The sequence below is a fragment of the Culex quinquefasciatus genome, chromosome 2 (assembly GCF_015732765.1).
Source record: "Culex quinquefasciatus strain JHB chromosome 2, VPISU_Cqui_1.0_pri_paternal, whole genome shotgun sequence".
Classification (NCBI taxonomy): domain Eukaryota; kingdom Metazoa; phylum Arthropoda; class Insecta; order Diptera; family Culicidae; genus Culex; species Culex quinquefasciatus.
This window is the reverse complement of record NC_051862.1, coordinates 135514534-135566340: the sequence shown is the minus strand read 5'-3', so window position 1 is coordinate 135566340 and position 51807 is coordinate 135514534. Positions and strand designations below refer to the sequence as shown.

The 51807-nt window shown below is 39.8% G+C and overlaps 1 protein-coding gene across 1 annotated transcript; it reads left to right on the top strand.

Annotated features, from left to right (window-relative positions):
* The first annotated feature begins 11639 nt into the window (after window positions 1-11639).
* On the top strand, window positions 11640-36367 carry LOC6038615 (leucine-rich repeats and immunoglobulin-like domains protein 2). The gene is made up of 7 exons (XM_038251442.1): window positions 11640-12822; window positions 30187-30261; window positions 30345-30626; window positions 30688-31339; window positions 31402-31570; window positions 31630-33546; window positions 34258-36367. Exons 1-7 carry the CDS (start codon window positions 12623-12625, stop codon window positions 34338-34340), a joined length of 3378 nt encoding a protein of 1125 aa, XP_038107370.1. The 5' UTR covers window positions 11640-12622; the 3' UTR covers window positions 34341-36367.
* Window positions 36368-51807: the final 15440 nt, after the last annotated feature.

Here is a 51807-nt window from a genome sequence, read left to right as displayed (position 1 = left end):
CGCAAAAATACATTAAAAATTTAATGCATTCAACTCAAACTCCTGCAATCAGACAATTTACAATGGTTGTACAACTTTCAACAAAACTTTTAAACCTCCGTGTAAAGCTGCCAATTTTTATGCATTTTTTTCAAAACGTTTCCACACCCTAGTGTTTTTTTCAATTCCTTATTTTCTCTCTATCAACAAACAATATAAATAGTGCAAATTGAAAATAATCAAAAACTCACTCGAAATCTTCTAGAGATGAAGATTCTTATTTGTGATAGGAATCATTTGTAGACCACCCATGTGAGGTACTCCTGGATATTAGCTCCTGAAAAGTGCTTAAAAAGTGCAAAAATGCCTCACGGTAAGAAAAAGAGGCGGTCCTCACCAGCAGGATCGGCAGATTTGAAGAAGCTAAAGAATGCTGAAGCGCTACCTGCAAAGCCAGGCAGTTTGAGCAAGGACGCTCAAAATTCGTCTGGAAATCAGTTCGCTACCCTCCCTGTGGACGTGAGCGAGAAGGAAGAATTTGAACGACGGGAAAAGTTGCCAACCATTTTTGTGAAAACATCGTCATCGGATTCGGTGCGAAAGTGGCTGACCGGGTTTATCAAATCTGGTGCTTTACGAGCTTCCATTCGCTTGTGTGCTGATGGACTCAAAATTCTGCTACCTACCAGAAAGGATTACAACTACGTTCGGGATTTCCTGAACAACACCAAGATTGAATACTACAGCCATGACGATCCAGGTAAACGCCCCATGAAACAGGTCCTCCGAGGCCTGTACGGCATGGATGTGAGTGTGCTGAAAGAAGAGCTCAAAACTCTTAAGTTGAACGTGATCGAAGTCTTCAAGATGACGAGACACAACAAGGACATCAAGTATCGTGATCAACTGTACCTGGTTCATCTCGAGAAAGGATCGACAACGCCGTCTGAGCTGAAAGCAGTTCGGGCAATTTTCAACATCATCGTGACTTGGGAACGTTATCGTCCAGTGCACCGTGACGTGACACAGTGTTCGAACTGTTTGCAGTTTGGACATGGTGGGAGGAACTGTTTCATCAAGAGTCGTTGTGCAACTTGCGGAGGTGAGCACAAAACTCAAGCTTGCAACACAATCAACGAGAACATCGAAGCGAAATGCTTCAATTGCGGCGGTGACCATTCTACCAAGAATCGGAGCTGCCCAAAACGAGCTGAGTTTGTAAAAATTCGGCAGCAAGCGACGACGAGGCACCAACCAAATCGTCGCAAAACACCACCAGCATACACGGACGTGGAATTTCCTGCTTTGGCGTCACCAGGAAAAGTACAATAAAGATGAAGAGCATTAGGCCATACCACTTAGCATGTAAAAGAAATGTAATTATTATAAGAAAGTTCAATAAAGACATATTTAATTTCAAAAAAAAAAAAATATTTGTGATAGAAAAAAAACAAATGTGATTTTTTTTATTAATGCACTATTATTTCAATTATCTCAAGCTGGTGAAAATTACTATTGGATAACATTTAGGACATTACCTTTTTATGTTAAGAAAAAAATTTACGACATCAAAATCGGTAAAATTGACCAAAAAAATGCTGTTTTTAAGTAAAAATTTTGAAGATTTTGCCTTGAAAATATTTTTATTGGTTTTTTTCTTTCTTTTGCCATAAAATTGGACCTCAGCAACCTAATACTAGTCAAATCAAGTATAACAATGTAAATGAGCCATTATTGGAATGTAAAAAATCTGGCTATCCTGCTCACCGCACTTGATGTGTACATTAGGAATGAGCATAACCAGCAGGACTGTTTGTTTACTCTTCGTCATTGGACCACATACATTGATTGCTTGAAATTTGAGTGGTTGATTGCTTGTTATATTACGAATATTTCACCGTAATTTTTGCCGCCATCTTGGACCCAAAATAAAATATATGTAAAAATATTTGTTTTGTATGGAAATTTTCCACGAGGGGGGAAGAGGGTAGGGTCTGAGATTTAAAAAAAAGTGTCCATGTTGTTTATGGATGGTCCCGAAGATAAATTCAATAAAATTATGAATTGAAATGTTGTGCTGAAAATGCTAATAATCTATTTTCTGGAATTTTGTATTATTTAATGATAATTTTGTAAAGCTGTATATTTTGTTTATTTTACAACCCACTGCTGATCCCATGGAATTTATGACGGGAAATATAAATCAAAATTTTAAATTTCAAGCATAATCTTCAATACTTTTACTCACAATGTATCACTATGTTTTTTATACAAAATAAAATTCAGACTTCCACCCAAAAAAATCAAAATTTAATTGAATTCATGACAATATTTTTTGCTAAATTTGCAAAAAACCTTAGTGATATGTTTTTGCGGTCGGATTTTTTTTTTGAAAATCGGATCGGTTTTTGAAAACTGTATATACAATTTTATATAGTGTTTTGAAAGACTATTTTAAGCTTACTGAATTAATCCTCCGTCAGCATTTTGAAGAAACCTTGAGCAGAAAAGTTATTATTAATCCGAATAATTAATTCTCTGTAAGATACAACAGTTTCACATAAAACTTGTTCAGATGTATCAAACAATAAACGAGTTTAATTTGAAATAAATTTAAAAACCAAAAACCAAAACTAGTAAAAGTTCCTGTACTGTTAACTGGGGTGAATCGGGATTTCAGTCTGAATAGGGACAGCAGTTTTAAAAGCTTTAAATAAGGACATCGTTGTATTTATTCAGTTGATCTGTATGTGTTCTAACCGAAATCAATCAAAAATATCAAAATATAGTGCAAGAACCTGCATAAACAGCTGTTTCGATTGGATCTGGTACGTTTCGCCGACGGTCATTTCGCCGAATGTCGTTTCGCCGAATGGTACGTTTCGCCGAAAGTCATTTCACCGAATGGACGTTTCGCCGAATTGAATAAAAATTAACTTTTTTGTATGATTTATGCTATTTGTTCGCTACAGTGTCATCTTGTAATTCACTCATGCAAACTTGAGAAGGAGTGGCAAGATAATAATATAATAATTTAAAAAAGTAAAGAACGTCTCATGTTTCTATAAATGCTTAAACTCACAGAAAAAATACAAATAATTTGCTTAAAAAATTAAGAATGCAAAAACTAACAGAAATTTTTCAAAATGATATACTAAAAATCAAAATATCTGCTCATGTTTGAAAGAATGCAAAATCTCCCAAAAATTATAGAAATAATATGCTCAAAAAACTAATAATGCATAAACTCACCGAAATATTTGAAAAGTATGCCAAAAATATAGAATGCAAAAACTGACAGCAATTTTGCAAAATGTTGTGCTGAAAACCAAAAGAACTGCTAATGTTTGAAAGAATGCAAAAACTCCCAAAAAATATACAAATAATTTGCTTGAAAAACAAAGAATGCAAAAACAAACAGAAATAATCTAAATTATAAGCAGCCAATTAAAAGAACTGCTCATGTTTGAAAGAATGCAAAAACTCACAAAAAATATAAAAATAATTTGCTTAAAAAACAAAGAATGCAAAAACAAACAGAAATATTCAAAATTATAAGCAAAAAATAAAAGAACTGTTCATGTTTGAAAGAATGCAAAAAACTCTCATAAATAATTTAAAAAATATGCTCAGTAAACAAATAATGCAAAAACTACCGGTATTTTTTCAAAATGTTATGCTGAAAAACAAAAGAACTGCTCTTGTTGGAAAGAACACAAAAATTATACAAATAATATGCTTAAAAAACAATGAATGCAAAAACTAACAGAAATTTATCAAAATTATAAGCAGAAAATTAAAAGAACTGCTCATGGTTAACAGAACGCAAAAACTCACAGTAATAATTCAAATGATATATTAAAACAAGAATGCAAAAAACTAACAGAAATTAATGCAAATACTCACAGAAATTATATGCTGAAATTAAATAACTGCTCAAGTTTGAAAGAATGCAAAAACTCGCAGATTTTTTTCAACTAGATTACATAAACTTATAAAAATAACATACCAAGAAACAAAAAAATATTTTTTTTAAATAGATTGCAAAATCACTTTTTAGGGACATTATACTTTTTCAAAATATTTTAATGCAATTTGTGTCCATTTTATATATTTATTATACGATTATTTGTCAATTCGGCGAAACGTCCCATTCGGCGAAACGTCCCATGCGGCGAAACGTCCCATGCGGCGAAACGACATTCGGTGAAATGACCTTCGGCGAAATGACCGTCGGCGAAACGACATTCGGCGAAATGTCCCGCACCCGTTTCGATTCACCCAGATGACGGTACAAACAACTTAACCTATATTGATTAAACATGTGGCTATTTGCAGTTAAGTCTCCCAAATGAACTTTTTTTAATCACGGGCGGTTCTACATCGAGTAGATAACATCGCCAAATATTCAACCCTGAACCAAGGAAAAAAGATCATTTGGAGGTTTTTGGACATCTTGTAAGAAAAATATGTTTAACTCAATCCAAAAGATTTAAAATTATTTCTTTGATTTCTAAAACATTTTTTTCTACCTAGGTACATGCCTGCTTTGTTGTTGTTCTAAAGATAATTAAAACAAACTTTATTTTGTAAAAAAAGGCAAATTTTGGCTTAAACAAGTACAACATTTATTTAAAGTTTCTTTCCCGCGGCTCTGGTCGAAGTCGAGTTCAAATTTCAAGCCTAATCCGCAAAATTTTATAAACAAAAAATATCACAATATATTTAATACATTGTAACAGTTATACTTCAGTTGAACATCTTAAAAATAACTACCGTAATCTAGGGCGAATCCGGACTTCAGTCTGAATCGGGACAGCAGTTTTTAGAGCACTTAATGCTTTTAAATTTGGAAATGGATGTACACATTTTGTTGGTCTGAGTCTGTTCTAACCGAAACCAACCAGAAAAATCAAAATATTTTGCTCCAACATGGTTAAAACTACTGTCCCAATTCGCCCCATGTGTCCCGATTGACCCCAGTTTTATGTATGAGTTTTAGGGTTTTTTGCCAGTTCCTCACTGATGTAAGGCTATAATCCAGCTCTAAAAATGAACATTTCACAGAATGCTCGTAGACCCACCTTTATGTATACTTATCGACCCAAAATCGAAAACTGAACAAATGTATGTCTGGCTGTGTGTGTATGTGTGTGTGTATGTGTGTGACCAAAATTCTTATTCAGTTTTCTCAGCACTGGCTGAACCGATTTTGATCAAACCAGTTGCATTCGACTTATTGACGCTATTGAATTGTTTGAAGTTTCGATAACTATTTCAAAAGTTCTGTATAAAAATGTGTTATCCGGATCTCATTTATATGCATTTAAACTATGTCCGGATCCATCATCCAACCCATCGTTGGTTAGGTATTCGAAAGACCTTTCCAACAAGTCCCCAACATTGAAGATCTGGCAACCCTGTCTTAAGCTATGACCACTTACATGATATTTATGAACTTGTTTGATGCCGGATCCAAAAATTATTAGATGAAATTTGTGTTCAAACACATTATATCGCTAATTGTTGGTAATGAGTGAGGAAAATCATCGAAAAAAAAACGTTGCTTAATCCACCCTTAGGTGGTTGGTGCCTTCCTCACATTCGTTGAAAAGGTCATTTAATTACCTATCCAAAGATAGGTCGCATGATATATTTAGACAACGTTTTCATCAAAATATCTGAGATCTGGCCTCCAAAAAGTTTATAAATAACACTTAAGCGCTTATAACTTTTGATAGGGTTGTCAGATCTTCAATGTTTTGGACGCGTTGGAAAGGTCTTTTGATTACCTGTTCATCGACATGTTGCATTATAGATCCGGACAACGTTTTCATCATGATATCTGTGATCCGGCTTCCAAAAAGTACATAAATAACACTTAAGTGCTAATAACTTTTGATAGGGTTGTCATATCTTCAATATTTTGGTCGCGTTAGAAAGGTCTTTTAAATATCTTTCTAAAAATGTAAAACAAAAACCACCCTTTTTACAATTTTCCGGACTTTTGATAAAATCATTTTTAGCATAACTTTTGAAGTACTTAACTAAACCGAATAATTTTTAATAGCGACTTATGGGACCCCAAGACGGATCGACTGACGCCAAAACGGACCAAATCGGTTCAGCCAGTCTTGAGATAATCGAGTGACAATTTTTTGATCAACATCCCACCACACACACAGACATTTGCTCAGAATTTGATTCTGAGTCGATATGTATACATGAAGGTGGGTCTAGGAGGTCTAATATAGAAGTTCAGTTTCCGAGTGATTTTATAGCCTTTCCTCAGTAAGGTGAGGAAGGCAAAAAGGAAAGAATGAGGAAGGCACCAACCACTTCGGTGGATTAAGTTAGTTTTTCCTAATAAAAAAGTATTTTATATTTTTTAATCAGCGGCGCAAAAAAATAAATAAAATAAGACCTAAATGTGCTCTATGAGGTCAAAAATATAAAAAAATGAAAATTTGCACATTTTTTTGCTCCCCCATTTTTGGCGAAGGGACCAAAACTTGAAATAATGTACGAATTGACGTTATTGTTGTTTGTATTTTAAAAAGTTTATATGTTTAAATATCATTTCATTTCAAGGCTGGAAAAACACATCACACACAACGAAATATTTAATACTCACACCAGCTTCAAAGCAAAGAATGGAAGAAACAACACCACAAACAAACTGCCAAGAAAAATCAGAAAAAGCTGAAGGAGGTGAAGTGAAAAGTGACAAAAAGACTAATCGCTCTCCGTTGTGGCTGGCTGGGTTGGCTCGGATCAAGCCAGAGTCAGGAAAGGAATCCCTTCTTGCTCGATGCGCTTTGGCGGTTGATCGTTGATTCCTTGCTTCCACCACTAAAGTTGTGTTGTTGTTGTTGTTGTCAGGTTTCAGTTTCTTCTTGTTGGCTATTTTTGTTGCTCAGGCCGGTTTCAGAATTTGATCACCACACGATCGGTTTCTTCTTGTTCCAGAGATGGTGTGTGCTGGAAGAGAATTCCCCGGGAACGGAACGCAGATGGATGACTGCTTGCTGGCTTCCAGGGTTGCTGGAGATAAGTTGGGCTTGAGCGCTTTTGTTCTTGAATCCTCCAGCTTTTACTAAATTTGAAGATTTGAAAAACGATCGAGGTCCAACATAGGCCTCCCTACCCTAACCTCTCACAGTTCCTGGGCATGTGGATCGAGGCAGGCAGGATGTGTACGTGTGTATGGCCGACACTTCTCGTCTTCTCGACGAATAATTCGTCGTCTGCACGTTTTTGGACGCTTTTTTTGCACCATCTGCAAAATTATATCACACCCAGCAGTCGGCGGCAGCAGTTTAGTGGCAAAAGTCTTACTTTAAAGCCGGTTTCGAGCGCGCATATGATCAAGCGAGTCAACAGCAAAAAAAAAAAAGAAGGGAAGTCAAGGATTGGGAGAGGATTATTTCCATTTTAAATGAGATTTAGATTCTGGGAAATTTAAGCCGACTCAGCTCGGCCGAAATACGGCGACTTGTGAGATATAAGGAAGCGCTGCGACGACGTGGGACAGTTCGAAGAAAGTGGGATTTTAATTTATTGTCGCGGTGGAGTTTGTGGAACATCGTGGTGATGATTTTTTTTGTAATCAAAAAATGACTAAATGATCGTTAATTCCAATTTTTTTGTTGGTTTTGTGGATTGCTGCTGATTTATGTCAGCTTCATTGCACATTTTCATGAATGGTTTTCTGCTTGAGTTTTTTTTTTTGTATTTCCTTGTGTATCTATGATTCAATTATTGTCAATGTCAACTTTCTTGTTTATTTATTAGGCCATCAATTTTGGAAATTTCATTTCAATGACAGCTATTATCCGAATCCGAAACCGGATTATCCGAAACCTCGATTATCATCCGAAAGTTGATTATCCAAAGGTGAAGAAACAATCGAGAAAAATAAAATATAAAAGTAAAGTTTAATAGAAATTTTGAATAATCAAATCATGGACAGTTATTTTTCTTCTTTTTTCTTATTTCTAACTTTAAATTCGAGTTCTGCGACGTCATTTCAGTCAAATATGAGTCACCGATTGTGATTGGACACTCACAAATATTTTTAACTGGATGTACATGGAAAAGAAAATGTGAATACCGAAGCCTCGATTATCCGAAGTTTCGATTATCCGAAGTTTGATTATCCGAAGGTGTGTATGGGACTTCGGATAATCGAATCATGACCACAAATATATTTTTTTTCCTGACTTTTAATATCAAATTTGAGTTCTGTGACCCCATTTTAGTCAAATTTGAATATTTAATTGCCTTTTAAATAAAAAAAATGCATTTTTCAATATTTCAGCACCGTTATTTTTACCGTTATTTTGGATTTAAAAATTTTAAATTATTTTAGAGTAGTGAATTGGATGAAACTTTCATCGTTTGTTTGCCTATACATGAGATGAACTTATGTCAAATTTGAGCCCTCTTCGACAAAGGGAAGTGAGCAATTCTCTACGAAATCGGCCGATATTGACCATTTTTTTTATTTAGCTCAAACTTTGTCAGGCCCTTCCATATGACCAAAGAAGCTATTTTATGTCATTGGTTCACCTATACAAGTACATTTTTGGCGGCTGTCCATAAAAAAATTGGTGAATATTGTTGAGGAACTAACTTTTTCCCAAAAACTCAATTTCCCAAAATATTTTTTTTTCATTTTCGAGATTTTATTATATGTTTTAGGTGATAAAAAACCGCAGCTTTTGAGCCATAGAGAAAAAAACGAAACTATTGGCACTACGCCCCCCGGGGCATGGCCTTCCTCTAACGTGGGATTTCTGCTCCAGCGCCTCTGACGAGACAGGAGAAACCGGGACCGACGTTTTACTTCACCATCCGATAGAAGCTCAGTGGATAAGGCGGGAATCGAACCCGCGTCTCATAGCATCATCGGGATCGGCAGCCGAAGCCGCTACCCCTGCGCCACGAGACCCACGACCATAGAGCCATAGAGAAGTAAGGTCAAAAAATGTGACGTCGGGTTATAAAAAATAGTGATTTTTGGGAATAAACGAAATTTTATGCTATTTTTTTTATTCCATTTTTTATGTAAAATTGAATTTTCAATCGAAAAATACTTAACATTTTTTTTTATGAAGGACCCCGTTTTCAAGCCACCGAAAGTTTGATTTCTACGAATTATTTGGAGTTTTTCGAGTTTTAAATAGTGACCATAAAGGACCATTTCCAAAAATATTTCAAAAATATATAACATTGAAAATTGGACCTCTGGTTGCTGAAATACAGCGGTTTAAAGAAAAAGAAACAGTAAAATTTAACTTTTCTAAATCTCACCCAAACAACCTACCTTTTTCTCATGTCGATATGTCACCAACTAATGGTCCGATTTTCAATGTTAAAACATGAAACATTCGTGAAATTTTCCGATCTTTCCGAAAATTATATTTAGATTTTTTTTCAAATCAAAACTAACATTTCAAAAGGGCGTTATATTGAATGTCTGGCCCTTTCGCCTTTTTTCAATCTGTGGTCCCAAATTCAAAAATTTGTGAAAAGCTCAAAAGTATCTTATTTGATTAAAATACAAAAAAAGCATTATCCAATGAATTTTGTATAGGTTACAATCGATTGTACAATATAGCAACAAGAAAAAAAAATGAAAATTTTTGAAAATCTAGAAAGATACCTTCTGGCTTGATTCTTTTGGAAAATATAATTTAAAAAAAAAACAAAAAAAATGTGCCGATGTTTTTCCTCCAACATTTTTGCGAATTTTCCCATACAAACTTCAACAATCGATAGCGATCTTTAAACCTTAATCGATTTGGGTGAAAATTGACTCAGCCACTTATTTTTGCCTCGAGAATCGAGTAAGGGGGTGTATTCAATGTCGATTTTTTGTATTGTCACCCTATTGTACAGGCTTTTTCAAAACAAATTTTAATTTCAGAAATTTATTTTGCTCCCCGATTTGTTGGCGAAATTTTGAAGGGGGAGTGTTAGAGGGAGGGGGTTACACTAGGAAAAAAATTTCAATGATCATTTTGACTATTCATAAAACACATGTTAATTTTTTGTTAAGCAGATAAAACGAATAATTTTAATTTTAATTTATTATAAACAGATTTGAACAACGAAAACAGATCTTTAAAACACACTTTGCAACATTTTGTGCCATCTCAACCATAAATTTCTCAAAAATACTGGTATAGCAATTTTTCACCACTCTGAAAAAAAAAAATCATTAAAAGTGTTTTTATGCCTTATTGCCCATTTGTAATGGTTTCTCATAAAAAGCGCAATAAATTAAGGACTTTGAATGAAAGATAAAAAGCATCAAAAGTACAGATGTTCAATCACACCGAAGAAGAAAAAAACCGCTCAACTCCCAAACCCATAAATCCATTCAAAGATCCAAAAGATCCCATTTACTCTGGAGTTTCTCTCGTCCACTACAACAAAGCCGAGCTTCTTGCTCTTCGTTCTCTCTTGCCTCCACCAGAAACCTTCTGTACACCCGTAGAGAATCTCTCGCGAGTGAGAGAACATCACCGATTCAAAGAGGCGTAAAAGCGGAATCCCACACAGCTGAGAGCTGAACCGGCTCAACGATCGCACCGAGGAACACGAAGACACGAAGAAACATAAAAAATAACAACAAAAACGGCCATGATCGTCGTCGTCATCCAGAAAAGGTGTGAAGTTGTGTCCCGCTCTCGCCGGAAGCCTCGACCACGATAAGATAAAACGGGATAGAGCGACCGCCGCCGCTGCACGATGAAATGAAGAATTGCCGTTTGAATCGCTTGTTTTGCTGATCGTTCGGCTGGAAGCTGGATCGACTGGGGCTGCCAAATCTGCGTGAATCATGAGTTTCGGGGGAAATTGCGCATAGGTCATGTGCTCGGTACAGCAGCTGCCGGGGATCTGTACTGGAAAGTTGGCAGGAAATGCGATGTGATAAAACGGGCTATTTCGGGATGGAATTCGGGAAAAGAAATGGCGATGGGGGTAGTAGGGAGGGGCATGGATTAGTCGACAGAATAGACAGATTGACTGAATGACAGTTGACAGACTTAACTACCTAAATTTCTCAATATCTCGTCAATGAAAGATCATTTTCATTGCAACAGTTCTACAGGCAACACTGCCTACTCCACGGGTAGACACGTCCAGTGACACCAGCTCGCGCGTGGGAGTTCCCACTTGAGGGCAACCTAAAACGAAGAAAACAAAACTTTCCATTAGAAGCGATCGACCGAAAGAGTACTTACCTAACATCGATCTTCCAAGAGCCAAGCCAAGCTTGGAACGTCTCAGAGCGTGACTTGCCCGAACAGGCTAGAGAATACTCCCACTCGTGAAACCTATTTGCCGCCGAGGAAACCCTGTCCATAACGTGGTGGTATTGTTGTTGTTCTTCTCCCGCACCCTACGCACGCATACACTTCCCACACTGAATGACTGACAGTGCCAAGATGTCTACAGTTTCTTGGGTGTTTTGTCCCGGCAGGCAGGAAGGACAGGGTAGGGCAGGCGGACGGGACGATGCGGAGGAGGTAGACGCACGAGAGGTTCGGGTTCTATTGTTGTGTATGCTTCTCCGGAGCGACCGGGCAAGAGAGTTTCTAACGACGACGACGGCGCAAAAAGCGGAGAGTCCACGGGCGGCCAGCGTTGATGCGCTCCGGCAGTTTGTTCTCGGAGTCTCGACTGGTCGGAAGCAGGTTTTCGGTCTTGGTAGTCGCGTCGCGTCGGTGCGAGCATAGCAATACACTGAAAAGAGAGAATTAGTGGGAGAGAGAGAGTGCGAAGGAGAAACGGCCAAACTGGGAACAAAAATATAGGAAAAGTGTGATTTAGAAGTCGGTTTTAACGGGCTAGCGGGACGTTTTGCGAGTGGAAGCTGCTGAATATTGGTGGATTAGAGGGGAAATTTCACCTTTACCGTGGAATCGCGGTGAAAATCGGACCGGAAGTGCCTGGAAAATGTGATTTATTGACACGGTTGGTACGGATTTGTGCGCGGCGAGCAGTGCTCCAATCAGTAGACAAAACACTACCACACTGACAGCTGCCAGGCTGCACAGGGTTGAACGGCTGGCCTGCTGCGATGAGCACGGCACAGCCCTGGGTACGAACGAGCACGATCCCCGCACGGTACAGCCCTGCTTTCCGAGGAACAGCTCTACCAACACCGCTGTCTTTGCGCGCAATGTCCGTGTATTGGGTGTCGTATAGCTGTAAATGCGCGCGCGACATATTGTAGTGTTCGGTCGCTCCGTTTTCGGGGTGGGTAATGAGATGAGTGTGTTTATATAAGTACAAAAACATAAAAATAAATCCAATGAAAACTGAAAATAATTCTAAAGTGCGGAGACACATTTCCAACATGAGTTATAATCGAGAAATTCCTTCGATTCGGTCGAGGAGCCGAGTACGGTCGTGCGAGGAAAATAAAACAAGCAATTAATTTCGGCTGACTTGCGCTCGGAGGGAAAATACGGGAAGTCAGAGAAGCCCCCCTCCTCCCAAACCAGAAGCGGGAGGGAAAATCTAGACGGAAAACCCGGGGGGAGAAACGCCATCAAACCAGAGAGACAGTTTCGTCGTCGTCGTTGCAGATTAGTGTAAATATCAGCACGACGAGATTAAAAATAAAATGCCCAGATTAATTGCTGTCGTCGGCGGCGGCATTTGGATGCTGCTGCTACTGGCTGTGGTTCTGCCGCGAATCAACGGCCAGCCGGATGCCGGGGACGGCAACTGTCCCCGGCTGTGCTCCTGTCTGGGCGATGTCATCGACTGCTCCGAGAAGGCCCTGGACGCGCTGTTCCACATTCCGAGTTGGGTTGGCAATCTGTAAGTATCGCCCTGCTTATTTTTTATCTAAATGGAACTCAACGGAGCAAACTGACGAGATTGACCCTGAGGAAGGGCCACAAATCAAGGAACGAAACGTTGCTACGGGCTACAATGTCTGCTGTACGTACAATGTGTTGTGGTGTTGAAAGCCAATACTCCCTGGCCAAAGGAAGGGAAGGGAAGCCATATGTGAGCCACGAGTCGGCACTCGATAAGCGATAAACTTAGTGCACACACAGGAATATAGAGTGTATGTGCCTGCCGCATATAATGGCCGTTTGTTTGACGATTTGCGTTTGGAACGTTGTTGTTGTTCTGAGCGAATGAGCAGCAGAGCGTTTGAAGTGTGATTTTGTTGCACTGCAGCAATCGGGGAATTTGTTTTGCTATGGCGATTGGTTTGAATTTAGATTTCGAATCGACGGGTAGGGACCATCCATAAACCACGTGGACACTTTAGGGGGGGGCGGTATGGCAATTGTCCACGCTCCATACAAAAAAGTTTTTTTTGTATGGACAATTGTCCACGAAGGGGGGGGGGGGGTAAGATTCCCAAAAAAGTGTTCACGTGGTTTGTGGATGGTCCCGTAATATATCCTTTCTCGGCCTATTTTGATTATTTCGGCTTATCAGAAATTTGATCATGAATTACAGCTTTCATAAAGTGTTTTTGACAATTTCAAAATAAGAAATAGCTCAAATGAAAGTGAGCAAGCAATTCTAATTGTTATGTATCTGGATATGTTGTTTAAATAACGGCAAACTGCAAAAGAGATGAGAATAGGTCGAAAATGCTTTTTTCTGTGACAAAAAAGGATATATTTCAACTAACTTAGTTTATGTCTTACTACTCTTTTTTCCATGTCATTTTTAGCATTATCAATTAAATAAAACCACGAATAATACATATTTTATTTGCATGTTTCATGTTAGGATTTTCCTTTATATCTGATTCTTTTAGTCATATTCAAAATATGACCAAAAATCGATTTTTCGACACTTTGGGTCAATTCTGAGGGCAGATTCAGATTTACCGGGCAAAATTTTATGGAAAAACATATATTTGGACAAATTTAGAAATTCGTTAGGGTGGTCCCATAGGGTTTTCCCTTGAAAATTAGACTTTTTCAAATGAAGATATCTCGAGTTTAAAGAAAAACACTCCTGAGATTTTTTCAGCGTTTGTAGTGCTGAATCTCCTCTTTTAAATGCAACTTGGTGCTTAAAATTTGGCTTGCGTCTTTTCGAGATATTTAAGTTTTAAATTTGCATCTTTTTTACCTTAAAAACGCTGTAACTTTTGACCCTTAAGTCCAAATTGACTTGTCAAAAAATAAAAATGTCTGTTTTTTAGAGCTTTAAAAGTGTTTCGAATACCACTTTTCTCTAAAACTTAACCCTGAATTGCCACGTTCAAAAAACTAATTTTTGAAGGTTTGCTCAGATGCTTTCTATAAATTTGGTCGTAGAAGGCGTAGATTACGAGAAAAATGTTTGGTGCCTTCGACAAAGTTGCTTGGAATGGCAAGTCCAACAATTTTCTAGAAGACAAAAAAAATACCAAAAATATTCCTGAAAAGTTAGATTTTCAAAATCACCCTAATAGTGAACCACCCTAATTTCCAACCAAACCAAAAGTTGCCCCTTTCCATATGCAACAACTCTTCTCAAGACACCAAAGCTCCAAAACTTCATCATTTTACGGAAAATCAATTTTCCACTTAATTTTGCGATCTGGACCACTGTGCATTGTAATTTCATAAAAGTTCAACATATTTTTAAACGTGCCCAAACATGGTAAATTTGATTGTAAATGCAGAAAAGGCATTTCAGATTGTTTTCATTTCATTAGACTTCTATTTCCATTGAAAACTTTTAGATTTTTGAAAAATTATTTTGTTGTCCCCTGACCAATTTTGTAAAGAGGGGGCTTAGGGCTTAGGGGTGACATAAACTTTAAAAAATATTAGCAACGGCTTTATAAAAAAACAAAAACATTCATTCCAAGTTACTTGCACAAAGAAAAAATATAATATTTGAAAAACGTTGTTTTAAGCGGAGATATTGATAATAAATTTATAATCAAATATAATACTGCTATAATATTGCTGATCCTTTACCCATTTCATACTCATGAACAATATGACTTTTGAAGTTTGCAACAGTAATGTTTGCACATTTTGATGAGTAATTGACACATAAAACACACGATTCGATTAGTTTCCTGAATAATTATTAAAAATATACACCAATAAATTGTAAAGGAATTTTAAACAAAAAAACATAAATAATTATTATCTCAGAAATTTTCCGATGAGACAATTCGATCTTTGAAGCACTGGAAAGCGGAGAAAATTTCCTATAAGGCAGTTTTGAAAGTACCGATGACTATTTTTTTCTTCTAAAGGTTGCCCAGAAAACATGCCGTGTATTTTAAATGAAAAAAATATTTTTTTTTATCGATTTTCATGCAAGGTCAAAGTATTATTCCTAGGCCGATAGATTCCTTTGCATAGATTTTGCAAAAATATCGGCCATTGGCCCTTTTATGCACATAGAATTGACCACTCAATGTTCTGATCGATCCGAAGAACTTTTTTCCAAAGCGGATCAATCTATTGTGTCAAAGCTTACCTTTTAACAGCAAAAGTGTCACAAGACAGCACACAAGCGACGATTTATTTCCTTTTTTGTGGCAAAGATACATTTTGGAATGCTTATTGTTTGTATAATATATTGAAAGAAAACATTTTTGAGTTGTTCTTAAACTGTTTTTAGGAAGTCGTGAGATTTTAGTGAAATTTATGAAAATGTTGATTAATGCGATTCTCTATATAACTCTAGAAAATTTGATAAAATCCGAATAAGAATATTTTATTGTCGGCTAAATTATTAAAAAATTCTCTCTTTCTCGGAACAAAGTTCATGAAAATACACTACCTTTATGCAACAGCAACTGACTAATACCTACCTAAAACATTCCCGCGCACTGATGCCACCCGGTCTCGCGAAACTGAACCAAGTCAATGATCGGGTGATTCATCACCGCCACCGTTCAATACCTGGCAGCGAAATCAAAAGTGAAAATTCGTCCTAAATTTTGAACCTTGCTCTTTTCACCACCGCACGATATTTTTAGTCTGTTTTTCCACCTTTAATTCAACCCACCCCAGCTTTTCCACCCACTTCCCCTTCATTTTCCTCGTGCGGTTCTAGATCCCGAGAGTGGGGGGAGGGGGAGTGAGATGAGAGCAGAGATACTCGGGCCTCCACCACCGCACCACCCAATAAAAAAGTCAAGTCACGTTAAAAGATTAAATCGCAACGCGCGCGCTCTGTGTGTAGTCGGTCCGTCTAGCTAGTTAGTTGCTACTGCCTGTTAAGTCGGCCCCAAACTGGCTGGCGAGTTGCGTCGCGGCATTAGTCACAATATTTATTCGCAAACACACACACACACACGCACACTTACAAGCTGACACAGTTGCGTTTGCAAAAGTGCAAGTTTTGTTTACTGACGTGAATGAAATACCTGCACCCACCCAACCTACCCCACCAACAACCCAGAATGCAATCCTCCTTATCGACGGGGGCCCCGCTCGGTGGGTGCTGCTGACTCAGCTGGGTTTGGCTTTGAGATTATAATATTATAATGATTACACTGGGGCGGCTGTTGCACTGCGCTGGGGGAGTTTTGCAATTATTAAAAGTACACCAGTGAGTAGTAAATGCAGCCAAGCTTCAGTGCAACTGATAAAATTCTTTGAATTTAGGTCAAAATATTGATGCTTACAAATTTAATGGTAGTTTATCTGAATCGAATTTGCTAGCACAATATAATCACAATACTCCACTTACTTGTCTGAAATATTATGAGGATTTAAACTAAAATTTTAACCATTAAAAAAATGAGAAACAAAAAATTGCTAAAATAATTTGAATTTAACATAATCGCTATATTATTGCAGGCATGTGGAACTATTTTTAATAAAAAATATTTTGAAAAAATAAAAACTTGCCAAAGCTGCCCCTAACCTAATTCTTTTTCAACTTAAACTTTTTACCAAATTAGGCCGTTGCAAATATTTTTCAAAGTTTATATCAGAAAACAATTTAAATTATTAAGATTTTTTGTGAAATTCCGATCCATTTTTTCCAGTTTTCGGCCTTTAATAACATTTTAATTTAATTTAACGTAAACTGGGGTGACTTTGATAGCCCGGGGTGATATTGATAGGTTTTTCAAATGCCCGTCAAATTAATATCTAAACATTTTGAGAATTTTGAGCACGAAGCATTAAGGGATAGCTTATTATCGAACATATATGCAAAAATGAGACTGTTACATTGGATGTATCAAAATTAGTGGCCAAATCAAATTTCTATCAATGTCACCCCGGGCTATCAAAGTCACCCCAGTTTACGGTACCGTAAACTGGGGTCAATCAAGTGTTCAACGACAGCAACAACAGCTTCATTTGTTTTTCTAACCAGCGAATCAACCTATTGAAAACAGTTCAGATGTGAACAAATCATTTTGTTTTTAGATTGAACTTATTTTTCTCTAATATGTTTTAAATCAGACTGCAGAATTATTTCAGAATAAAAATGACCAAATTATTTAAAATATTGTTTGACCTTTTTATCAAAACTTTTTGAAGAACTGCTCAAATTTCACCACATTTATATTCACATAACTTTTATATTTATTATCATGAATAATTGTTGAAGAATATCAAAATATGTTTGAATTAAAAAAAAATGTTAGAAATAGTGGAAAAACTCATAAAAATATTATTGAAACAAGAATAAATTAATTTGAAAGAATATTGAAATATCTTTCAATCTGAAAATTTAAAAATCATCAAACTGTAAAGAACAGCTCAATAATGGAAAAAGAGCCGGAGTCGGGTACTGAGTCCAACTCCGGATCCTCAAAAAGACTCGACTTCAGCTACTCCGGATCCACATCCCTACACCCAAACGGCGGTCGCATGATTGTGATACATGGCGGCATGAAAGTATATCATAATCTGCATGAAAACTGTCCTTATGCATTTTTTGCGATATAGGGATATGACATTTTTGCCCGTTACCGACAATTATCGACATTACCGACGGCTTTTTGGTTGTATTTCACAAAAAAAAACTCTTAACAGAACGAGGATTAAACCACTAACTTCTTGGTTATTGATCCGACACGCTACCACCGCGCCATGGACGCTTGATAAAAAGTGAGTGAAAGAGCACCAACATATGCTTCTCTTTGGAGTGTTGCTTGGGACGGGCCAGCATTATATGTGTTGGTGAGAACTGCAGATCGCTGAAATATTTACACGCGGGCAAAAATGATCTACTGGCTTGCTGTAAAGATGTTTTAAAATGTGACATTTTCTGCAGCAAATCCACTGTTGCAGATTTTGAGATATATTTTTCCTTTGGGTGTAGAAAAAAAATCACAGTTTTCAATCTATTGTCCTTTCAACCTTTTGTCGCTTTTACCTTTTTCTTATTTAGTTTGTTTTTGGTATAAAGTTCAATCCAAGGGTCTTGATTGCTCCAAAAAGACTCATTCACTCGCGAGCCGCTCAAATATAATCCGATGCAAAACTGCTTTGATCGTTTCCTACCGTTTGTCACTTCCACACCAATCGCTACTGAATACTCTCCCTTTGCTCTTCCTCTCACTCCAATCGGGTAGTGCAGCGAATGGCTTAGGGAGACCGATTGCATTATGTCGTTCAAAACTGACACAAAATGCGAACGGCTTGGTTTTGATCATTTAAGAAGTTACTTTAAATCGATGTTATCATAAATAATTCGCAATTTTGTTGATACCACATCATCAAAAAAACATTTCGCAGCAATTTCCCTCATATGCCGAATTCTTATTGAATGCAAACTGTTGTAGTGCAGGGCAAAAAAGCGCCACGCTAGTATTTTGTTAGATTCTCTCCGCTCTGAGTATATTCGTGTGTGACTCGGGTATCGTTGTGTGCAGCTAGCGAGTCGTTTTCGCTCGCGAATGGTTGCGCGCTCCAGTCGGCAAAGATTCTTCCGACGGTGAGTGAGTGATTTCTGATCGTTGAGCCGAAAATAAGAGCTCTTGGTTCAATCATTAGGCCGATGCAAATATTTAAAAAAGTTTTTGTCCCTCGGCCCTGGTCGCGGTCAAGGGGAGGGGGGGGCAAAACAATAAAAAAAATATAAAAATTTAAATAACAAGCCATAGTCTTCACATTTAAATGAAAAAAGTGTTTTAAAATGCATTTTACACTAGTTCTACTGCCCCTGATCGCATAAATGTCCCATATGCATTTTCATCGATTTCGAGTTATTGATGCAGTTTGGTTCAAAATTGTGTGCTCTTTCAAAAGAGCCTATAACATCCAGTACTTTGTTCTAGAAATCAGGAGGAAATCCAGTTTTTTAGCGAAAACATAACACGTAGACTTATGTATGGGACAAACTTCAAATGCGTTTTTCTCAGCTTGCTGTTTTTGCATATGGGACATTTATGCGAACATGGGCAGTTCAGTTGTTTTGCAATCATTAGTTTTCAAAAAATCTAAGATCTGACAAAAACAAAAATTGTATCGAAAAAAAAGATTTTGCGTCGAAAATTTTCAAAAAATCATAAGATTTTTTAATAAACCCTAAATGCTAAAAATGATTTTAAACGCAGGAGAATGTATTTTAATTTGATTTGAGCTTTTTTCAAATTCAAGTGAAACTTCATTGAAATTTTGAAGTTTATTGGAAAAATATTTTTTGCCCCCTGATTTTTCGGGCCAATTTTGAAGGGGGTGGTGACAAAAACTTTTAAAAAATATTTGTACCAGCCTTAATGTTAAAAAAAACACATTTTCTCAAACATTAAAAAAGGTAAATAAAACAAGTTAAACCAGCAAACTTCGATTCGCTAGGAGACGGTGATTTGAGCGGATTGTAGACTGGATTTCGCCATGTTAAGTGATGTTTGTCAAAGCCCAGGTTGCCTAGGAATTGATAATTGGGAATAAAACCAATTCCACCTGAACCAGATTCTCACCACCATGACAGCCGTCCATTGCCGGCCGCTCCCATCTCCACCACGCACCAGGGACAAGGAGAAGGATTTGGAAGATGGGAAGTGTTGGTGCTCCACTTTTTTTTAACGGGACAAGGGAAAATCTCCACGGTGTCCCCAAGTTAGTTTCGCATGGAGTTGAACGGTTTTTGGGAAGGTATAAGTTCTAGGATACGCTCTGAGCAAGCGTTGCGACCGTCGCATTATATTACTAAGTGGTAATATTTTATTTTCAAGGCAATCAATCAAGTTAAACCAGCAAACCAAAACAATCTTTATTTTTAAGGATTCTGCTTTTTATGCTTTTCTGAGATCAAAAAATGATTTTTTGCATTTTTTGCAATGAAAGTCCTCCGAATATCTACTAACGATGTACAGAAATGTGTGCAAAGACTTAAATTCCTGACTGATAGCAATAGATCTATTAGAACATTTGAAGCCCCGAAAAACAAATCGAGTTGTTCTTTTCCATCCAAACACGTTCCAAACGCTCAGCAAACAAATCGTGCTGACCGATATTCGATACGCTCATTTCCGGCTCGACTCGGATTTGGAACCATCAAGAACGCCATCACTGTCAACCGCGGTGATGCCTTTCAACTTTCAATGCTTTCTTTTGAGCGGAACCAAGCCAAGAAAAGCAAAAAAAAAAAAAAAAACATTCAAGCCAGAGCACGGATTTAGTCACGCATCGGAAATAATTTTGTAATTGGCTTCCGTCCGACGCCGTGGGTAATTTGACGATTATCGACTTAAAACCAATCCCTCGGCAAACAAATCCATCGCGGGTCGGTTGAGGCTCAACGTAATCTCACAATCTAGATCTGAAAGAGACTCATTCGCTTATCACCGCAGCATGATTACGCACCTGCCTTAATCGGCGGGTGATAAACGCAGTCTCTTTTAAGGTTCTTCAGATAAGTCGACCTTTACTTGTCGGTTGGTTTTGTTATCAAACATTTCGCGAAAAAATAATAAAACAAACGAGTGACACGCACACGTGGATCAAGTTACGACACCATTCACACAACCGCCCTTAACGTGTGTGTGGTCTACTTATTTGGATTGTCTTGTCTTTGGTTTTCTCTGGCCTGTTTTGGCGACATGGTTTTCCGCTTTAAAAACTGTTTGTTGTCGCGCAAAGTCGTGTTTTAAAAATATACCAATATTTCCGTTTGTTATTCGAGCAGACCAGACGGACATCATACTGGTGATAATTGTACGAGGTGTGGCAAAAGACATAACAGACACGAGTCGGCAGATAATGGAAATTGAGGGGTTATGATGGAATTGCTTTTAAAAGTACTGTTGAAAATAAAGCGATTTGGTCATTTTCCACTCTTGAAAAAAATAAATTATTAAATCCTTGATGATTTCTAAGATAACTTTGAGTCGGGTGATAGGTTCCTTGTTTGACTCTGAAGATATTTCGATAGGTCCAAAACCATGTTTTCCACCAGCCAATGTACCTCCCACTGATTGATACTCAACCGGACGTTCGCACACGTCCAGCATGTAATCTCTAGCACGCAAAACCTGTCCATAGAGATCAGGCGAGGTCTGCCCAAGATGCCTATATTTGTGCGTGCAACGACGACGAACTTCATTTACGGCGCGGTTCTCTCTATTCCCATCAGAAGTACCGGAAAGGAAATTCAATTTATTCGCACAAGTACATGCACTCCTTACCAGGCTCATCTGTTTCTCGTGTGTCAGAAATAGTCAGCGGTGCTAATTAATAAGCTTACACGATTTTGTTCGCTGGCAATTGCTCGCATGGTATGGACGGAAGTGGTCCGCCGAGCTCTAATTGGGACAGGTGACGGCGTATCGTATGCACACCTTTGGGGCGTGCGAAATTCATTAGCTCTGTGCGATCTTGGTGTGATTGACGCAGAATGAAACGTTTTTCGGAGACCTTTTTTGAGCAGCGCGGGAAGCGCGATTTGTCACATGACGGGTCGGACAAATGTGTGACGTGAGTTAAAACTTCCAGGAAGCAGGTTTTCTGAAAATTTTAATGAGCTTACTTCCCGAATATTGTTACAGCAAACACGCTTTCAAAAGGTTCCGGCATTTCTTGTCAATAGACGTTTCCTTATATAACTGCAGTTTATTGCGTCGCTTATCGTCAACGACCAAATTGGAACCTCACTATCCGGTGTCGTAGATATGATTTTATTTCCACGCTTTTGAGTCCCGAAACAAGTTGGTTTTGTTTGCCCACCATCACCTACTCCATAAAACTCTTCAGAAAAAAGGTGTGTTTGTTTGATAAGCACTTTATTACCCCTCTTACTTTGGAGGTACTTATCACCTTGGGTTGACATCCTTTTCCCAGAATGGTTGGAAAGTTACAGCTAGACCAAGGGGCCTCGATCTGTGTACGTAATATGTCAATAGAGATAGATAAGATGATTAAATTTCTGACAATTGTCTGTCGAAGACTAGACCTGTTGTTTGATCATACAGCACTAATCGATCGTTACAGATCCACAAAACTCGATTTCAAATTTAGGTCACTAAACTTCTTGCATTATTGCCACATGCCATACAATCTTTAAAAGAAGAGCTAAGAACGTAAATAAGATTGTTTATAAGAACGTAAATATATTTTGTGCTTCAGTATTTCGTCGTGATCGTGCTATCTAGTCGCACGTCAATTTTGGGCCAAATTAAGTTAAGAACGCCAACTCACAATGCCTCACATTTTGACCTTCACAGATCCCCAAAATTCTATTTCAATCGAATAAATTCAATAAAAACCGAAAAAACTCCACACATTTTTGTCACTTTCATATGAAAGAAGTTTCAATCTTTTCGTGCTATCTTGACACATCCGGAAAATTGATGCAAGTGCGACACCTTGTCAAAGGGATTTCAGATCAGAACGCGTTTGACACAAGTACGAGCTCGACTATCGTAAACATTTGTAATTAGGGGAAATATACCCTTTCTAATCTAATCTAATCTAATCAAACCCTAGCGCAGCCAATCTTTCGAAGGGATCCTGGAGAGTGCCTTAGGTTAGATGACGCCTAGCCTCTTCTTGTCATTTATTAACATTTGTAGTGTACCATTGCAATAGAATGCATTGAAACATCACAAAACGTTAAACCGGCCAGGCCTACTGCGTAAAGTTTACCGCAGAGATGATTCGTTGAATTAGATTGAGTTTGAGCACGGGGTGTGTGTTCAAACCACAATACAGTTCTGAATCTACAGGGAGGAAGAAGCGTGGGGACACACCACCATACGCTCCGAGTTTTGGTTTTAGGTTATTATTCGTTGGGAGCACCATGCTAAGAAGTTTTGGTGCTCCGGGACCCTCAAGGATGGGACATTGTATTTCCACAAATGCCCAGGACACTATTTGCCGTGGTTATAGCGCCACAACTCGCTCACTGTTGATGAGATAGTGGAAGTTATTAGTATATGATTTTCAATATACGATACAGTTTTTTTTAAACATTAATCCTTTGCTGGAAAAGTGTCCATGTTCCATGTGTTGTTTTGGGACCCACTGGGATGGGACATCGTATTTCCACAGATGCCCAGGACATTACATGCCGTGGTTATAGCGCCACTACTCGCTCAGCACTAATGATGCCATTATTTAATTATAATAACCACGCACCCAAGCACACAAACAGCGACACAAAAGAAATGAAAATGAGCTTGCAAAAACAAGACAGCGCGTCCCCGTGGTCAGCGCACTAATGATGCCATTATTTAATTATAATAACCACGCACCCAAGCACACAAACAGCGACACAATAGAAATGAAAATGAGCATGCAAAAACAAGACAGCGCGTCCCCGTGGTCAGCGCACTAATGATGCCATTATTTAATTATAATAGCCACGCACCCAAGCACACAAACAGCGACACAAAAGAAATGAAAATGAGCATGCAAAAACAAGATAGCGCGTCCCCGTGGTCAGCGCACTCTTAGGGGAAATATACCCTTTCTAATCAAAAACTTTTCTTCGTCATATGGAGAGTTTGATGCTCGATTAAAGCTCAAAAAATACTATTTAGGGCTATAAAGCACCAACGACGGCACCGCCTCGAGTAAGCACGCAAATGTTTGCCATTTACTGGCCAAAAAGATAAAATTTAATGCAATTTTGATCATAATTTCTATTTCGCGAGACCACTTCTCATCATTTTGTTGGCACACACATACACACGCAAGATGAGATCATAACTGTTTAACGAAAGTCGCCATCAATATCTTTTCACTTGCGCTACGTTTTCAAAGCGCTTAAGATATGAAATTGCTTCCAACTACCGGTAACATGTTCTTTTGAACATAAGTTAGTCACTCACTTGAAAAATAATCCCGAAACATGTAAATAATTAGCAAGCGACATAGAAAAAAAAGAAACGCGCTAAGTATTTTGACGTTTCAATTTTGACCACCCATTCCAATCGAAGGCTGAAGAAAACCGAGCGATAAGCGAAGGCAAATAAAGAACAAAGGGTGTCCACCAACACCACCACCAGCGCCTGTTGGAGTGAGCCAGTGATACCAGGAAACTTTCTCTATAAATGCTACTACACTCAAACCCCGTTGGTTTGACACCAACTGTTGTCAAACGAACGGGGTCACTTTTTAGTTTGACACCCCTTTTACACGGAGTTCACACACACTACCAAACGTTTGTTTTGATAGTGTACGTGAGCGCCGTGTAAAAAGTGACAGTTCGTCACTTTTTAGTTTGACTTTGACCAACCAACGGGGTACAAACTAAAAAAGTGTCAAACGAAAAAGTGACCAACCACCGGGGGTTGAGTGTATTCGTGAGTGTTCGCTTAAAATTTCATCACAATGGAGCATTTCCATTCGAGCAGTTTTTGCTTTTTTCTACAATGTATTTCTTATGGAGCGAACTGTCAAAAACTGCTCGACTGCGGGCGCTCCATTGGCAGCACTAAGCAGACCCGAAACAGCACTGGAAGAAAAAAGAACTAAGCTGAAAATAGAAAAATGGGCGTGGCCCAATGCATTCTCGTCTGATTAGAATCAATTAGAATACATTTGGTATTTTTTTTAAATGCTTGTAAAAGGAATAGAATAACTTTTAGTAGAAGTGAAAATAAACAGAAATGTTCACAAAAAGTTGTTCTACTCGTTGGTGTACTTGATTTTAGTAAATTTCAAAGAACATTTCAGATTATCCAGCATCATTCAAACACGACAGCTTATTAGGCTTAAAATGGGTATATTCCCCTATAACTCGGAACTCCAGCAATCAAATTCAACAAAACTTCAAGACGATGCACAGAATGGCCAACCAAACAAAACGTGTTTGTTATTGTTTACATTGCGTGCTGTTGTTTTTGTTTATTCACGGTCAAACATTAAAACGCGTTTTTCGCGGAACGTAAAAAAGAGACGGGTGACAAGTTAGCACAACAGCGTCGAATTATTACATGGATATTTCTTGAAATAAAAGTAACATGCAACAAAATAACACAACCTTTTTAAAATGATTTTCTGCATAAGTTTTTATCAAATTGTTATATATTTTTTTAAAATTTTCCACACCCCTACTCAAAAGCCGTCTGAACGGAAAATCAAACAGCCTTATCAAGCGGTTCTCCCGTGGGCAGAGGACAAACACACTGCTTTGAAGTTTCCCAAGTGTTGTTGTTTCGCCGGGGACCGTATCGGTGGCCTGTTTTACGATAGCTGTATCTGCCAGAGTCAATAAAAGTCTTTCGAAAAAAAAGAGGTAGAAATGTTTGCAGAACTCCGTCCAACTGTCTGGGTTGACTTTTGTGGAGTGCTTGCTTTACACTTTTGCCGGGAATGACCTATTTTGAGCATGAGCATGAGCATGAGAGATCACCCATGGTTGCCCCTCCGTTGCTGAACAGAACCGTAATATCCTTTCAGCACTACTGATTATAGGCTTCGACGATCTAGTGGTGTTTCCCTTATCAACAGCATGTATGAATGCGCTGAAAAGATAAAACACCATGATTGCCAAAACAAGATCAGTTGCGAATAGGTAGCAGTCATTGGCCACCAACGGCGCCCGCCATGTCAGTTTGTAGATCTCGATTTTTAGGGACGGGAATGTTAGTTAGCGCAGGTTGCTACTAGGGCAGCTGATTTACTCTGTGCTTACACCCCACAAGCGCCAGGAACCTGAAAATTGGTTAGTAGGATAGGGTGTTTGGTCAGGATTCATCATAGAAGATGATGATGCGACCCAAAATCATAGTGTTTGTTGAAAGGTATTATATTTTATTCTCAAGGCAAACAATCGGTTGCTGCGGATGAGACATTTCCCGTTTATCGGTTGTTAAATTTTAAATGAAATGGTTTAATCTTAAACAGCCGGCTGTGGAAAGATAAAACCAAATAATATTTATTTATAAAATGAGGTGTTAAACGCAATGCTGCAATGATAGCGTAGTCTGATTTTTAATTATATAATCATTTAGTTCATGAATTTGCAACGGAATAGACGCGACGAACTCAATCATCAAGTGCCTTCCGATCTTCTTTCTGTTAGGTATTGATTTTCGTTGCCTCTCGAGCTACGATGCTATGGAGAGGGCTTAACACACAAACAACCGACGTCGAGCCCTCCGAGCTACGGAGCTATGGGAAGGTCTTTTCAACACAAAAAGACTCGCGCACCACACGACGTTCTTAATGAATCAAAATAATTTTGCTGCGCGATAAACCTAACGAACTTAGATCGTTTTTATCGAAAACTATATCACAATTCACGAAAAAATGCGAAACAAAAGGCACACACAAAAAAAATCACTTTTCACTCCGAATATTTTTTTATTACGACCACGCGCTCCCTTTGCCAATTATGCTCTGATGACGCTGCATTTTCGGAGGGTAATTTTCTCCTCGCAGCGCACAATTCACGACAAAAATGCGAAACAAAAGGCACACACAAAAAAATCACTTTTCACTCCGAATATTTTTTACGACCACGCGCTCCCTTTGCCAATTATGCACTGATAACGCTGCATTTTCGGAGGGTAATCTTCTCCTCGCAGCGCACAATTCACGACAAAAATGCGAAACAAAAGGCACACACAAAAAAAAATCACTTTTCACTCCGAATATTTTTTTACGACCACGCGCTCCCTTTACCAATTATGCACTGATGACGCTGCATTTTCGGAGGGTAATTTTCTCCTCGCAGCGCACAATTCACGACAAAAATGCGAAACAAAAGGCACACACAAAACAAATCACTTTTCACTCCGAATATTTTTTACGACCACGCGCTCCCTTTGCCAATTATGTACTGATGACGCTGCATTTTCGGAGGGTAATTTTCTCCTCGCAGCGCACAATTCACGACAAAAATGCGAAACAAAAGGCACACACAAAAAAAATCACTTTTCACTCCGAATATTTTTTTACGACCACGCGCTCCCTTTACCAATTATGCACTGATGACGCTGCATTTTCAGAGGGTAATCTTCTCCTCGCAACGCACAATTCACGACAAAAATGCGAAACAAAAGGCACACACAAAAAAAAATCACTTTTCACTCCGAATATTTTTTTACGACCACGCGCTCCCTTTACCAATTATGCACTGATGACGCTGCATTTTCGGAGGGTAATTTTCTCCTCGCAGCGCACAATTCACGACAAAAATGCGAAACAAAAGGCACACACAAAACAAATCACTTTTCACTCCGAATATTTTTTACGACCACGCGCTCCCTTTGCCAATTATGTACTGATGACGCTGCATTTTCGGAGGGTAATTTTCTCCTCGCAGCGCACAATTCACGACAAAATGCGAAACAAAAGGCACACACAAAACAAATCACTTTTCACTCCGAATATTTTTACGACCACGCGCTCCCTTTGCCAATTATGCACTGATAACGCTGCATTTTCGGAGGGTAATCTTCTCCTCGCAGCGCACAATTCACGACAAAATGCGAAACAAAAGGCACACACAAAAAAATCACTTTTCACTCCGAATATTTTTTACGACCACGCGCTCCTTTACCAATTATGCACTGATGACGCTGCATTTTCGGAGGGTAATTTTCTCCTCGCAGCGCACAATTCACGACAAAAATGCGAAACAAAAGGCACACACAAAACAAATCACTTTTCACTCCGAATATTTTTTACGACCACGCGCTCCCTTTGCCAATTATGTACTGATGACGCTGCATTTTCGGAGGGTAATTTTCTCCTCGCAGCGCACAATTCACGACAAAAATGCGAAACAAAAGGCACACACAAAACAAATCACTTTTCACTCCGAATATTTTTTACGACCACGCGCTCCCTTTGCCAATTATGCACTGATAACGCTGCATTTTCGGAGGGTAATCTTCTCCTCGCAGCGCACAATTCACGACAAAAATGCGAAACAAAAGGCACACACAAAAAAATCACTTTTCACTCCGAATATTTTTTACGACCACGCGCTCCCTTTGCCAATTATGTACTGATGACGCTGCATTTTCGGAGGGTAATTTTCTCCTCGCAGCGCACAATTCACGACAAAAATGCGAAACAAAAGGCACACACAAAACAAATCACTTTTCACTCCGAATATTTTTTACGACCACGCGCTCCCTTTGCCAATTATGTACTGATGACGCTGCATTTTCGGAGGGTAATCTTCTCCTCGCAGCGCACAATTCACGACAAAAATGCGAAACAAAAGGCACACACAAAACAAATCACTTTTCACTCCGAATATTTTTTACGACCACGCGCTCCCTTTGCCAATTATGTACTGATGACGCTGCATTTTCGGAGGGTAATCTTCTCCTCGCAGCGCACAATTCACGACAAAATGCGAAACAAAAGGCACACACAAAAAAATCACTTTTCACTCTGAATATTTTTACGACCACGCGCTCCTTTGCCAATTATGTACTGATGACGCTGCATTTTCGGAGGGTAATCTTCTCCTCGCAGCGCACAATTCACGACAAAAATGCGAAACAAAAGGCACACACAAAAAAAAATCACTTTTCACTCTGAATATTTTTTTACGACCACGCGCTCCCTTTGCCAATTATGTACTGATGACGCTGCATTTTCGGAGGGTAATTTTCTCCTCGCAGCGCACAATTCACGACAAAAATGCGAAACAAAAGGCACACACAAAACAAATCACTTTTCACTCCGAATATTTTTTACGACCACGCGCTCCCTTTGCCAATTATGTACTGATGACGCTGCATTTTCGGAGGGTAATTTTCTCCTCGCAGCGCACAATTCACGACAAAAATGCGAAACAAAAGGCACACACAAAACAAATCACTTTTCACTCCGAATATTTTTTACGACCACGCGCTCCCTTTGCCAATTATGCACTCCTTTTGCCGGGAATGACCTATTTTGGTGACTTATTTACTAAAAATGCTTTATCAAAATGTTATTTTTTGTGAGAATTTTCTGTGCTCAGCCATAACCAATGTCTGTAGGCTGGCTACGAAATTATGGAAAAATGGAATCTGCATCATTCGTGTTTCAAGCTCAAACAAAAAATTCTTGTTCCGGTCATTAGGCCACTCTGAGCTCAATGACCTTATGACCATTGAGGACAGATTCGACGATCTGTTTCTGGACTTCTTCTAAAGTTTGAAGACCTTTAAGTTGAAATGAAACCTCTATCATTCGATACTTGTGAGACCTGAAGATTCCCATGCTTGATTCCCCCGACGAACAAAAAGTCACCGTCTAAGCGTGCTTGCCCAGCAGCTTTGCCACCATGCATCCCTGGAAACTAATTTCGCTTACGTCAACGGTGCACTATGCTCACAATTGCTGCTTTCCACGTATAGAAGTCGCACATGCACCGTGCTCGTCGCTTGGGGTTTACTTAGAATTCTTGCATTCTAGATAAATACCTCCTCCTCTCGTTCGTCGTCACCTTGGGCGACGTTGGAATTTCCCGCTTGAACACCACCTTCTCTTCTCCACCTCCAGCGCGATGATTAAATGCCATTATTATGAATGATGATGCATTTCGTTCGCCACCTTAATGAATGTCACCGAGTGATCGCTCACAAACTCGACGACGATTGAAGTTGGGCGAGTGATAAATCGTCGCGCTAATGACTTGGCCGTTCCATCAATGCCCGAAAATCACCTGGGTAATCGATTCCACATGGTCACTTCTTCGTCTGCGGAGGTGCTCCGTTAGATTCCATTTCGATAGTACAATCTAAAGCCCATCAAGCATTTATGAGCTTTATTTTGGGAGGCGTGCTGATAAGCCAAGCCCGCGCTAATAGATTCCGTTTCAATTAATCTTCATTTGCAGTGACTTATCGACGAATCGACTCGGCCACGACGCAGTACAGTCGCAGGTGTCGAACCTCAACAAACTACAAATTCTGTAAGTGATCGCCTCGTGGGCCCTTCTTATCGCGACGCGTAATCCATTATGACCAATCTTATCATCCGCTTACCCACAAATAGGAACATCAACCACAACAACCTTGGTCGGATACCGCGGCTGGCCGGTATGACCAACCTGGTCCGGCTGCTGCTCGCCAACAACGGGATCGAAGCTCTCGAGGTCGACGCGTTGACACCGCTGACCACGCTGCGCTTTCTGGATCTCTCGCGGAACAACATCAAGGAGATCGGGTTCGGGTCGTTTCCGGCCAAGAACAGCCTGCAGTATCTGAACCTGAACTTTAACAAGCTGACCGCACTGACAAAGGGGACGTTCCAGCGGTTACCGCTACTCAAAAGATTGTAAGTTTTAGGTTGCTTCTCGATCATTACAGAATGCTGAATGCTTCTTCTATTGTTACAGAGAAATCAACAGCAACCTGTTGGAGGAGGTTCAGAGTTTGACGTTCCAGAACTTGAACCAACTGAAGAGTCTTAAAATGAACAACAATAAGATCACCAGCCTCATGGACGGAGTGTTCCACGGCTTGACCACGATCTCCATGCTGGAACTGAACAACAACAGCATTACGAGCATCCGCAAAGGAGGACTCTTCAACCTGACGAGCCTCACCAGCCTGGCTCTGTCCAAGAACGCCATCACCGAAATCGAGCAGGACGGCTGGGAATTCTCTCCGCGACTAGTCACACTCGATCTGTCTTTTAACCGGCTCGAGTCCATCGACAAGTACACCTTCGAGGAGCTATCTCAGCTGCGGGCGTTGAACCTCGAGGGGAACCAAATCTCGGCGGTCGGCGAGGGAACGTTCAACAACACCAAAAACCTGGAAGTGCTGAACCTCGGCCAGAACAAGATCTCCTGGACGATCGAGGACATGAAGGGCCCGTTCTTCGGGCTGTCGAAGCTGGAGAAGCTGTTTCTGAACGCGAACGAGGTCAAGTCGGTCAGCAGGAACGCGTTCATCGGGCTGAAGTCGCTCACGCTGCTCGAATTGAGTCAGAACAACATCTCGTCGATTCAGAACAACGCGTTTAAGGATACGATCCGGTTGAACGTAAGTCTAGAATGACTTTTGAAACTAAAACTTGATATCTAACCATGTTTTCTTTTCCGCAGAACCTCATCATGAACTCAACGAATCTGTTGTGCGACTGCAACTTGGGTTGGTTCTACCACTGGATCAAGGACCGGAAGGACGTGTTCCAGCTGGAAGCGGAGTGCAGCTACCCGATCTGGCTTCGAGGTCACCTCATCCGCGACTTAAGTGCTTCAAACTTTTCTTGCTGTAAGTATTATCAACCTTCGATGAAAACAACTTGACTAATATCTTCCCTCCACCTTCAGACGACTCGCCGAAACCGCACCTGATCGAGGAACCCAAGTCGCAGCTCGGTATCCGCGGAACGAACGTAAGCCTGATCTGCAAGGCCACCTCGACGGCGTCGGACGCGATGTCCTTCAAGTGGAAGCTGGACAACCACGAGCTGCCGGAAGCGGCGTACACGGTCAACCAGCTGAACAACGCCAACGGGACGGTCGGCACGACCGAGCTCGTCATTCCGTACATCCAGGGGAACGGCGCCGGCAAGTACCAGTGCATCATCTCGAACAACTACGGCGTGGTGTACTCGCAAAAGATCAAGATCACGGTGGCGACGTATCCGTACTTTAAGAAGACGCCGAATGACATTAGCGTGCAGTCGGGACGGGACGCCCGGTTGGACTGCTCGGCGATGGGAGATCCGAAGCCGCAGATCGCTTGGGAAAAGGACGGTGGGAATGATTTCCCGGCGGCTAAGGATCGGCGGATGCACGTCATGCCGGATGAGGATGCGTTCTTCATCAAGAATGCACAGCTGGTTGACATGGGAGTTTATACGTGCACGGCGGAGAGTCCTGCGGGGGTGATTCGGGCGAGTGCGCTGTTGGTGGTATTTGAGTCACCGACGTTGCAGAAACGGCTGGAATCGAAGACTTCGGAGCTGGGCAAGTCGAGCGTGCTGGAGTGTATGGCTTCCGGGTATCCGAAACCAATCATTAGCTGGTTCAAGGACGGAGAGCCGATTGAGGTGACCGAGAGGCACTTCTTCACCGTGGAAGGGCAGTTGTTGATCATCGTGGAGACGGAGTACGAAGATGCGGGCGAGTACGAGTGCATGTTGGAGAATGAGTATGGAAGTGTGCGAGGTTCGATGAAGCTGACGGTTGTTGAGGGTCCTGAAATGATACACGAGGTGAACACGATCGCGCCTAGTGAAGGATCGGTCAGTGGTCACATCTTGAATGATCGGGATATTGTGGTCATCATCATGATCACGATCATTTGCTGTGCCATTTTGACGTCGCTGATTTGGTTGGTGGTGATGCATCGGTTCAAGAAGCATGGTGGAGGTCGTCGATCCGATCACAGCGGAATGGACGGCGGAGACATGGACATGAACGCCAACATGGAGGTGAATCAACAGAACTTGATCGTTCGCAGTGGGGTTGGGATCTCAACTACTCCGGCGGGTTATTTCGAGTTTTTGATCCCGATGGTTCAGAACGAAGCCACTACCAATGTGGACGACGACGAGCACAGTCACCTTACCAATCGCTGCTACTACACAGTCGTTCCGAAGGTCCCGCCCAAGGTCCGCCGCAACGGTGGAGAATCGGACTTGGACGATGACCTGTCGTCGAAAGATTCCGGAACGGGTGGTGATTGTGGCTCCGCCACAGGTTCCACAAACGCGCACCGCGGCAGCCAGGATGATCTCAAGTGCATGTTCCAAACGTTGAACCGCAAAACCGCCGAACTGGAAGAACCCTACCCGTACGACGAACACGATCCCGACTCGAACCCGCGGCTGGAGCCACCACCCGCGATTCCACCGATCAACGCCACGACCGCCATCCTGGTCAACGCGGACCCCGAACAGGTCGTCTTCAGCGATGACCTCCCACCGCCCATAATCTCCCGGATGGCCACGTCCCAGACGTTCCCCACCTTTGTCCATCCCTCCTCGTCGGGTCCGTCTAGCTCGCTGGTTGCGTCCTCGATGGAAGCGGCGGTCAGCACGCAGCCCAACCAGGTGCAGGTCAACAAACTGTACCAGCTGCTCATCGAGAACCCGCGGCTGCTGGAGAAGCCGGTCAAGTACCGGTGCAAGTCGGCCGAGGGAGACACGCTGCAGCAGGAGGAGGGACTGGTCAGCAGTTCCGGACTGGGGAGCAGCGGAAGCAGCACGGTGAATAGGGGCGAGCTGGGCGACAGCAAAGGTAACTTGAGCGGACAGGATGAGACCGATTTGAGGGAGGCTGTGAGGTAAATTGGGAGCGAGTTGGTGGAATTTACGAGAATACTTTTGGGGTTGGTGGAGAGGGTTTGGTGATTGGTACAAGATTCGGAAGGACAGCTGGCCTGTTCTTTTTGTTCAAAGAGATTGTTTCGACTTTAAAATTCTTCAGTCAAATTAGTTATTTTTTCCTTATATTTGAACGATCAAACTGCTTGTCGTTAAGGAATAGATGATCACGCTATCACGTAGAATACTGCTCAAGTTCGAGAAGTATGCTTCAAGTTTTCTCTCACTTTCAATGTCAGTAACGGCTATGAAAACAAACAATGTGCAGTCGTAACTCTTTTCATCACCAACCTTCAAAAATCCAACCTTAAACCAAAACCTAATCCAAAAATGCTCATTAGTCAAACTTACTCATAGCTTTCCTCCAAATCTAGGAGGGAAAAATCCTTACGTAGTATCTCTATAAAGGCAGAATTTTAGCCCCCCTCTAAAAATCATCCTTCCAACCGAAGCAACTAGCGACTAGTTTTGTGTGTGAAAGTGAGTTTTATCTATATACTAGAGAGAGAAAGAGAGTAACTAGCGAGAGTAACGTTCATGAACCAGTTCCTTCTTATTAGATGTTTTAGCAGGTTTAGGAAACATTCTGTGGGGTTTACGGCAAGTCTAACCTAACTTTTTCTAGGAACCATTTTCGTCGTAGGTGGTGGAAAGGCCACGTGTCCCGACAGAGTCCAAATCGAGTGCGTGTTATTGTGTTTGTCCTAGAAATCTCACAGACACGCAGACAAGTTTGCAACCATATTATTCGTTTGTGTTTGAGTGGCAAGTTTTACGAAAGTCGACACACGGCAAATTATACATAGTATTTTGCGTTTGTTTATGCAACAGTTAGGGTCGTGTAGCGAATCGAGTATGAAGTTTTACAGAAAAATGACATTTTATTATTGTAGAGATATTTTGCTCGCGAATTGCGCGAACTGATTAGTAAATTAGCGATATTACGTTGCCCGGAAATTTGACCAGAAAAATTTAATCGATAATCGATTGTCAAGTGGATTGCAAAAAGTGTGACTTAGTTTATATGGTTAAAAATATACATTGTATGACAAACGGAAGGTAGCAAAGCAAACTAAACGCAAACCGAGATAGCCTTACGGAAAAGGACTGAAATTGATTGATTTCGCGTGTGCCTATTTATATTAAATATACATAAGTTTTGCGACGGACGGAGCAACTTTAAATCAGCTTAATCGAGTGCACTTTCCCCTTAACACTAAGCAGCAAGTCGGAAATCAAACCCCAAATCCACCTGCCACTAAACAAAATTAAAACTTACACAAACACACACTCTGCACTAAGATTAGACATGTAAGTGAAGCGAATTGACACTGTGATTTTGTTTTCTTGTTTTTATTCGTAGTCGTTAAGCTTGTTTTATTTTATTATTTAACATAAAAAGAAAGAAAAAGATAGAAAACTGCTTCTTATACTTTTATTCGGCAGATTAATTGTTATTTTCGTTTCGGCGGACAGCAAGTAGTGGAGTAAAAATCAAAAGCCCAATAACATAAATTTGCGTGAAATGCGAGAAGAGCGTGCATAACAAGTCTGACAACGTGCAGACAAAATTGCGCTATTTTTTCACTTTCGAAACAAATGGTCAGACGATGAGTAATAAGGATAACAATAAACCATTTGCAAGTCACAACACACACACGCGATGACGGTGAAAGTTTTAAAATAAAACAATTTGTTTGCTTTCACCAGATGGGAATGGTTTAGAAAGGAGAGAAAAATGTTTGCAGGTTTGCAGCGTCTTGCGTTAAAAATAAGTAACAAAACTCGCATTTTCCCCCCTTCAGAGGCTTGGCTCAAACCAAAGAGATTTCTCATTTTCATTAACGACTGATGAATTGATGACGTTGTTGATGCTGCGACTTACAAACATTTCTCTCTTCAGATAATTAAGTTACTTTACATCAATGCTTTTTTTTGTTTATTGGGCTTTACTTGATGGTTCCTTAATAAATTTGTAAAAAATGTGGTCCACTAATGACAAATAAATAGTTGGATTTGTTAAAATGATAAAGCAAAGTGCCGTAATATGTTAAGAATTGGTTGACTGAAACAGAAAAAAAAATCAGAAAAAAGTTGCCTTATGCTTCGCATACACAGTTAAAAACTCACCCACAAAAACACACACACACACACTTTTTAGAACATCAGCATCACTTTAAAAAAAAAATAAAACAGATCAGTATTCACAATCTACTTACACTAAAGGAACAAGAAAATCAAAGATTAAAACTAAACAAAAATAAAATAGCTCGCATCAAAAGTGTATTAAGTTTACCGCCTCTTCTGTCGATTTAGTAATTTATTTTTTTCCACTAGCAAAACAACAGTAAAGCGAACAAACCAGTATAAAGAAATACCACACATTTCTAACATAGTTGAACCAATAAAGTCACAATTGAATTGCAACACAAAAGTTTAAACAAATCAAACAGGACTATTTCAAAAGTAATCTATACGATGTTAGAGTAATGACACACAAACAAACACACAGCTAATTTATTGAAAACAAAGTTTTACACCGCGTCTACAATTACAATGTAATACCCAATACTAGTTAAGCAAAGTGACAGAAAACATAAATTATTGTAAATATTTTACTATATTTGTACAAAACACAGAATAAAAGAACAAAGAACCTAATACAAGACGCCGGTTTGGCGCTGGATTACTATAACAATAAAAAAACATTACTAAATTATCTGAACAAAAAAAAACTCTTCCTTAATTAAACATCCGAAATGTGTTCCAGGTGAAGAAAAAAATCGACGCCACCGGTCACACCGGGGAAAGCAATTGTCGAGCAGGAAATTGAAATGTCACGCCAGAGTAGGGAACGGAAAAATGGCAAATCGGGCAGTGGGAGCTTTCGCGTGGGTTTTATTGAAGGTTTCTTGTGAATCACAAGAACTTGTGACTTTGTGAATTGAGCTTTGGAAAAAAGGTGAGTAAGAAGTTAATGATTAAAATCATAGTATGAAATAGGATAGATCGATCTTAGTTCTTATTCAAGAATCTATACTTACATGACAACGCCGAACTTCTCTCAACCTCCTGGCAAGAAGTATATGAGGGTCTGTATGGTCAATATTTTAGAAATTATCAGTAGGTTAGGTTATCAGGTAGTAAACATTGGACCAAAGTGCTTGTTAGAGTTTGGGAAAAATGTTGAAACTCTAATTGTGATTGTATTTAACGGCATTTTTAACTTCAAACATAAGGCTAGTATGGAGATCGGAAGCAAAGAGGTCAAGAAACAGCTTTACGAACAGCAGAACAAAGGAGAGGGAGCGTTTTCTTGGGGCTTTTCTTCATCCTCTCTGGCTTGCTTTCGCTGCCGCTGCTGCCCATTTGAAATTTTTCTTGACCGGTTCCTTCTGATGTGCATACTTCGCTATAGAAAGAACAAAAATCAATATTTTGAAAAAAGCCGTGCGTCTCCTTCAAAATGTGAGTGCTTTATAGCATAAAATGGGTGCGCATTAGGGTTTGGACAACTTTCAATTCCCTACAACTTTGCCGAAGGGTGCACATCGATCCGAGTTGATTCCCTAAACTTTAACCGATTTGGCGATTATTGTGTACGGAATCGAGCCAGGGGGTATCTCTTAAGATTTTCCAAAATTTAAAATTTTTCTTGTCACCCTAGCACGCATGGCTCATTAGGGTGCAATATGGTTGTATGGAAAAAAAAAAAAAAACGAAGTTGACTTTATAGCTGTCAGCCACCATTGCTAGTACCAACCACTAGTGTCTTCCTTTTATCTACAAGGACTTCGCCGCCCTGGGCTCCTAAGTGTATGAAAGTATGGCACGGAGCGACGGCGCCGAATACCCATATTTACACAAAGAATTTTAGAGCGCCCACCGCGGGATTCGAACCAGCGACCTCTGGGTTGTGATTCCAGTGCGCGGTCCGATTGATCCACACGGGAAAAAAATAAAGTTGTCCAAATTTAGCGAGCACAGCAATTTTCCAGTTCCTTTTGGGGTCCTAAACAACTTCCAAAAGTTTGGGAACGATTGGTTTAGTCCGATTGGCGCAAAGCGAATCAATTTTCTATGGGAATTAGTATGGGGAAAACCCAAAAGGAACTGAAAAATTGCTGTGCTGGAAAATCGATTTTAATATTACACCCTAATGGCTCATACATCGCGATTTATAAATATGTTGTTTTTTTTATGAAACTTTGTTCGAGCATTACCTGTGTTAAAAAAAGCAATCAAATGCATCATTAATTTTTCTATACAAGTCTCATACATTTTTGGGGGCTGGTCATACAAAATGTGTAAGTAAATGTATGAAATTCTGTATCTTGTGATAGTCTTGGGCAAAGTTGTAGGGACTTTTTGGACGAAATAAGAACACGGAAAAAAATCCTTTATGATTGAAATATTCATCACTATAAGTTGACTCCTCATAAAGGTTTTATTTTTCATTTTCGAATAATTTTGATATGTTTTAGGGGACTTAACTAATCTTAAGTCATCAAGTATTTTTAAATTCAAGATGACGGCCAAAATTACGGAGATAAAGTAAAGACGAAATGCAGTTGGCAATCAGCCACTCAAATTTGACTTAACCATACTTTGACTTAGGTGTTCGCAGGACTCGAATTAAAAGTTAGTCGATTGAAAATAAAGAAATTAAAAGAAGTCCGATACAAATCTTTGAATAGTCGAAACTTAGGATAATTGAGTCTGGATTGTATTACATTTTTTATATAATATATCGTTCCCAACTCGTATCCACTTTTGGATGCATTTTTTACGTTTTAAAAATACTTCTTGAAAGAGAAGTTCATCCGAAAAATATTTCTCTGAGACTTTCGAAATCGGACAATTAGTATTTTGAGATATACAGGCTGTATTTTTCTGATAAATTATACCTTGAAAACGGTTAAATCTACTTTTATACAGACATGTATCGGCACTAAGAGCCTCATTCAAGAAATAATATTGAACCTTCCTATTTTACATATTCCATTTGATTTGTTAAATGTCAAGGATTGGTGTGAGCACAAACAGAAACTGTTTCAAATCTGTTTTCAGGGCATTAAAATATATATTTTCAACTATTTAAAATATAATTTTGAAGACATTTGGTTGTATCATTGCCGAGATGTAGCTATTTGAAGTTAGCATTCTCAAAAAAACGGGTGCCACGATATCTCAACACTGCTTTGACCAAATCGGTTCAAAATTATGTTGAAGACTCGTTAAACTGGTCTCGTTTGCATGACGAAGTCCGATTTTCAAGAAGCTTATTAAAAAAAGATGAAATATTTTTATGTTTTTCAAACAAAATGACAAAATCGGGCTTCGTCATGCACACGGGATATGTCTTTGGAGTCTTTATCCCAAATTTCAGCAAATTTGGTCCATCCAATCTCGAGATATCGTGGCACCCTCGTGGACCATCCATAAACCACGTGGACACCTTAAAGGGGGGGGGGCTTTGTATGAAAATCGTCTACGAGGGGGAGAGAGGGGAGGAAATTTTGAAACTTTCTACATTCATGTAACCCCTTATTTTTTCCATATAACACTTGTTGAGATTGTTCGGACCATATGAAAAGTTCCTTGCAGCAGCAGTTTAGTTAGTGCAGCTCAAAGCTAAAAGAATGTAATTTTATTAAATTCATGTTTATAGAAGGAAAAAAGGGGGGTCATGATCAACCTACATTTAGTCTTTTCCGGTAGTTCATATCGACGGAAATGTTATGTAAGCATGTATTCCACAGTGATTACCTAGAGTGAAAGATGCGAATGATGTTCTGACCTAAGCTCGTAACCGACCTAATATCATGCCTAAGCACTTTGTCCCCCTTACCGGTGTAGGTACTGATCTCGTCTAGTACAGGATTACATACTTAACTAAATTCCTTTTAAATTAACATATTTTGCCCAAGCGTGGTCGGCTGTGGGGATCTTTTTCGATCTTTCGTTTGTTTACTTGTTACATTTCTTCGCAACCCATTCGTTGACACTTCTCTTTTGTCTGATAGTTGGTATGTGGCCTCGATCTAGCGAGGGGTTTCATCTCGCCGTTTTGACCCCAGTGCTGCCAGTGTAACATCCCCCGACCTGTAACGCACTTCCGGTTCCTGCACCGTCCTTGCGTTATCACTACACACTTGACTGGAGCACTTCCTCGTTGATGTTCCTTTATAGTTTTTCGAGTCCCTCACTTGCAGTTTCCTAGGAAGGTTTCCGAGAACCATTTCGAATTCGCTTGGTTGGCATTTATTTGTTTGCTGAGTGGTGTCCCCGACCTGTTTAGGGAGATTATTGGGCACAGTCTGCCGATCCATCGTATCGTGTTCATCTCCTGCGAACTGTTCAATGGTTTTGTACACAGCCGGGAATGAGTCGATTTCCAAAGTGCTCCGATCGTTGACCAAATCTGCTTCTTTGAGTGGAGGTTTTCCTCTTTTCTCTCTACCGTGCGGACTCTCCATGTGCCTCATGTACAGGGTGGTATGTTGAGCCTCCCACACTTCTTTGGAGTTTCCGGAGGTATGATGAGCAATCCGACCCTCCCTGGGCCCTCCGGCTTTCACCACCTGTGGTTGCATCGCTGTGGTTGGTTGATGCATCTCAGTGCTAGGGTGTAGGAGTGCATGATGCCGATCTTGACACCCTTCTACGCCGCAGGCAATTTGTGTTTTGCACCTTCGTCGGCCGTGGTGCCCTAGACACGTATGGCAGAGACGATTTTCCTGAACCTTTCTGCAGCGGGTGACAGGTTTCCACGATTTGAAGACTTCACAATCCTTTACTTTATGACTGTCTTTGCCACAGGTGAAGCAACAATTCTCCTTTTTTCTTCCCCCTGGCGACATGCTTCCAGTTCGAGCAGATGCTAGCGATCCATTTAGCAAGAGTCGTTTCTTCAATTCAGCTTGCTTGTTGTCTTTTCTTTTAATCGAGTTATTTCCAATTTCCTTTGTGGCAATAGTGACTTCTGATGCGGCGGAAACTAGAATTGACATGTATCCAGCGAAGGTCATCAAGTTAGTTTGCACGAACTGCCGCTTATAGAATACCCAGTTCAACCGCTGTTCCGCTGGGAGCTTCCTAACCAGCTCTAGCAGTAAGGAAGGATTGCATAGGTGTGCCAGTTGTCCTGCTGCTTGTATGTAGTCACATAGATTTTGAACCGCCAAGCCGAATGTTATCAAAGGCTCAAGGTCGTCCGCCCCTAGTGCTGGCATCTCGCGTACTTTGTTCAGCAGCATGTGAATGATCAGCTCGGGCCTACCAAACAGCACGTACAAAGTGGACAACACTTGCGGAACACATGCCGGAAGAATGAGCCGACCTCGAACTGATTCTAGTGCCTTATCCTGCAGCGCATCTTGTAGTCTTGCTAGATTTTCTACGTTAGAGAAGCCACACGCTTCCGTTGAATTGACGTACGCACTATAAAAAAGTGGCCAGTCTTCCGGGTCTCCTCGAAATTTGGGAAGATCTTTAGGCATAACCTGTCGAGCTAGCAGTTGTTGTGGCGTAGGTCCCGCCCAGTTGATGAACGGACAATGCGGGTGAGGGTTTCCTTGTGCCGACCTCCTCTGTGTCGCTCCTTGCGGCGGCCAATGTGGCAGTGATTGCAGGTGCGGGCCATCATGTGGCAGTCCTTGCAGCGGCCAACCCTGCATCGGTTCTTGCGGCGGCCACTGGTTTTGCTGTGGCAGTCTTTGCGCTGGAATACACTGCGTTAATCCTTGCAGTGGCCAATCCTGCATTGGTTCTTGCGATGGCCAACCCTGCTTCTGTCCTTGCAGCGGCCACTGTCGCGACCTGTTTTGCTGGGGTTGCCAATACTGTAGTAGTTCTTGCGGCGGCCAACCCTGAATCATTTCTTGCGGCAGCCACTGTCGCGACAAGTCTTGTTGTGGCAGTCCTTGCGCTGGCCCGCCCTGCGTCGATCCTTGCGGCGGCCAACCCTGCGTCTGTTCTTGCGGTGGCCCCTGTCGCGACAGGTCTTGCTGTGGCAGTCCTTGCGATGGCAAACCCTGCATCGATACTTGCAGCGGCCAACCCTGCGTCTGTCCTTGCTGGGGCTGCCTACAGTGTAGCAGTTCTTGCGGCGGCCAATCCTGCATCGGTTCTTGCGGCGGCCACTGTCGCGACAAGTCTTGTTGTGGCAGTCCTTGCGCTGGCAAACCCTGCATCGATCCTTGCTGGGGCTGCCTACAGTGTAGCAGTTCTTGCGGCGGCCAACCCTGCATCGGTTCTTGCGGCGGCCACTGTCGCGACAAGACTTGTTGTGGCAGTCCTTGCGATGGCCAGCCCTGCGTCGATCCTTGCTGGGGCTGCCTACAGTGTAGCAGTTCTTGCGGCGGCCAACCCTGCATCGGTTCTTGCGGCGGCCACTGTCGCGACAAGTCTTGTTGTGGCAGGCCTTGCGCTGGCAAACCCTGCATCGATCCTTGCGGCGGCCAACCCTGCATCGGTTCGTGCGGCGGCCACTGTCGCGACCGGTCTTGCTGTGGCAGTCCTTGCGATGGCAAACCCTGTATCGATCCTTTCGGCGGCCAATTCTGCGTTTGTTCTTGCGGCGGCCACTGTCGCGACCGGTCTTGCTGTGGCAGCCCTTGCGCTGGCCAACCCTGCGTCGAACCTTGCGGCGGCCGACTTGACTGGTCCCGCTGAGGTTGCCAACCCTGTGGCTGTTCTTGAGACGGGGTGTCCTGTGGCAGTGCTTCTGGCGGCAACTGCTGTGATTGATCTCGCTGCGCCTCTCCTGGTAGCGGCCAATCCTGTAGCAGTCCTTGCGGTGGCACACCCAGTGTCAGGGCCTCTGGCGACATGCACTGTGGCATTCTTTGCGGTGGCCATCCTTGTGGTTGTCTTTGCAGCGGTACACCCTGTTGCGTACTTTGTTTCTGATAACTGGCTGGCATTTCGTCCGTTCGTACGACACGATCCAAATCGAAGAAGTTACTTGGTGGAGTGTAGTTTGAACATGAACAACATTGAGGTGCTGATGAAACTTGAACAACTGAACATCCCATATCAGCAACGCTTGCAGTGATCAGAGTAGAACTAAGGTCGAAGGAGGGTGCGGCCGGTGTGTTCACCTCTGCCGTTGCGAGCGAGAAACTTCTCGCCTCGTTTTGCCTCTGCTGCATCTTGTTCTCCGTCCGTCCGACGGTTCGTTGTTGACTGGATTTATCCGTTATCTGCTTATCTGTGTCGATCAGGTTCTTTACAGTTTGTTTACACCGTTTGATTAGCTCTCCGGTTTCTTGGTCTTGTAACATTTCTTCTCGCTCTGCAGGCAGTTTCTGATTATGAGTACAGGGATAATCTTTTTCCTCCAGCTTGAAGGAATCTGACTGATATTCGCACCCGATACAATTCCACACTACGTCCATATTGCTTTTAATTTCGGTTGATTTTCTGGAGGGTATGTCAGTGAAGATTTGATCTAGGGATTGCCCTTGAGGGACATCCTTGAGTACCGTCATCTCCGTCGAGAAAAGTTCCGAGATGTCCGTAAATCTTTGAGAATGTTGAGATTGTTCGGACCATATGAAAAGTTCCTTGCAGCAGCAGTTTAGTTAGTGCAGCTCAAAGCTAAAAGAATGTAATTTTATTAAATTCATGTTTATAGAAGGAAAAAAGGGGGGTCATGATCAACCTACATTTAGTCTTTTCCGGTAGTTCATATCGACGGAAATGTTATGTAAGCATGTATTCCACAGTGATTACCTAGAGTGAAAGATGCGAATGATGTTCTGACCTAAGCTCGTAACCGACCTAATATCATGCCTAAGCACTTTGTCCCCCTTACCGGTGTAGGTACTGATCTCGTCTAGTACAGGATTACATACTTAACTAAATTCCTTTTAAATTAACATATTTTGCCCAAGCGTGGTCGGCTGTGGGGATCTTTTTCGATCTTTCGTTTGTTTACTTGTTACATTTCTTCGCAACCCATTCGTTGACACTTCTCTTTTGTCTGATAGTTGGTATGTGGCCTCGATCTAGCGAGGGGTTTCATCTCGCCGTTTTGACCCCAGTGCTGCCAGTGTAACAACACTATTACCCATATCTTTGTATTTTTTCTTGTCTGAATATCATTACTGCACGTAGTTTTTACGGTTTTTGTTTAATTGATCTGTAAGGGTCAAAGAAGCATTGAAAGTTGTTCAAAATTGCGTTCATTTAGTATAATCCCTATTCCTATTAACGGTGTAGTTTCTGTATGCCTCATTTTAAAAGAAGACCTTAAAAACCAAAAAAATACGACATGAATGGAAACATAATTAATGAAAAGAGCCCCTTTCGCAATAAATTCATACCACAATGATATTATCTCCCTGCATGTACCAATCAGATACAGTCACAGATTTTGGTTGAATAAATTTACAAGTATAATCGCCCCACTTGCCGTACTCCCACTCGATTAAAAGTAATTTTACTCTCAACTTTTAGCAAACGGCCCTCTCCCTCACGAAGTTGGTATGAAATTTTACGACACAATTAAAATGCAAACTAAGCACGGAGTCGATTGTGTTGCGTAAAATTTGTTGATTCGTTTTAATTTCTGCCCAAAAAAAAAAAAGAGATTGAAACTTTATCGGTCCCTTGAAAATTAAGCTTTGCAACATTTGCGTTCAATTCGTTGTGAAAATAAAGGGAAGGAAATTTGCAAGCACAATTTGCTTTCCTGTTTTGTTCCCAGAAACATTGCAATACATCCACTCGTAGTAGGGAAATCTTTGACAGGAAATGCAATACCGTTTTATTGGTTCCCCATCGATACGGCCATTCCGGGGAAAAGTGTCCGGTTCCGGGGTCAAGGAAAAAGTCAAGGGGTTAAATGGGTTTTACAGCTTGTCGTTTGGACGCACCACCCACTTGGGACGCTCACTTTTCTTTTGCGATTATTGGAGTTTTATGTAGCGACCAACCGACACGGTGGCGGGGTCATAAATATTGTTTTTTTTTTTGGTTGAAGGAAGGATCACGGGGAGGCTTGTAGGATCTATAGAATCAATCAGCTTATTTTGAGTTTGCAACAGTTTGTTGTGGGGTGGTCTTTGAAAACAATTTAGGAACATCTACAAATTGTTCAGGGTTATTTATATGGTCTACTTTTTGAGTTTTATCTGGTCGAAATTTGTGTTTTTCACAATAGATGAAAACCGTAGGCCATTTCACTTCATTGTATGGGAGGATTAATAAAAAGCATTTTGTTAACCGCACACAAAATCTGATAAACTAGAAAATATAACGGTCCATATTATGCAGTTTTCAGCACATTAAAAAAAATCCGTCACGATAAAACAACCGTAATCAATTTCAATTTTCCGCGCGGGCTTCCGGTGACTGGATTGCGTCCAGAGATTGCTGCTGGACTTTGTTTATCTTAATCCGGTTCATGTTGGGCTACGTAGGGTGGATTCCACGTGGATCACGGGAATATGTGCCCTGCAAGCTGATCTGAAATGTAAATTTGTTGAATTAAACTCATTGCATGCAGAGAGTGCAGTCGGGCATCGGGGTGCATTTAATTATCGACTATTTTGCTGGACCAAAAATTCAGGGTTGGATCGGGGAACATTTCAATTAGTTTTAGAGAATTTCATTTTAGTTAACGTATCTTTGAAAATATTTTATTATTTTAGGATTTTAATAATTATGTCTTAAACACTTAATCAATTCCATGTTTACATAGAAAGTTCAACGAAAATAATAGAAAAAACAAACAGTATAATTTTAGGATAAAAGAAAACCTTGGTACGAACTTTGATCTCTCAGTTGTTGTTTTTGTTTTAATTATGATTCCCTGCAACTAATTGTTTATTTTTAATAATAATAATAAAAAAATAGATGTGAGAAAAACGCCACTCATTACATCATTTCCGTTCGCTCATAAAAGAACGGCTCTTTTTTTATTGGCTCTTTTACTCTTTTACATTATATTGGTTACATGTCGTCTTTATAAATATTGCGTCCAATTATCCTAGGTTTTGAATTTCTTAAGAAACGGGAAAAATATTTTTAAATTACCAGGATGTTTGTGAAAAAAACATGTGAACCATTTTTCAAACATTTTTAAAACTTTGTTCTTAGGGGTAACTTTTGTCCCTGATCACGAATCCGAGGTCCGTTTTTTGATATCTCATGACGGAGGGGCGGTACGACCCCTTCCATTTTTGAACATGCGAAAAAAGAGGTGTTTTTCAATAATTTGAAGCCTGAAACGGTGGCGAGATAGAAATTTGGTGTCAAAGGCACTTTTATGTAAAATTAGACGCCCAATTTGATGGTGTACTCAGAATTCCGAAAAAACGTATTTATCATCGAAAAAAACACTTAAAAAAGTTTTAAAAACTGTCCCATTTTACGTTACTCTACAGTAAAAAAATTGGAACATGTCATTTTATGGGAAATTTAATGCACTTTTCGATCTACATTGACTTAGAAGGGTTATTTTTTCATTTAGAACAAAAATTTTCATTTTAAAATTTCGTGTTCTTTCTAACTTTGCAGGGTTATTTTTTAGAGTGTAATAATGTTCTACAAAGTTGTAGATCAGACAATTACAAAAAAATTGATATGCATACATAAGGGGTTTGCTCACAAGCATCACGAGTAATCGCGATTTTACGAAAAAAAGTTTTGAAAAAGTTGGTCGTCGTCGATCATGGCCGTTCATCGTCACCTGCGACAGACACGGATGACGAAACAAAGAGAAACACAAAAAGTATTTTTTTCAAAACTTTTTTTTGTAAAATCGCGATAACTCGTGATGTTTGTAAGCAAACCCCTTATGCATGAGTATTAAATTTTTTGTAATTGTCTGCTCTACAACTTTGTAGAACATTATTACACTCTAAAAAATAACCCTGCAAAGTTAGAAAAAAAACGAAATTTTAAAATGAAAAATTTTGTTCAAAATGAAAAATTTACCCTTCTGGGTAATGTAGATTTGAAAAGTACATTAAATTTCCCTTAAAATGGTATGTCCCAAAAATTTGTATAGTCGAGTAACGGAAAATGGCAGAGTTTTTAAAACTTTTTTAGTATTTTTTTTAGATGAAAAATACGTTTTTTCGGAATTCTGAGTGCGCCATCAAATCGGGCGTCTAATTTTACATAAAAGTCCATTTGGCACCAAATTTCTATCTCATCAACGTTTCAAGCTGCAAATTATTGAAAAACACCTCTTTTTTCGCATGCTCAAAAATGAAAGGGGTCGTACCGCCCCTCCGTCACGAGATATCAAAAAACGGACCTCGGATTCGTGATCAGGGACAAAAGTTACCCCTTAGGACAAAGTTTCACGCAAATCGAAGAAGGGTCGGGGCAACTTTTCCCGATTTCGTGTGAATATGAGCCCTCTACGACAAAGGGAAGTGGGGTAAAACGGGCATTGAAGTTTGAGGTCCAAAAAACATAAAAAATCTTAAAATTGCACGCATTTGCGTAAAATTTTATCAATTCAAATTCTTTTAGCTGCATTCGAAAGGTCGTTTTAAGCCCTTCAAAATGTGCTTTATTTTTTTTTTGAAAGCTTTTGCAAATTATTGTTAAAAATTGATTATTTTAAAACCTTAATATCTTTTTGCAACAGCCTCCAACACCCATACTCCAATAGGTAAAAAGTTAGGTAATTTCATGGACTATAAGCCTACGGTATTAACTTTTTGGCCAATCGCAGTTTTTCTCATAGATTAACGATTTTCTAATACAAACTTTTTACAACGTTAACTTTTGCCCTGTAGCCAGGGTAGGTAAACCATCACCATCGCACTATCATTGATGCATATTTCGGTGCGTTCCTCGTCTCTGAAAATTTCTCTTCTCTTTCGCAGCCGAGTGATGGTCGGCTTGCTATCGCGAATATCGAAAGCTCATCACATCGACGAGAAATACCCTATCGCTGGCTCCGATGGAACTATCGTTCCAACCGGAGAGACACGCACACGAAATTGCTGTATACATACACTGAAGCTCACGCACACAAATGAACTCATTTCTACAGGGCTTACGGGCGAGAGAATTTCACGATGGCTCTTTCTCTTACTTTTTGAGCGAGGGGACTGGCTGTGTGAGAGATTTTTTACCGTCTTACGCATCGGTTTGTTCGTTGCTTGCTATTTCATCGGCGTCGTTTTCGCTTCGCTCTCTTGATGCACTTTTGGGAGAACGCCGAAAATTTGATGATTTGAGCGAGGGACGATATCTAAAAGCCCTCGCCATCGGCGAGGAAACCAGAAAATACCATCCCTGCCTGTAGCCCAACAAGACGGCACTGTTCGAACAATCTTCGGAAAATTCCAAGTAAGTAATACTTCAAATTCGAGTCGTAAATTTGATTTAGAAAATAATTAAATCAAACATTTTAAACAAAATGTTAGATCTCGTTTACCCTGTGATCAATACGTTAAATGCTGTATCAAGTCGGCAAATATCTGTTTACTCCGAATCTATCAAAATGTTAAAAAATATTTTAATTCATTCTAAATGGCCGCACACTTATATTCCATGAAATTACCATACTTTTGACCTAAAGGAGTATGGGGTTTAAAAAATATCCATTTTAAACAGTAATTTGCAAAAGCTATGAGAAAAAGTCAAACCAATCTTAGATATAAATAGCACATTTTAAAGTGCTTCAAATGACCTTTTGAATGAAAATTAGAGAATTTGAATTGATCAAGTTTACGCGAATGGGAGCAATTTTATGATTTTTCTGAATTCTGAAAAAATGATTCATACGAAAATTATAGACCATACGAAAATGATAGGCTAGTTTTAAAATTTTAATATTGGCATTATATTAAAAATTGGTTTACAAATTTAGTTGTTTTGTTTATGTTTTACCCAAAATCAATCAAACATACCAAAACATTGTGCAAAAAACTGGGACAACACCCGGAAAATTCTGTCCTGGGATATCCCGGGAATGATGCACTATTATCCAATATGGCTTTTTATTATTAAGTGATTGAATAATTGTGAAGATTTAAAAACATCAGATTTCTTGAACTTGTATTTTTAAATGTATCGTCATCACAAATATCTAAAAATATAACTCAAATTCGTGATAAATATTATCGTTGATAAAAACCAAATTACCGTCATGTATCATGGAGACTTTTCAACCGTTATATTTATTCAGGTTTTAGCAAAATTCAGGATATTTTTTGATCATGACATTTTAAAGCTTCCAAACCATTGAAGAAAAAAGTTTGATGACCAAAACATTTAAAAAGGTCATATGAAACTTGAAAATGCCGTTATGACCGAACCTAGACCAAAGAGCATTTGTTTATTAATGTTTTTCAGAGATTTAAGTTTTTGGACCAACTATTATTTGGCTTGGACCACTCTTTTGGCTAATTAATAAATATGAAACCTCTGGTTTGTGTTCAATTATTCAGACCAGTTTGAGAACCCACAGACTAATTTAAGGCCATTATAAATTTCAAATTTCATATGCATATGCTTATTATTATTTTATAATTTTACCTAAAATAATGTGTAGTTCAAGCAAAGAGCATTTTTATTTTAGTTCAAAACGAAGCATCCACCGAAAAAATTATATTTTTTAACAATTCTTTTGTAAATTAAATGAAATGTTGCAAGATCCAACCCTGCACCCGTTGAAAGCACCAAACTCACACGTGGAAGCAATTTGCAAATCCGTTAAATTTGCTCGCCCACACACAGTGCACTTTGACTCTATTGTCTAAAAAACTGGCCACCTTGGCCACGTCCAGCAGGTCATTCTTATTATTATTGATGAGTTGAAAACGGGTTTAAAATTCAAATCGCCAAAGTTTTTAATTAAATTTGCGCGACCCCAAAAGCAACATTACCGCACGTCCAGCACTAGGCAGGAACTGGCCATTTGGATCGGGAAATGGGACCATTAATTAAAGTATTTTCCCGCGTTGCAAACAATTGAGCATGATAAAAGAAGCCACTTCATCAAAATGCACAATTTAATCAAGTGGGAATAATGTTACAATGAGGTTGTGACATCGCTCATCATCGGACAACAAAGGACGAAATCAATTGTTGTGAAGGGCTTTTGAATTAATTGAAATTAAAAGGTATCGGTTAATCCGATACGAGTCATTTATTATCCGGCTGAGAGTGCCAATCGGAATCGAGTTTCAATTCAGGCAAGTGGGAGTGTGGGAGCTTACAATGTGGTTCATGTTAAGATATCCTTTGATGGTCAACGTTCCCCTTGAACTGGCATTTCGATTCGGTTGAGGGAAACCTATGTTCAATTTAGTGGAAAAGAATCACTGCATCACTGTTGTAGAGCAGATAAACTCTCTTGGAAGAAGTCAAGAAGGCATCTAATTTCCTTTGAGCGGAATCCGAAGCTTGGAAGTGCAATTATTTATCGAAGGGATGATTTCTTTGAAAAGTCCAGGGCCAAAGACAACTACCTTGCTACCAGTATAATTACAGATCAAGAATGAATCATGAAAAGTCTTGGAAGAATGCTTTGCAGGATCTTATCGGCACTTTTCACTAATTAATTGATTGTTACTGTACGACCACCGTGCGTCTCCATTGGCACAGCCAATTTCAAAGAAACGAAGCAAAATCGTGTGGTTTTGTCGAGTGATTTTACCCGTACACTAATTGATATTTATTGGCGGTTGAACCGATGAAGTTGGCAATTTTCTAACGTTACTGCTGGCTAAATTGAGCAAGAGAACTTAATTGCTTCCGCCGAGCAAACCACAACAATTTACACTAAATTAAACACCCACGACGGATTTCTTTCACGATTCGCTGGTATTTGGGCGATAAATCTTTCAACTCGATTTGGTTTGACGCGGAGGAAGTGGTTTCGAGTTGTGTTTTTGAGTTATTGTTGAGTTCTGCAGAACACGGTGGAATTTTGATAACATTTTAAGGTTAGAAAATTATAAATATTTTTGTTGACTTTGTTGAAGACTCTACTTAAATGATTTTTTCAAAAACAGAGAGTGATTTTTGTGCAGTTTTTGGAGTGATCAATAACAACTATCAGAACTATAGTTCTCACCCAAATATGTCAAAGTGTGATATTCTTGTAGAACATTAAATTCCCTGAAACCTTGTGGAAGGGTGCAACAAAATCCAATATTAAGCGATTTTTCCCAATACATTTTTGTGACTTTTGGCACAGACACTTAATATTATATTGGAACTTCGAAAACATTTAATTTCCGTTTTACTTGACACACTGATGCGGTTGATCTTCACCAGCTCACATGAACCCAGAAAAAGTTACCTCTTGGATATCCGGGAAGATTTGTTCTACGGGATTTTTAGGAGATTAGAGTACGTCAACAACTAGGGTGTTCAATTTAACATAAAAATCTCTTCAATACTAAATTCTACCTCTTTACCGTTTGTCAACCAAACAAAACGTGTTTGTTATTTTTTACATACGTTGAGTGCAAGGAGGTTAATCGATAGAATCATTGTCGAAAATATTATCGTCTAACGATAGCGATAATGGTTATCGTTATTGTCGGGACAGTAACGAAAATCTATCGTTATCGATATTCCGATAATTCTATCGGCGATGATCTTCTTGCCGATAACTTATTTTTAAAATCTTCCCTTAATTGGCTTGATCATGTTAAATGTTCAATACATTTGCTTAGAATATATTTTTTGATAATGTAGTGAGTTTCAATGCATACATACAAAAAAAAAATCACAAAATACCGTAGTTTTTTGAAAGTATTCAATTTTTTATAATTTGCACCCATATTGAAAAATGAAACGAAGTGAAATTTTACCTGCATTTTGACTGCTTTCACAAAATACCATATTTTCTCGAAAATACTAAAAAAAATTAATTCGCAATCTGGGTATCAAACGATTTAACATTTCGCATGCATTTTCACTGAATGAAATAATCAAGTTTTCACAAAATACCGTATTTTACCGAAAATACTAAATTTTTTATAATTCGCAATACAGGTATCAAACGATTCAAAATTTTGCAAGCATCTTCATTGTTCTAGAGATTTTTAAATGAAATACTCACATTTTTACAAAACACCGTATTTCCTCGAAAATACTCAAATTTCTACAATTCGCAATTTGGGTGTCAACAAATTCGAAATTTTGCATGCATTTTCACTGTTTTAGAGTCTTCTGCGTATTACAT

Bases quoted from the DNA above. Each gene is read 5' to 3' on its own strand.
- LOC6038615 (XM_038251442.1), top strand. From the start codon at position 12,623: ATGCCCAGATTAATTGCTGTCGTCGGCGGCGGCATTTGGATGCTGCTG. The intron at 12,823-30,186 runs GTAAGTATCGCC...CTTCATTTGCAG, and splicing joins CCGAGTTGGGTTGGCAATCT to TGACTTATCGACGAATCGAC. The intron at 31,340-31,401 runs GTAAGTCTAGAA...TCTTTTCCGCAG, and splicing joins AGGATACGATCCGGTTGAAC to AACCTCATCATGAACTCAAC.